Source organism: Lytechinus variegatus, chromosome 17, assembly GCF_018143015.1.
Source record: "Lytechinus variegatus isolate NC3 chromosome 17, Lvar_3.0, whole genome shotgun sequence".
NCBI classification, from domain to species: Eukaryota; Metazoa; Echinodermata; class Echinoidea; order Temnopleuroida; family Toxopneustidae; genus Lytechinus; species Lytechinus variegatus.
This window is the reverse complement of record NC_054756.1, coordinates 30,867,868-30,937,157: the sequence shown is the minus strand read 5'-3', so window position 1 is coordinate 30,937,157 and position 69,290 is coordinate 30,867,868. Positions and strand designations below refer to the sequence as shown.

At 37.6% G+C, this 69,290-nt stretch overlaps 1 protein-coding gene and 1 long non-coding RNA gene across 3 annotated transcripts; one reads left to right on the top strand and one right to left on the bottom strand.

Annotated features, from left to right (window-relative positions):
• Window positions 1-10,256: 10,256 nt before the first annotated feature.
• LOC121430910 (choline dehydrogenase, mitochondrial-like) lies at window positions 10,257-47,021 on the bottom strand. Of its 2 annotated transcripts, none has more exons than XM_041628341.1 (3): window positions 46,860-47,021; window positions 38,932-39,046; window positions 10,257-12,417 (listed from the first exon to the last, which is right to left on the bottom strand). In XM_041628341.1, exons 2-3 carry the CDS (start codon window positions 38,954-38,956, stop codon window positions 10,643-10,645), a joined length of 1,800 nt encoding a protein of 599 aa, XP_041484275.1. In that variant the 5' UTR covers window positions 38,957-39,046; window positions 46,860-47,021; the 3' UTR covers window positions 10,257-10,642. The 2 variants fall into 2 exon arrangements, with proteins under 2 accessions (XP_041484275.1, XP_041484276.1); XM_041628342.1 differs by lacking the exon at window positions 46,860-47,021 and adding an exon at window positions 46,588-46,661.
• Window positions 28,872-33,023, top strand: LOC121430911. The gene is made up of 4 exons (XR_005972078.1): window positions 28,872-29,011; window positions 29,856-29,939; window positions 30,199-30,408; window positions 31,417-33,023. It is a non-coding gene; the product is annotated as an uncharacterized LOC121430911 (long non-coding RNA).
• Window positions 47,022-69,290: the final 22,269 nt, after the last annotated feature.

Sequence of the window (69,290 nt, the reverse complement as noted above, 5' to 3'; positions counted from 1 at the left end):
TATCTATATAATTTTATAAAATTTTGCTGATTATTTTACTCTATTTGTATCATATTACCCTTGTATAAAGTTTTGATAGGGGGTCTACATTTTACAAGCTCTGCTTTTTAGTAGGCCCCTCCACTTTTTTAATTTCATTGCTACGTTTCAATCCTGCATATGTTATGCATTTTTTTTCATTGTAAACATGATTACGAAATGTACTTTGATGATTGTGGAATATGAATATATCAATAAATAAATAAATAAAATAAATAAAAGACTGTATTGAATTAACCATTTCAACAAATTTTGGGACTCACTATCGAGGACCAAAAAGACCATTTTATTTATTCTTTAAAATCTTGGTCCGAATCTTAAGACGATGTACTGTCCCGGTTCACCCAATTTTTCGACAATTTTCGACCTTTCATTTGTTCATTGTGATTTGGTGTTTTCAATAGACTTTGAACATTGCAGAAAGCGTCTCAGAAATGGATGCTAAGATACGCTAAGGTATAGTGGAGGAACATTGTTTAAATTGATTTGCATTCTGCTTCCCAACAAAACATAATCTTCATTCAACTTATATCTTAATCGATAGAACAATATACAATTTCCAGTTCTCCTCTTCATCTTTTATTACTTTGAATTTTCCAGTCGAAAATCGTATTTAACAGTTTTCATTGCTATAACCATTTCTTTTGTAATGAATTCATGAAACAGATAATTTCATAATGCGAGCGAAAAGCACGAGAAAAAGTTTGTAGAAATATTAATACATTACGAAATATATCTCAAACATCAAACTTTTTAGAATACAGTTATTTGAAAAAATGAATATCTCATTAAACAAATACAGTTGATGTGATTACCTGAGAACGAACACGTCAAGCTCTCTTTTTAAACCGTGAATGCGATGTGTTTGCCACTATAAATAAACCTGCCTATAATTATTCTGAATATTTGTACAAAATGAATAAACGTAATTATGACATTTACTACACGTTCGTCATTAGCCGTCTCCTCACAGGGGTACCAAGGCCCGTAGTCTATTAAGCTTTTTGCTTAAGTTTGAGCGATTTGTCTTAGTATTTTGCTTGTCTAAGAAATCTTCCCTAACGATATTCTATACATTTTAAGACATTTGTCTCAAGTCAGACTAAATGGCTAAGCCAAAGTCTCAAATGTATGATGTCATGAAAAAAATGCAACGTCATACAACCTTTGTTGCGAACGTAACAGCTGCTCCGCGGTAAAAAGTCTATGCGTTTCAGGGGCGGATCCAGGATTTTCCAAAAGAGGGAAGGGTACATTTTCCCTACAAAAAAGGGTATTAACCATAATGTCAGGACATTTCGTCCACGAAAAAAATTGACAAGAAAAAAAGCAGGATATTTACTAATAATTGATCACTCTTATGGCCAGGTTTCATGACCCAGCTCTGTATACTTACTAAGTGATGATGCTTCCAAAAGAACGACACGATACTAAATTGAAGACAAAAATAAAGAATAGAACACAACATTTTAATAAACGGCTGCTCCGTGGTAAAAAAAGGATTGTTCTTTTCGATCAAACATCCAAAGTCTTGGATCAACAAAGCAGATGTCTTCACAACTTTCGAGCTAATTCAACGAGCTTTTCATGACAAGTTGATTGACCGCAAAGATGACCCCAGAGTGAAAGCAGAATTATCATATCTAGCTAATGAATATGTAAGCAGCTATTAACCTTCACACAGTGACTTACATAATTTCAGAATACTTAAGAAACTAAGGAGCAATAAACAGATCGTTATTCTCAAACCTGACAAAGGGAACGGTGTTGTTATCTTAGATAGAAGTGTGTACAATAATGCTTTATCTTTGTTACTTGGTGACAAAAGTAAATTCAACAAACTTAATAAAGATCCCACCTTGACAAGGGAACGTTCTCTTCAAGAAAAAGTGGGCAATTGATGGTTTTAATTACAATAATATATACACAGGAGGTTCAAAACCAGCAAGAATATACGGGCTACCTAAAACACATAAAATCAACAATAACAATGATGTACCACCTTTTCGGCCTAAAGTACTAGTATCATCTATTGGGACATACAATTATGATTTGGCTAAGTATTTGGGATCACTCATCATACCGCATATACCTGATGAATTCTGTACGCAACATTCATTTATTTTATAGAAGAGCTTAAAACTAAGAACCTACAGGGAAAGTTTTTAGTGTCAATTGATGTTACTAATTTATTCACAAATATTCCTTCAGACGAGACTATTGAACTTGCTGCTGATACCATTCTGAAGAATAACAATGATAATTCTGAAGAATTCTGAAGAATAACAATAACAATTCTGAAGAATAACAATAACATAGCCTGTTATAACTATGTATCCAAGGAAAGAAGAAACGTTGTTATCTGGTCTGTGTCGGGGTATATGTGCAATCATTTGAATTTATGTAATGCCCTGGAAGTCACATGTTCTTTCGTCTCTCTTTCTCTCTCACTCCCCCTCTCTCCCACCAGCCCCCACCCCTCTCCTTCTCTCTCTCTCCTCTCTCTTTTACTCTCCCCTTTTCATTCCTCCTCTTACTTCAATTTTCATTATTTCACGTTTGTATGTAGTGTCTCTCCCTTCTTTTATAATTTCCACCTCTCTTTTCCCAACTGCTTTTACTGTTTTTTTTTCCTTTTATACACTCTACTTCTCTATAATAATTTCTATGCTTGTTTTAATATTTTGATTCGGGGTAATTATAGTAATGTATTGTGTATGCTATTATGTTAATATAATCTATGTTATTTATGTATGCCCTGCTTGTTCTGTTACTCAGATATGTCCTGGGCGCTCCCTTTGTTTGTATATTTTTATTCCTTTGAACGATTTGAATGTTAATAAAGTGATGAATTACTACTACAAGTAAAGATGAACTGATTGAGTTGTTCAAATATGCTACAGACCCATTTCCTATTCAGTGGTAAAATGTATGACCAGGTTGATGGAGTTGCTACGGGCTCTCCTCAGTCTTGCCCCTACACTGGCAAACCTATTATGAGCCATCATGAAAAGAAATGGTTGGAAAAGTTTGAAGGACCCAATTTTCCATTCTATCGCAGATATGTAGACGATGTGTTTTGTATTTTTAACTATGAAGATGAGGTTCAAAACTTTCATGACTATTTGAACTCCAGGCATCCCAATATAAATTTCACCGTTGAAAAGGAAGAACATGGACAGTTGCCCTTTTTAGATATTTTAATCAACAATAGTACAGATGTTTATACTACTTCAGTATTTCACAAGATGAATTACACTGGATTGTATACAAATTTTCTCAGCTTCACTTGTTACAAATGCAAAACCGGATTGATTAGAACTTTGATAGATAGGGCATACAAACTTCGCAGTTCACTCTCATCTCTTTGATACTAGTATCGAGAATTTGAAAAAGGTGTTGAACAGAAATATATGTACCCAGGTTGTCTGATCGAAAGGTCGTTGAACCAATACCTTCAAAACATCCAAAACCCACACAATGGTCAAGAAGAAAACAAGACTACAATATTTTTCAAGTTACCTTATATAAGTAAAGCATCAAAGGAACTTGAAAAGAGAATCAACATTATGGTTAAACAATATTGCCAAAATCTTAATATTACTCTTTCTTTCTCATCTTTCAAGCTCAGTTCTTTGCTTTCTGTAAAAGATTCCATTCCCTAGGAGCTTCGTGCTCGTATCATATACTAATTTACATGTGCGAGATGTAAACAAAGCTCGCTATATTGGTCAAACCAAGCGTCATTATAAGACACGAGTACAGGAGCACCTGGGAAAGGACAAAAACTTCCATGTCTTGAAACACTTGCAATCATCACCCCAACGCTTGTTAGCAAGAATGCAATACCCACTGTTTCAAAATTCTCGATACTGCTCGAACAGATTTTCAACTAAAAATAAAAGAAGGGCTTTTTATCAAATGGAAACAACCTCAACTTAACCAACATGTGTACAATTACCAAATAATGTTATCCGTTTAATTTAACCCACCCCTATATGACAAATCCATAGACACTGTACTTCTTTTACTTCACTCCATACAACAATTGAATTCACACCTTGTAATATTATGTAACTACATTCTTAAAAATTTACTTGACATCCTAACTGAATAAATACCAATGACTCTGTTGTAATTTTCAGGCTGAGGATGAGGTGCGACACCTCGAAACATGTTCCATTTATTAAAATGTTATGTTCTATTCTTTATTTTTGTCTTAAGTTATGACAACATTTCAAAAACTTAATCTTAACGTAAGGATTTCAATGTTGACGACGCCGCCGTCGCCGGAAAAGCGGCGCCTACAGTCTCGCTCTGCTATATGCATGAGAGACAAGAGAGACGGACGAGATCTTGCGACCAAAGCTTAATTCACGTATTACGTTTCAGGACAAAGAAAAGGCGTGTGTCGAAATCGCCTTGAAACTAAAACAATTAAGACAAATCACAACTGTTACAAAGTTAAGGCAAATTTCATCGCCAGATTATATTTTACGGACTCTGCAGTTATAAGAAAAGTTACTTAGCCATATATCTGTCTTCGTCCCACAATAATTCTTAGCCAAATTCTAAGACAAATTCTTTGCTAATTCTTTTTGGAAAACGCGTTTTGGCCAAGAATTTTGTCTTGGACAGAAAAAATACAAAGTGCTTATTTTTGCTTAAATCTCGGTCATGGAATACGGCCCAAATGCACCTCTGTGTCTTTTCTCCTCTCGTCTAATCTCGTAGTTGTTTTACAGACTTTACATTATATAAAAGTACATACCCGACGCACTTTCACTACTTAATAATATAATATATATACTATTTTTCAATCGTTTTTTATGTTCAAGTTCTTTGCAATTGTAATACTTCAAATCATTTTTATGTGTTCAGTTTTCAGCATAAATCACATATTTGTTTTATTTCTTTGGAAACGTCAATATCTCTGACATTCTTATGTTCACAATATTTTACCCTTCATGCACCAATAAATAATACAAATAGTAGTATTAAAATAAGTCACTGTTCCCTTTTAATAAATTAAAATATTTGTTTGATTCATATAATTTAAGTAACAATATTTGTTCATTTATGTTACTAAGTATTGTTATCTTTGATTTAGATTTTGACTTTATTTTCATGTCTCATGTGATGATTTATGTTGTTCTTTATGTTTTCATCAGGTCATTGATGAAAAACAGTTTTATACTGATCTTTAAATATGTGTCAGTTAATTGTCGTGGTCAAAATTTTAACAGCAACAATTAAAAGTCATGTCCTATTATTTTAATCTCTTTAGTGTGATACAAATAATTTCACCTTGCCCTCTGTTCGCTAATTTGTTTTCAGGATTTTGTCTTGAATTATTGTGATAGATACACAGCCATATTTCATTTTGTAGATTCTTGATGTCTTTGTAAACGGTATATAGTTAAACGTGTATTCTTATTATTAGATTTCTTGTTCATTTCTTTTTCTCCTCCTCATCTATTATCACTCTGTAATATTTCTGTTCATATGATTGTCGATTTTATGTTGTCAAACACAGTTTATAATTTTCCCTTTATCAATTTAACATTTTGTTCTACACGGCAACAATTGAAACAGTTTTCTAATGTCCATGAAATAAAATCAAACTTATCTATCTTAATCCTGTATGTCAGTCTACGTAGGCTCAAGTAAAGATCATTATATTTTACGGTCCTTTCCTCTTATCTCTTCTCTTTCCTTCCTATCTCTTTGCAATTCCTTTCATTCTTTCTTTTCCCCTTTTTGTCTTTTGGTTTCTCTCTCTTCTCTTCCCCCTTTATTTCCTTCCCCTGTCGATCACTTTCCCTTTTCTCTTCCATTCTTCTTTTCCCATTCTTGCTCCCTCTCCTTTTAAATCCATTCCCTTCTCCATTTTAAATAGTAATGTATTATTGCATGCATATTATATCTAATTTTAACAATGTTCAATTTCATTTTTTTTTCTTTAACAATGAGTGCCACCCTTACATGTCTGGGCCCCTCGCAACGCCCACCCCCCTGGATCCACTTACGAGTCCCCTCATTTGCATACGACCAAGATGTGCATGTAACTGATTTGTGAAGTTTAATATCATAACTTTTTTTATTTTACATCTGAATTTTATGAAATCAATATACGCTGTTAGATTTTTCTCATTTTATTCAAATCTACTTTTTTTTGGGGGGGTGTGGACTTATCCTTTAAAAGACAAGTCCACCCCAATAAAAAGTTGAATCGAATAAGGAGAAAAATCCAACACTGAAGCATAACACTGAAAATTTAATCTTAATCGGATGTATAATAAGAAAGTATGACAATTTAAAGTTTCGCTTAATTTCACATAACAGTTATATTCGCATCCTGGTCGGTATGCAAATGAGGAGACTGATGACACTCACTATTTCTTTTGTATTTTATTAGGTGAAATGTGAAATATTCAAATTTTCTTCCCGCTGTCGTGTGAAACAACGATTAATTCCTCCCTGAACATGTGCAATTAGCATTGTTTACTATATGGTTCAATTAAGTTGGTCCTTATTGTCAAAGCTGTAAAAAATGAAATATTGTATAATACAAATAAAAAACCAAAAAATAGTGAGTGAGGGACATCATCGACTGTCACTGAGTTGTGCATATCACTGTTTTGTGAAAAAATAAGCGAAACTTTAAAATGTCATAATTTTCTTATTTCACATCTGATTTTGATGAAGTTTTCAGCACGATTCTTGTTTGATTTTTTTTCTATTTATTCAATCAACATATTTCTGGGGTAGACTTTACCCTTAAAAGAGCCAAATGCCATGAGGTTGGTGAAGATGAATACCGTAGAGGTAATGATCCCCTTCAAACAATCCTTTGTTTGAGGCATTCATAAAAAGTTGATGAACAGTGTGCACACCTCAGACATGAATGGATACCAACAAGAGGGATACATGAATATGACAGTCCAGAGTATATGAGTACCTGTAGAATTTCCACATATGGGTCTATATTTTTAACAAAAATCCTTAAACATGGGTCTGCATTTTGAGAAAAATCCTTTGAAATGGGTACCGTTCACAGTCAAATGACCCGTAAAAATGGGTATGGGTTTCAAGCCCGAGCCCACCCCACCATCCAATCATAGTCCAAGTACCCCCCCCCCCCCCCCCGGAATTATGATAATCAACAAAGACATACCTAATTGGCACTTGAAAAGCAAATTTTAATGGTCCTCATTACAATATATTGCTTGTAATTAGAACTGTTTAAAACATAATAACGAATGTCAAGAAAACACATAGGCAAAAATGAAAATATCAATAATAATAATGGCAAATGGTCTTCGTGATAATCAACACATAAATGACATCTGATAATATGCGTTACAACCTTGAATGTAAAAATATTCATTCACACATTTAGACAGGATTCAATTCATAACTAAGGTAAATATTAAACATACTTTATCTAATAAACTACTTTTTATAAAGCAATACTGAAAGTTATTTTCTTTGGTCTCTGTCTTTGGCATTAGCGAATATTAGTTTATATTCATAGAAATGAATTTTGTTTTCCAACTTTCTTTGGCTTAGTAAAATAATAAAGATATACACATTAATTATTAATGCAATTGCAGACATTTTCTCTGGACAAAACTACTTTCTTTGGTAGTAAATAATATAAGGTAGCCTACTGACCATAAGTGTTGGAGCAAAGATTATCTTTTGTGTGTGTGGGGGGGGGCATGGAATAAGAGATGCCCCCCCCCCTGAATGAAGGATAATCCACTGCACTGATGCCCATGCATGTTACTGACACTACTTTATAGCTCTATGATATAACAAACAAGTTTAATGATCTTAGGATGATGTACATGTAGAGCTTTGACAGCCAGACTGCAGAGCCCTGTGATAATAAAAGCAAATTTTTTTTAACCCTCTCATTGCTGAATTTACCTTCCTGCAGAAACAAGAGGCTTTCTTTCTCACAGAATTTAATCAAGAGAAATCATATTTGGATGCATCATTAACAGTTTGTTCATTAGAGTCAATTAATACTAAAATTTTGACATTTCTAAAGGAGAAAAATTGCCCCCCCCCCCCCTTAACGCAATCAGAAATTCATTCAATATGATTTAAATTCATATTGTGCAGAAACCAATATGCATGCATATAATGAACAAATTTAGACCAATTTTGAACCAACTCGCATATATGCAAGTAAACTGTGGCCTTTGACCCGAGTGTGGACTCCGCATTGGAACTTAGCCTGTATTTTGGTTTTATCTACCTACACACACAAATTTTTGTTAAAGGGGAAGTTCACCCTGACAAAAAGTTTATTGTAAAAATAGCAGAAAAAATAATGAAAAATATTGCCGAAGGTTTGAGAAAAATTCATCAAATAATTAAAAAGTTATTAGAATTTCAATTATTTGATTTGTGACGTCATATGCGAGCAGCATTCCTACATAGCGAATGGTAAAAAATCAATGAAACGTCATTTTCTCAGAAAATTGAAAATGGTTTTTACTGTACCTTTTGTATATCAATAGACAAATCATTTCACACCTGATCATGAATAGAAAACAAAATCAATTCATCAGGAACCATATAAAATTTGAAATTCATGCGTTTTATATTACATAACACATGGGGCAGCTGCTCGTTTATGATGTCACAAATCCAAAACTTTGAACTCTAATAACTTCTTTACTCTTTAACGGATTTTCCTCAAACCTTCACCAATATTTTTTGCTATTTTTTCTGCTATTTTTACAACAAAGTCTTCTTCAGGGTGAACTTCCCCTTTAATCTGTTGAATATTTCATAGGTTATCATGCGGAAACCAACTTGCATATTTAATGAGCTTTGACCTTTGACATGCGGGCTCCCAATTCCGACTTAGCCTGTATTTTGGTGTCATCTACCTACACACACAAAAATTTAAAATCCATCAAATGTTTTTCGAGTTATTGCGCGTAAACCAAGTGGGGGGGATGGAAGTAAGGATGGACATTTGCAACGCTTAATGCCCCCTCCGGACTTCGTCTGTGGTGGCATAGAAATAGGAATTTAGCAATCTTACTAAGAAGGGGGATTTTGTCAAATCTGTCACGGTCAAAGTTCACTGCTCCTACATGACCTTTGACCTTAATCATGTGACATGAAACTCGGGTAAGATGATCAGTGATACTGAATTACTCTGTCCAGTTTCATGAACTTCTGTAGATCCATAGGCCCATATTCTGAAGTCAGGTTTAACTTAGACTACGGTCGAACTCTGTGCTAAAATTATGGGAAGCCAAAAGTGTCAAAATTTTTATTTCGTTGCATGTTTCTTATGTTTACCATGCTCTTTCCTGATTCATTGATGGTGAAGACAATCATCTATTTATACTTTCTAGACAATTATGAGTGATTTGAGAGCCAAATGAGTTGACATGAGATCTCTACCGTTAGTGATTTATGTAATAATTGGCTATCCATACTTAAACCACAACTTTAAACCAAGGTTTTAAGTTAAACCCGACTTCAGAATGCGGGCCAAAGACTTTCAAAGTTACGACATTTCAAAAAGCTGAAATCTTGGTTAACCCTTACCTACCTTGGCCCCAGGGGCCAACAGGGACTATTATGCCCCCCCCCCTCAAGGCAGCAAATATGCCCAACATGGTCAAATTTTATTGAACCTACATGTAAATGGCCTTTGACCTAGGTCATGTGACCTGAAAACTCAGGTAGGATTATAAAAGATGCTTGATTACTCCAAGTTTAATGAAATAGGTCGATATAGTTTCTAAGTTAGGATGACAATAAAATGCCTAAACTTGGTTATGGCACAGTCACATTTTCCCTACAGTGGCCATACGGTGAGTCAAAAACAAGTTTTATTTATATTTTTTTATTCAAACCACCTACCTACAGCTAGCACAAAAATGTTAAAATGACTGTTTGTGACTCGCCGTACAGCCAACGTAGGGGAAATGTGACTATGCCATTAAGATTTCAAAGTTCAACGGTGTCGGAAAAGTTGCACCTATAGTCTTGCTCTATGCAGGAGAGACAAAAATCAATACTTTAAAACTTCATTTACAAGTTTGTGATACCCAATATCAATAATTAACAATAAAATGTAAAAACTTTATAAACACTATTAAAAGTTGAATTAAAAAAAATATATTTAGCAAAATTGCTATATGTATGGCATTTTATAAAATGGGGGAGTTTTTTGGGGGGAGTGTCTAGATGAATTCTCAACCGCAGCCAAACTTTATGCTTCTGCCACTGATAGGAAGAAGCTAACCGAGGCATAAAAAAATAACATATCTATTTTCCAAACTTTTTTTCAAAACCGACACAATTTTAAGGCACAATTTAAATTAAAAAAAATTCACAATTAAAATCTAACAAAATCCTTTGATTTTGCAATTTGATTTTAGCAATCACCTTCTGTTTCATATAATATCATGTACAATCTCAGTAAATGCTTTCATATTCACATTGTACAGACTATCACAAACAAGAAGACTTCCGCATGTCTGCATCTAATAAGAAGGAAAAATAAGGCAAATTTTAACATTAGCAGAAATGAGCAAACATTTTTTTTTTCTTTGAATGTTCTTTAACCAGTTGCTGCAAGCTTCACATCTCCTGACCATCTTTGGGTTTCTAATGTAGCAGGTTTCCAGACTGGTACATCACATCGTTCAAGAGGTGTGTTGCCAAGGATGATATCAGCTGCCTTTTCAGCTATCATAATGGTTGGAGCATTAAGATTGCCACTGACAATACTAGGCATGATGGATGCATCAACAACTCTAAGATTCTCCAAACCAAGGACACGGGTATTGCGGTCTACAACAGCCATTGGATCATCTTCAGAACCCATCTTGCATGTACAGGAAGGGTGGTAGGCAGTATCTCCCTTGGCGCGAATAAATGCATCTATCTCTGCATCAGTGTTGACATTAGGTCCTGGTTGAAGCTCCTCAGCACGGAAGGGATCAAAGGCAGTCTGAGCAAAGATCTCTCTGGTGAGCTTAATACCTTCTCTCATATCCCAACGGTCATCCTCGGTGGCAAGATAATTGGGATCAAGAATAGGATGTTCTCTGGGATTAGGAGATCGGAGCTGCAGGAAGCCTCGACTAGTTTCTCTCAAAGAACCAATGTGAACTTGAAAGGCATGGCAGTGACCAGGTTTCTGCCCATGATCATTGACAACCGATGGAAGGAAGTGGTATTGGAGATCTGGGTGATCTATTCCAGGACGACTCCTGATGAAAGCCCCTGCTTCTAGGTGGTTAGTAGCAGCTAGGCCGGTCTGAAACAAAAACCATTCAAGCCCGATAGCAACCATATTGTGAGGAAACTTCCATTGAGCCTTGTACAATGTAATGGGTTTCGTACATCGGTGTTGAACATAGACCTCTAGATGATCTTGAAGATTTTGTCCTACACCTGGAAGATGGGCAACTACTGGGATGCCCAGATCTGTTAGGTCATCTGCATTCCCTACACCGGAAAGCATCAACAACTGCGGTGAGTTAATTGCACCTCCTGACAAAACTACTTCCTGTGTTGCTCTTACAACCTTCTTAGCTTTGTTCCGTGTGTACTCTATTCCAACGGCCTTAGTTCCTTCAAATACAATCCTATCAACAAAAGACCTTGAAAGGACAGTCAAGTTATCCCTCTTTTGTACATTCCCTGATCGAAGGTATGCATTTGCTGTATTCCACCTTATGCCATTGTGGACTGTCATATCCATGTATCCAAATCCCTCTTGTTGGTATCCATTCATGTCTGAGGTGTATGGATATCCACACTGCTCACCAGCTTTTATGAATGCCTCAAACAAAGGATTGTTTGATTTACCTCGAGATACATGAAGGGGACCATCACCTCCACGGTATTCATCTTCACCAAGTTCATGGCACTGGGCTCGTTTAAAATACGGTAGACAATCTGCGTAAGACCAACCTAAAGCGCCCTCTTGTTCCCATCTATCGTAATCATAAGCATGTCCTCTAACATAACACATTGCATTGATAGAGGATGATCCACCTAGGACCTTACCTCTTGGCCAGTACATCTCTCTGTTATCCATGTGCCTTTGAGGAACTGTGTGGTAATACCAGTTGTAGGTTTTGCTCCCCAGAGGATACATAAGAGCAGCAGGCATGTGGATCTTCCATGTGTAGTCTTTGCGCCCAGCTTCAAGAAGAAGAATGTTGTTGCTAGGTAAGGCAGAAAGACGGTTTGCCAGGACACATCCAGCAGATCCCCCTCCAACAATGATGTGTGTGTATTCATCCTCACCTCTATGAACACTAAATAGTCTTTGGGATCTGCATGAGTTAGGAAGTATGGCCAGTTGTTTAACAGCCTGCAAACCTGTAAGAAAATTTGAAATATTATCTGTATTATATAAAAAAATAATCATATTCATGTTGTTCTTGGATACTTTATATTTGAACAAGGTTGATATTATCAGAAAAGGGCATTCACAAATCTACACAAATAAGGAAATACTGAAAATTCCATAAAAATGAGAATGAACAAGGGTGTCACTAAGGCAAGCAAAAAATATGCCCACCTGTAAAGCGAAAAATAGAGTAATAGGTCAAGCAAGAAAAGTGGAAGGTGGCGACTTCACCTTTGACTGTCTGACCTAAAAATCGATAGAATTCCTGGGATCTATACTAGTACATATACACACCAAATTACATGAGCCTATAGGTTAAGATAAACTAGAGTTATCACAAGTCCACCCCAACAAAAACTTGATTTGAATAAAAAGAGAAAAATTCAACAAGCATAATACTGAAAATTTCATCAAAATCGGATGTAAAATAAGTTATGGCATTTTAAAGTTTCGCTTATTTTCAACAAAATAGTTATATGAACAAGCCAGTTACATCCCAATGAGGGAACTGATGACATCACTCACTCACTATTTCTTTTCTATTTTATTATATGAAATATTTTAATTTTCTCCTCATTGTCATGTGAAATGAAGTTTCTTTCCTCCCTCAACATGTGGAATTAAATTATTTTAACATTTTGTGTTTCAGGCAAGGAGGTCCTAATCGTCAAATTCGTAAAAATTGAAATATTGTATAATTCAAACGATAAAAAACAAAAGAAATAGTGAGTGAGTGACATCATTGACTCTCTCATTTGGATGTAACTGGCTTGTTCATATAACTATTTTGTTAAAATTAGGAAAACTTAGAAATGTCAAAACTTTATTTTACACTCGATTTTGATGAAATTTTCAGCATTGTGCTTGTCTGATTTTTCTCTATTGATTCAAATCAACATTTTTCTGAGGTGGACTTGACCTTTAACAAGGATTTCTGAAGGGTAAGAAGAAAACATGTCACTGTGACCTTGACCTTTGACCTCAAAATCAATAGGCTTCCTTGGATCCATGCTAGTATCATACTGTATGATACTAGCATGGATCCAAGGAAGCCTATTGATGTATGATACATCCCAAATTATATGAGCCTAGGTTAAATTTAACTTAAGTTACCACGTTAACAAGGAATTCAGAAGGGTAAGATGAAAACATGTCACTGTGATCTTGACCTCTGACCATTTGACCTTGAAATCAATAGGCTGTCTGGGATTCATGCTTGTATCATACACATCAAATTATATGAGCCTAGATTAAGTTAAACTGAAGTCATTGGCCCCTATTCTGATAGCACGTTTAACTTAAACTCAGGTTTAAAGTTGTGGTTTAAGTATGGATAGCCGATTGTTATATAAATCAGTAACAGTAGAGATATTATACTTTAAATACCTCGTTTGGCTCTCAAATCATTCATAATTGTCTAGGAAGTATAAATAGATGATGTCTTGACCATCAATGTATCAGGAAAGAGTCACAGTAAACATAAGAAACATACAACTTAATAAAAATTTTGATACTTTTGGTTTCCAATACTTAAACCACAACTTTAAACCCGAGTTTAAGTTAAACCTGCTATCAGAATCGAGCCATTGCGTTTACAAAGACTTCAGAAGGGTGAGATGAAAACATGTCATTGTGACCTTGTCCTTTGACCTTTTGACCTCAAAATCAATAGGCTTTCTGGGATCCATGCTAGTATCATATACACTAAACTATATGAGCCTAGATTTAATTAATTTGACGTTATCACATTTACAAAGATTCAGAAGGGTAAGATGAAAACATGTCTGTGATCTTGACCTTTGACCATTTGACCTTAAAATTTATAGGCTTTCTTGAATCCATGCAAGTAACATACACACCAAATTATATGAGCCGGGGCTACGTATAAACTACAGTTATCACGTTTACTCGGCCTGCAGAAGGATAAAATGAAAACATGTCACTGTGACCTTGACCTTTGACCTTTTGACCTCAAAATTGATAGGCCTTCCTGGGTTCCATGCTCCTATCATACACACCACATTATATGAGCCTAGGTAAAGTCACACTGAAGTTATCACGTTTACAAGGAAAAGTTAACAGATGGACGGACACCGAGCCTGATGCCATAATATGTCCCGTCTAAGATGTTCGTATAAAAACAGTAAAAATATTGAGGAAAAACAAAACACTATATTAAGGGAAATGCAAGCATTCAAAAATCTGGAGGAGGTCTGTTGTGTATCCTGTGACGTCAACATTCAGACCGCATCTGATCTGATCAGGTTTTCTGTAATAAGGGGGACGAGAAGGTTCTCTTGCAATTGCATTTCTCGCTTTTCCATGACATCTAGAAGACTTTTTAGTGACACATTTGTGAATAACAAGACAAGACCTTTCCATTCATACACAACTTCTCTATTATCATTACTTATTGTAACAGGTCAGAAAATATATGTACAAGAGAGAGATTTTCTATGTGTATTTTGATTTTTTCTATGTGTATGTAAAACTGATCTGTTGAGAAGGTCCCTGAATGCATTGAAGCATATGTATTGTCCCTGGAAGCATTGTATTGAATTCATCCCTTTCAATCTAAATACTTCTGAGGAGATCCCTTCAAGGAAGTCCTCCTTGACCTTGGGTCAGTGAGGGTGATCTTGGGACAGCTTTCTTGATAGCTTGCTTGACACATGACCAAAGGAGAGGGAAAGAGACTGACCACCCTCTTGCTTTGGGAAGGTCAAGATTTCAGTTACTTTTTGATGATCTATTTGAAGGTGGTTTGATTTGTCTTCACTGTCAAAAAGCTGTATATGGGTGATCGAACCCTCGATTCGTTGATGATGCTATTGCTATGTAGGTGTCTTTCAATCTGCATGTAGATTTGTCCTCCTTGAGAACTCAAGAGGGGGTTGATCTACCCTCAAAAATAAATACCACATAAATTTTAAATGACTGTGTCATGCGTCATTTTTACCTGCCGTTACAAAATGGCGTTGCGAGTAGGATTGTGGTTTTGAGAGTAGATGACCCGTTTTTGCATTAGGAACCCCCTCTTGAGGATGTAACTGATGTCTGAGGACGTGACTGCTGTCTTGGAACTTGGTTGATGCAGGAGATTATACGGGACGTGGAATGTTAGACTTACCCACACGCTGGATTTCAGATGCGCAAACTGGATCGATGCACATCTTCCTAGGAGTGATACAGTTATTGAAATATGAACTTTAAATCATAGTAACAGATCCAAGTTTCCAAAGAACTTTAATTGAACTTCAATTTTAGTAGTATTTTGAAGTATATTGTGATCTATTTTTACATGTATGTTTATATACACAGTTTGTATTAGTGCATTTATCTCATTTCACAGTTTGCATTAGTGCATTTGTATCGTTTCATTTGTATCCTTTCAGCCAGTTGCAAAATCATGGCAGAGAAGAAAAGAAGTCCAAGTCCTGGTAGAGAAGTAGTGGAGGAGGAACTTCGAAAACTTCAGGTAGAACTGCATCAGTTGAAATTACAGGGAGCAAGTCAAGCAAGCCATAATGAAAAGGTACCACCCGTTGTGTACGTATCTGCAGAGCGTCAGATAAGGAAATTTGGAGGTGACGAGGGGATTGATGAATGGATTTCAGATATTCAGAGTTTATTGGCAGACAAGGTCGCCTACCAAACCCCCAAGGAAAGGTTGCAGACTGTGATCAGACATACCCATGGTGCAGCTCGCATGGAACTTGTCAGTCGGGAAGATATCGGTAGCGCAGAGGATGCATTCCAAGTTCTGAGGTCAGTTTTTGGAGAAGTAGGAAGTCAAGCGTCCCAGAAGCGAAAGTTTTTCAGTCGCCTGCAGAAGAGAGGAGAAACATTAATAGAATATTCCCATGAACTGATCCGGTTGTTGCAGACGTGGAGAGGAGTGGGAAAGCAGGATCGAGAAGAGACCCTCATCTCACAATTCATTGAAGGAGTTTCTGATGCTGATCTTCGTCGGGAACTTCTTCGTCGATCTCAAGAAAACCCAGCACCCTTTGTGGCCCTCCGAGACTGGGCTGTACAGTGGGAACGGCAAGGCTCCCATAGCAGAAGGTCAGATAGAGGTCAACTAGGGGTAGAGTCTCAAGAGCAGGGAGTCAGCTCGACTAATAACCAGAGCATCTCTCTTGTATTAGAAGCACTTCAACAACAAAATAAGCTGGTATCTGCCCTCCTTACCCAGCAGGAAGAGCAAAGCAGAGTACTGAATAGCCTCTTAGCTCAGAGTCGTCCACGTTGGCCTCAAGGTTGTTTTCAGTGCGGAGCCAAGGACCACATCAGACGTAATTGCCCTCGCACACGCAATTTAAACGAATAAAGCCCGCTGCTGGACAGGAAGTGGCGGGCGTGATACCATGGTTCAGCCCCGAACGAATCCTGAAGAAGGCCATCGGAAACTGTCCTTATAGTGAGGTTCAGGTGCAGGGGGTTGCAGTTTCCTGTCTAATGGATTCAGGTTCACAAGTTTCAACCATTACAGAGACATTCTTTCGGAAGAACTATGGTACCCTCAAGTGGCAAAATATTCCTTTCCTGAAATTGACAGCAGCTAATGGACTCTCTATTCCATATTGTGGGTATGTTGAGTTGGATGTTGTTATAGGAGAACACTACTTACCAGAGATGGGCTGGCTTGTGGTAAAGGAGTCAGGTGATGAAGATACCCGTAGTAGGAAAGAGAAACATCCTGGAGTTATCGGAAGTAATATTATTGAGGTGCTGCGAGAGGCTGTCCAGTCAAGTTCAATAGAGTCAGGACAGGTGGGACAGACTCCTTTATCAAACCTGTCATTCTACACAGAGGCAAATATGTCAGATATCACAATTACTACATCCACTGTAACAGCAGAGAGCAATTTTCAAGGATGTACTAGGGTAATGGGGAAGCAGCCCATTCTCATTCCTGCAGAGAGCACCAGAACTATTACTTCCTCCGCTCGTGGGCATGATGAAGTCATGTTAATTGAAGAACTCGAAGAGAGTTCCCTTCCTCATGGGCTATCGGTGCTGCCTTCATTAGTCTGTTCCAGGCATGGACAAATCCCATTCATCGTTACAAATTTCTCCCGAGAGGATCAGTACCTGTATCCACACACCCCGATAGCAAAGATTGACTTGCCTCAAGAGATTCAGAACTTTCCAAGGAATTCTGTAGAAACAATTTCAGTCGAAGAAGTGATGGTGCTCCAAGGCCATACCCCAGGTATTGTCAAGTCTGAGGATTCTAAAATCCATGATGTATTTTCCAAACTTGACATTGGTGACATAAGTGTAGAGGAGAGAAGTAGGCTACAATCACTTATCACACAGCATGATGAAGTGTTCAGCAGGGGAGATCATGACATGGGGTACTGTGATAAGATCAGACATTCAATAAAGACAGTGGATGATACTCCAATCAAGTTGCCTTACAGACGGGTTCCACCAAGCCAGTGGGAGGCAGTTAGAGATTTCTTGGAAACGCAGTGTTCCATTGGTGTCATCCGTCCAAGTACTTCACCGTACGCTGCTGCCATGGTTTTGGTAAGGAAGCCTAATGGAAAGATCAGAGTTTGTGGTGATTTTCGACTGTTGAATGCAAAGACTATCAAAGACGCACACCCACTCCCACGAGTTGATGAGGCATTAGAGGCATTAAACGGAGCCAAGTACTTTGCATCCTTAGATCTGGCACATGGATTTTGGCAGTGTGCTATCGAGGAGACTGATATACCCAAAACTGCATTTCGAGCTGGTCCTTGGGGTCTCTTTGAATACACGCGGATGCCCATGGGTTTGTGCAATGCCCCTGCCACATTTTCCAGGTTAATGCAAGCTTGTCTGGGAGATGTGAACCTACAGAGTGTAATAGTCTACCTAGATGACATTCTGGTCTTCGGCAGCACTTTCGAAGAAACCTTGGAGAGACTAGATATGGTCTTGCATCGCCTTCATGCATTTGGACTCAAGATTAAGCCAGAAAAATGCCACTTAATGAAGAAGGAGGTTAAGTACCTGGGCCATGTTGTTTCTGAAGCAGGAATTAGTACTGATCCAGAGAAGGTATCTGCTGTCAAGTCGTGGAAGCTTCCTAGGACGGAGAGCGAGCTGAGGTCATTTCTTGGGCTAGCCAGCTATTATCGCCGTTTTATAAGGGGCTTTGCCTCGATAGCGAGACCTCTTCATGCCCTCTTGGGACCCACCAACAGGCAATTGGCTAAGAAGAAAAAGAACAGACCGAACAATCATGACAGTCGGCCATTTCAAGACAAATGGACGGATGAGTGCACCCAAGCCTTTGAGGAAATGAAACGATGTCTTACATCTAGCCCACTGTTGGGATATCCAGACTTCAAATCTCCCTTCATCGTTGAAACTGATGCCAGTTTTAGTGGACTAGGTGCTGTTCTGTCACAGAAACAGAAAAGCAGGACGGTAGTCATAGCCTATGCCAGCCGCTCCCTACGTCCAGCAGAACGCAATGATTCCAATTACAGTGCTATGAAGTTAGAACTGTTGGGACTCAAATGGGCGGTGACAGAGAAATTCCGGGATTATCTACTTGGAAACACTTTCACAGTACTTACAGACAATAATCCTCTTGCCTACTTAGACACTGCCAAATTAGGAGCCACTGAAATGCGATGGGTTGCGCAGCTTGCTCAGTTCAACTTCAAGGTGCGATACCGTTCTGGACGAACCAATCGTCATGCCGATGCCCTGAGTCGCAACCCGGCCCCATCTATTGGCAATACCCTGGAACAAGATGAGACAGATGTCTTGTCTCACTTGGTGACAAGCAGCAAACTGCCTCAGGAGTTGAAGGTTAGGGTGGAGGAATTGATGACGGAAGCTACATCCACACAGATTCACTCAACTGTAACGATTGATGAAGTGAGAACCCGATCTAGCAATATCAATCCTGTTGGATGCCAATCCACTCTTCCAGGTTTTACTCATACAGATATCTGTCGGCTCCAGGAAACGGACCCAGACATTGGTCACCTTCTTCGACTAAAGAAGTCGCTACAGAAACCTAGTGGAAACATTCTTCATTCACTGCCAAAGAATGTAAGACTCTATGTTCGAGAGTGGGACCGAATTATCTGCATTGGCAAAGTGTGGGTCCGGGAAGTTCAGTTTCGAGATCAATTTGTTCAGCAACTTTTGCTCCCTACGTCTTTGAAAGGAAGAGTCCTAGAAGAGTTACATGATAATCTTGGCCATCAGGGAGTAGACCGTACACTGTCTCTATGCAGGAGCCGCTTCTTTTGGCCAGGCATGTCAACAGATGTAGAGAGATATTGCCAAAACTGCCATCGTTGCCTGTTCGCCAAGGCCAAGCCCAAAGTCCGCCCAGCTATGGGTAGTATCATTGCCCAGAAGCCGCAAGAAGTAGTAGCAATTGACTTTACGGTATTGGAGCGCTCAGCAAATGGCTTTGAGAATGTTCTAGTGATTACAGATGTCTTCACTAAATTTACCCAAGCCATACCCACCAGAGATCAGAAGGCTAGGACAGTGGCTGAAGTCTTAGTGAAAGAATGGTTTGTGCGTTATGGTGTACCAAGAAGGCTCCATAGTGATCAAGGACGTTGTTTTGAGGCTGATATCATACAGGAACTTGGTCGTATGTATGGAATCAGAAAGAGTCGTACCACCCCATACCATCCAACTGGTAATGGGCAAGCGGAGCGATTCAATAGGACCATGCATAATCTTCTCAGAACCCTGGAAATTGATGAGAAACGGAGGTGGAACCAACATATCGCGGAACTTGTCTTCGCTTATAATGCAGCACCACATGCAAGCACAGGATATACTCCCTACTTCTTATTCTTTGGTAGAGAACCTCAACTTCCCATTGATCAGCTTTTCAAACCTCCAAGCCAAGGTGACAAATCAGCTAACATAGACGAGTGGGTGTCTAAGCATCAGAGTCAGCTAAAGGATGCTTGGGAGAGAGCTGCTGGGAACTTAGAGAAGGAAGCACGACGACGTCAAGAGATCCAAAAGACTAGTGCAAAGGATGTCGAACTTGAGGTTGGCCAGAGAGTGTTACTTCGACAGCAAGCTTGGACAGGAAGGCACAAAATCCAAGACATTTGGCAAGGAACCCCATACCGCATCCGAAAGAGACTAAACCCCACTGGACATGTATATGAAATTGAACCAGTCAATGGTTCTGAGAAAACCAAAGTGGTGAACAGATCTGACTTATTGATTATTCCAGAATCAATCCCAGAATCAACTGAATTGGTCCGTCATTCCAAGCCTAGGACTCTTCCTACTTCCATATCCAAGCCAGATAAATCAGATGATATCCCTAATGTGCAGTGGAATGTAAGCGACATTGCCCAGGCTCTCAACCACTCTCAAGCCCCACCCTCATTTCCAGAAAATGATCAGCCGGTAGACGAGCCTGTGTTGGAAGATGGAAATGAGCAGTCACAGACCAAACCGTATGAGGCATCTCTGACTCCCATTCATGACTCTTTAGATGAAGAAACCGTCAATGAGGAGGAATCCCCCCTTGTCAGTGAGAATGAAGTGCCACCATCGGAACAAGAGAAGCCGATGTCTCCCTGTCTTCGAAGGTCAACTCGCTCCACAGCGGGTAGAAATAATAACCCATATAATCTTCCGAGATCTGTTTTGAGCGAAGGGATTGACCTTTCAGCAAACAGTTCAAATCTATTCAATGTATTCTGGTAACTATAGTTATGGATATTGGAATTTATAGAAATAATTCATACTTTGTAATTATGAGGTGTTTATTTATGTTGCTGGGACAGCAACCTTTTAGCAGGGGAGAATGTAACAGGTCAGAAAATATATGTACAAGAGAGAGATTTTCTATGTGTATTTTGATTTTTTCTATGTGTATGTAAAACGGATCTGTTGAGAAGGTCCCTGAATGCATTGAAGCATATGTATTGTCCCTGGAAGCATTGTATTGAATTCATCCCTTTCAATCTAAATACTTCTGAGGAGATCCCTTCAAGGAAGTCCTCCTTGACCTTGGGTCAGTGAGGGTGATCTTGGGACAGCTTTCTTGATAGCTTGCTTGACACATGACCAAAGGAGAGGGAAAGAGACTGACCACCCTCTTGCTTTGGGAAGGTCAAGATTTCAGTTACTTTTTGATGATCTATTTGAAGGTGGTTTGATTTGTCTTCACTGTCAAAAAGCTGTATATGGGTGATCGAACCCTCGATTCGTTGATGATGCTATTGCTATGTAGGTGTCTTTCAATCTGCATGTAGATTTGTCCTCCTTGAGAACTCAAGAGGGGGTTGATCTACCCTCAAAAATAAATACCACATAAATTTTAGATGACTGTGTCATGCGTCATTTTTACCTGCCGTTACATTATCAATATCATGAATTTTCTTTGGGTGGCGACTTTACAGCACCTGGCTACATGTATATGCATACAGGTATTAAAGACAATAATGAAATTTGAATATAACAAACAACTTTAAAACAAAGTTGAAAGTTAGGGAAGTATGATTTAAACTATGTCGGCTGTAACAAGGTTATTTGGACCTTGCGTAATATGTCAGGAAGCTGACTCTTTCCTGTTTAAAGCCTCTAGAATGAGGCACTGGGAGTCTTATGATAGTATTATGATCTAGATCTATTATATCATCAGGAATACAGGTTATAGGGATATCAGGGCTTACAAAGTGATTGATTGGCAACCAAACGTGTACACTCATGCATTCATGGTTGTCTTTAGCATCTTCCCCTTTGGTTGTAAAAAAAATTGTGCAAATTTTCTGAATTATGATGGTGAATGTGCATATAGTTCAGACCTGTTGATCTGGGTGGTGTTTCATCAAAGTTGTCAGCACTGACTAAATGGTCATTTCTGACTATTTCAGTGAAATCCTTGGTTTTGATTAGCTGATCGAGAGGCACTGGCCTCTGACTGTTACTATGGTAACTATCAGAGAAAGACAACTTGTCAGTACTGACAATTTTCATGAAACGGACACCAGATCTCAATTCTTTGTAAGACAAGGTCTACTGACAGTGATTAAGTAGTGCAAAGCTGTGACGACCAGGGAGTGTGAAACCTTGCTACTAGGGTTTTTTTTTTTTATTGTTGTTGCTCGAAATATCTACCTAGTCGTTCATCTCCAAATTTCTATCTTTATGACATGTCAAATAAAAGACTATAACTTTAGAGGGATGGTCCAGGCTGAAAATATTTATATCTAAAATACAGTAAAATTCACAGATCAAAATGCTGAAAATTTCATCAAAATTAAATAAAAAATAAAGAAGTTTAAAGCTAATCAATATTTTGTGAAAAACGGTTATAAGCACATCGTCATGAATATTTTTAGGTGATCTGATGATGATAATCGTTTCATTTTTATCATGATGTGTCTCCGTTAAGATGAAATAAGTTGTGGCAATAAATAACTATTAATGCACTTAACCAGTTGTCAATCAAATTGTTTTATATCTTGGTAAAAATTTTTTGAATAAACCTACTTTCATATAATAAAATACAAAAGTACAAATGGAGATATGAAATCATCAGCCCACGTACTGTAATGCATATATCATGAAGACATGCCTAGAACTGTTTTACTAGAATAATGCAAATCTTTATAATTCAATGACTTTGTTATCAGATTTTGATCAAATTTTGAGCATTTTGCTCTATTTTACTCTAAAAATCTATAAAAAAACCCCCTCTACCCTGGATTACTAGCGTATCTACGGGGTGGGGGGGGGGGGGGTCAGTCTGTTTCTGTTTGTGGTAACTCCCGTAGGAACTCGGCAGGACAGCATTTTGCTGGTAAACGCCAAGCTGGTATAATCAGTCATAGTGCTTGACGTTATATACACAACAAAAAAAGTAAGTTCCCCCTAAATCAAATTGCTGTAACTTTTGAACGGAATTATTTTAAGATATGATATTTCGTAGGTATTTTTCTACACTCATTAGGCAACTCCTGGGAAAATATGAGATTGATCGGTTGAGTCATGCATGAGTAATCAAAGATTGAATTAAAAATGACAATTTTTTAAAGTCACAAGAGTCGTGTTTCAGATTGTGCAAATACAATGTTGGACAAAAGTTTTTTTAGGTGAATTTTATGGTGTTATACTGGTTTACTATCCATCATTTAGCCACTCCACATACAATTTTGATATCGTATGTTCATGGGTGAGTGAGCACATTGTATTGCAGGGGCCACGGAAGCGGGGGGAGGGGGTTCAGCGCCCCCCCCCCCACTTTTTTCAAAAAGCATGTACAAAAATGTAAAAATGACCATACGATTGTGATTTTTTGCATGGTCAGCTCCTAACCTCCCACTTTTGGCTCAGCTCCCCCCACTTTGAAAACCGTTCCGCGGCGCCTGCATTGTGACGTATCATCATAGGGGGTTATGGTAGTATCCTTTCCAACTTGCTAGATCATGTTAAAATTTGAAAATGTTGATGGCTCCCCGATTATAGACCCCTCCCCCATTTTAGAATTCTTGGTCCACCACTAATTTGCCCATAAATTAAACTGATCATGAGAAATTGTTACGAAAAGAATACATTTCTGCCGTATAAAGAGTATTCATTCCTAAGTTTTCAAATGTGCTCGCTCAACCATGAAAATGTTTTAAGTTCGGAAAGTGTGTGGTGATAGAAATGATGGATGATAGAACTAAAATATCTGAAACCGAATTTGCCCTCAATATTCACTTTATTACCCTTTAAAATGAGTCTGTGACATTGAAAATACCAATTTTCCCACTTTGATGCGTGCTCACTCATGCATGAATAAACATATCAATTTCATTTTTTTCACAGAATTCTGCCCATAGGTTGATAAACATTACTGCCAAATGACATTACTAAAGACTGCCTTGAAAAAAAGTTCCACCATATTGAATGAGGGGTTACTTATTCTTAAACATATGCACCCATAATGTACACAAGTCTATGAGAGAAGAAGTCAAAATTTTCACAAATATGAAAAGAGGGTTTGTTTCATGGACGGTTTTTGCTACTTCTGCCAACAGTTATTTCATGAAACTTCGCACATGGCTTCAGAGTGACACTAACCAAAGGCGTGCACAACAAAATAGCCTTTCAACACGGCACAGAGTGGGGCCAAGGCTTTGAACTTTCTTCTCATTTGCATAATTTTCGAATATTGTGTGCTCACTGGTGCATTTAACATTTGATTTTCATAAAAATCAAATCAAATGACCTATGCAAGGAGGTTTTTAACAGATATCCATAGTAACGAATTGCATTTTTTCCAATAACGTAAAAAAGAGAGCATCACAGTCCATATGTTCATTCAAGCGTGAATGTTTAATTAAACGCCTTTGAATCATTGAACATGTTAAATATGGAAGCAGGAGACCGTCAAAAACACGGATATACGTCGTGTCGTAATTCAATTTACTACACGACGTAAATAATTACGTAGTGTAGCAATTCGAATTACTACACGACGTAAATAATTACGTAGTGTAGTAATTTCGAATTACTACACGACGCAATTCCGAATTACTGCCCAACGATTTAATGTCATGACGTTAAATGAATTAGTGTCGCTACATCAAATAATTAAGGTCGTGTAGTAATTCGAATTACTACACTACGTAAATAATTACGTTGTGTAGTAATTCCAATTACTACACTACCTTAATAATTACGTCGTGTAGTAAATAATTACTACACGACGTAATTCTGAATTACTGCTCAACGATTTAACGTCATGACGTTAAATGAATAAGTGTAGTGACGTTAAATCAACCAATGAGACCATTCGTTATATGAGCGCAATGCGAAGAGCTGAGACTACAGAGTATTGTACAGGAACGTACCGGCAGGAAGTTAGTTGGATGTTCGACATTTGATATTCAAACTGTGAAGTTGGTTTGATATTCAGGTTCGATATTCAAACGCCTGTGAAGCTTGATCAATATTCGAGTCCGTCATTGCCACGGACCCGATCCGCATTGTACTGCCCCCCCAAAAAAAAAGTTCTACAACCGAGAACAATAGGAAATGATAAAAGGAAAGAAAGGAAAGAAAGATGAAAGATACGTTATTTTATGCATACCATGTCAAAATCAATCTCAAAGTTAAAGGTGTGTTTTTTCTCGCTGGCTCGAGACTTATTACGAAGCAAATTTTTGCTGCATGCGCCATTGTGTGCCCCCTCTTTTTGTTCTTATCACGCATTGAGCTTCGCCCTAATGCTCGGGCACAATCATAAAACATCCTGTTCATACAATGATATGACCCCTCCGTTCTCCCTTCTCTTTCTCTCCCGTTCCCCCTCCTTTTCTTTCCAATCTCCCCCTTTCGCTTCTCTCTCCTATTATGTATTCTCTCTTTCCTTGTTTTTTTTACTCTATCCACTGGCGGCACCAAGAGATTAGTCAGGAACGTGGTTCCCCATGCTTGAAATATTCCGTTTTGTTAATTTTAGCCCCCCGTTAATGTGCATGCGCCGGGTAACCGAGTCAAGTTCTACAAGTAAGGGTAGGTGGTTACCCCGGATAGGCCGTCGGGATATTCCTGGGGGCCCCTTGGAAAAAAAATAAACAAAATGCGATAAATAGACCTTTATTCCTTTAATTTTGTTAATTTGAGCCCCCTAAATGTGCATGCACCGCAGGTCAAACTAGTGTTTATATGGTTGCCCGAGTCAAGTTCTACAAGTAAGGATACGTGTTACCCCGGCTAGGCCGTCGGGGTATCCCTGAGGGCCCCTCGAAAAAAAAAAATTGCCCTTTTATTCACTGACGTTTGTCCCCTATGTCCTCGTACTTGGGCACGCCAGTGTTGTTATGGTTGCCCGAGACGTGTTGCACCTGTAAAACCCCTTAGCTTTCAAAACCCCTGAATATATTTGAATATCGAATGTTGGTCCAGCTTCACAGGCGTTTGAATATCGAACCTGAATATCAAACCAACTTCACAGTTTGAATATCAAATGTCGAACATTCAACTAACTTCATGCCGGTACGAACGTTCGTGTACAATACTCTGTAGTCTCAGCTCTTCGCATTGCGCTCATATAACGAACGGTCTCATTGGTTGATTTAATGTCACTACACTAATTCATTTAACGTCAAGACGTTAAATCGTTGAGCAGTAATTCGGAATTACGTCGTGTAGTAATTATTTACTACACGACGTAATTATTTAGGTAGTGTAGTAATTGGAATTACTACACGACCTTAATTATTTGATGTAGCGACACTAATTCATTTAACGTCATGACATTAAATCGTTGGGCAGTAATTCGGAATTGCGTCGTGTAGTAATTCGAATTACTACACTACGTAATTATTTACGTCGTGTGGTAATTCGAATTGCTACACTACGTAATTATTTACGTCGTGTAGTAAATTGAATTATGACACGACGTATATCCGTGTTTTTGACGGTCTCCTGCTTCCATAGTTAAATGGTCGTGAACATAACGAAAAAATTGAGAAAATATCATTTTCAGTTACCAAAATGAAACAATACTTGCCTATGATATTTGAAAATCGTATTTTTTGTTTATAATAAATGTTCATTGAACCGTGAAACGATGAATATTGTTGAAGATACTCTTCCTAAAAATAAGTGTCATCATATTGTTTCATTCTTACTTATATAAATGTGTAAAAAATCCAATTATTGCAAATGTGGACTTGTGTTTATTCAACCGTGAAATTTAGCCAAAAAGTTGTATCGTACTTTAGAAAGTACCTTTTACAAGCCTTCTGACTATTTTTCATGATAAGAATGTGGAATTAGTTCCAGTAAAATGGAATCAAAGTCATGATATTTGGCTAGTGACTTTTGAAAAGTGACATTTTTGCCTTCTTACGGTGCTCACTGAAGCATGACGCAAAATAAGTCCATAACATTTACTCAGAGGGTAGCTTATAAAATTACCTACACGCTCATGTAAAAAAAAAACTAAAAACTCGCATTGGTTCGGAAATTATTGATGTTTGTTTAAGGGGGGACTTACTTTTTTTGCTGTGTATAGATGACAGATATCACTCTCGGGCCTTTTTATCAAAGTGGAGACAATGGCAGAGTTGGGATTCGAACTCACAACCTTACGATTATGAGTCCAATGCTCTAACCACTGGACCACACGACCCGTCTGCCCCCCTGACAAGTCATAACCCATTCAAGAAACGTATCCCTATCCCCCCTGACGAGCTTGAAGACCTTTTTTTTTTCTTTTTTTTTGCTTGTCAATTTTTTTTTCTGGTACGAAATCCTCTATTTGTGGGTTGCAGACCTCCTGACGAGCTTGAAGACCTTTTTTTTTCTTTTTTTTTGCTTGTCAATTTTTTTTTCTGGTACGAAATCCTCTATTTGTGGGTTGCAGACCTCCTTTTTTTTCCTTGTCAATTTTTTTTTCTGGTACGAAATACTATATTTGTGGTTGAAGACCTTTTTTTTGCTTGTCAAATTTTTGGGCGGACAAATTTGCCCCCCCCCCCGTGAAAACTCCTATGTTAGTTCCACCTCCTGAATATTGTCAATGAATCGCTGTGAACAATCAAATTCATTTCTTCAGAATCATACAACCCACACTTTGTCTACAATGAGCAGTTGATCTACTTCTCAGATAATAGCAGTCTAATTGTGTAAAATGGTAATTGTAATCCTATTTATTCTAATATCAATTTGGTCTACACTTGGACTTATACCCACTTGGTCTAATACCCACTTGGTTTAATACCAACTTGATCTAATACCCACTTGGTCTCATACACACTTGGTTTGATACCCACTTGGTCTAATACCCACTTGGTCTCATACCAACTTGGTCTAATACACACTTGATCTCATACACACTTGGTTGTATACCCACTTGGTCTAATACCCACTTGGTCTAATACCCACTTGGTTTAATACCCACTTGATCTCATACACACTTGGTTGTATACCCACTTGGTCTAATACCAACTTGGTCTCATACCAACTTGATCTAATACCCACTTGATCTCATACACACTTGGTTTGATACCCACTTGGTCTAATACCAACTTGGTCTCATACCAACTTGGTCTAATACACACTTGATCTAATACCAACTTGGTGTAATACACACTTGGTCTAATACCCACTTGGTCTAATACACACTTGGTCTAATACCCACTTGGTCTAATACACACTTTGTCTAATACACACTTGGTTTATACCCACTAGGTCTAATACCAACTTGGTCTCATACCAACTTGGTCTAATACACACTTGGTCTAATACACACTTTGGCCCGAATTCACAAAAAACCTAGCTCCTGGTTTTTGGTGGTTTAAACCCCCTCCTGGTTTAAACCCCGAGCTGGGTTTTTCATTTGCGTTTCACAAAAGAGGTTTAAACCCCGAGGGGGTTTAAATGCGTCATAAAACGTCATGAAACATCATATTTTTTAGTCTGCTCTTAGATGTGGTTTAAACCATGGTTTAATTTTACGAGCATGCGCACTTGAGGAGTTTGTGAAAAATCCGTGAAGCGAAGAAAATTTTTCTTGCGGTCCTGGACCTGACAAGTGGTCTTCTTGATTAGAAGTTCGTAAGTATTCTTCTTTGAATTCGTAAAAAAAATTCCCGCTTTCCTTCTCTGGAATATATTGATACGTTTTAAGCAGTTATATGAAATTGGTAGTGTTGTTTTTCATGATTGCGAACGAGGTTTTGGTATTGACAAGTCCAGACGATGCATTTTATCGTCGCGTTTGTATTGCCACAGTCCCATCCGTGCATTTAAGTGTTGGGATATTTTGTCGCTGTGTTGTTGAACGAATTGAAGGTGCTCAGCCGCGGGCCGGGCTTAATTGTTTTATGAGCTTCACGAGGATATTTATATTATTATGCCATCTATATCTTAATTTGTCAATGTCAAGATGAAAATGAAATATCTAAATCTATATAATTTTTTACTATTTGGTGCATTTTAAGAGGAGAAACTCAGAGTCAGAAAGAATTATTTTTTTTCAATTTGATTTTGAATTTGCCTTGACTAAACTTCGTAGGCCTACTAAAAAGCCTAAATTGCATTTCAAATTCAAAATATACATTTGTAGATCGAGACCTACCTTTTTGCTTTTAGCACAGGCCAATTTTTGAGGCTGTAGGAATATTAAAGAGTTGATTACTCAAAATTTGGTCTAAAGTCTTTTCACTTGCAAATAGAGAAAATAGAGCCCCCCCCCAAAAAAAACAGATTTAAGTTAAGTCGTTAGGCCTAGGCCTAATTTTGAAAGGCGTATTCCAGTTTCAAACAAAGTATTACAATATTTTTTTATTTATCATTCACAGTGTTTACTTTGAGATTTGCATTTAAAAAGTGATAAACCAATGAATATTTTCTTTTTAATGAAAATTTTTTTTTTTTTAATTTGACCACTGTTTCACAGAATAACATCGGCATCAGAGGTACCATACAGTGTAGGTCTCTATGGATTATCTCCATCTTCTTCACAGCTTTAAATTACTAAAAGGTATGATTATTAATTTTATTTACATTGTTTTGATTTGTTTAAAACTATTATTGAAATGATTTAAGATATCGAACATGAAATATTTAGACTGAAGAAATGAAATGGCTTGAATGTAGTTTTTGTTAATCTCAGGAAGTAAATTAAGATTGCAGTAATTATGTTGGCAGATCAAATCTACATGCACATGTACAGTTTGGAATGATTATAAAGATCACAAAATAAAAGAATTAAAAATAATATTCAACTCTTCTGCATACAGCTACCTTTCCCAAGACATTGTGGGCTCCATGATGCTAAAAATCCATCGAAATCGTACAAGGATGGGCCATCTCGAGATCAGTATCGACTGTCAAAAGAAACCGTCACCAATATGCTGGAAGCCGAAATGAAGAGGGACACACAGCTCAGAGGATAGATCAACTTCCTGTTTATTTGCAGGTGTTGACAACTCTCCATTTTTATGCAGTGGGTAAGTAATTTAATTTTTCATAAACGATTATTGAATGTTTCTTGGCACTGTTAAATCTAAATGACTGAGATTGTTTCTATAATTTTAGGACTCTAGATAAAGCTGATGACATGACAATATCTAGAAATCAGAGAAGGAGTACATAAATAAGAGTATCATTTCAGCAACAGTCAAGTACCTATGAATTGCATAATTTAAAAATTCCAAAACTACAGCAGCAGTAGTGAGGCTAGTGTCAGGTTAGAGTTATAAATTTTGCCATGAACCCGCTTCATGAGGTTCACCAAACTTGTACACAAAATTTTGAAATTTTGAATATAAAATTATGCTAATTTATGCAAAATGTATTCATGCTAATTTATGCAAAATGTATTCATGCTAATTTATGCAAAATTCATAATCACAAAAATGCTTCTGTATTTGTAGACCAATTTTGATTTTTTTTTTCATCCGTCTGGTAGAGCTACATGTACATGAGGGTCCCCAAATTTCCACACAGACTTTTGAAATTTTGACTAGAAAATTATTTATGTTAATTTATGCAAAATTTATTCATATATCACAAAAAATGCTTCTGTGTCACTTCTCTATTAATTTCAATTCTGTTTCCTCAATTTATGTCACCAATATAATTCACTAGTGACGACTTGGCTGAAATTAAAAATTGATGGTACATTGTTCGGGTACTGTACAACCTAATTATTTTTTTTTTACCTTTAATCAAAAGATGTGCAAAACTTCAAGGTAAAGAGTCATTAAAGCATTGGGCAAAAAATTATTCAATAGTTGTTTTTGAAAGTCAGCACTGCTGCTATATTGAATCGCATAATGATGGCGAGACTGCCAAAGGCGTTCCACTTGTTAAAATATATTGGAGAAAATTGTATGATATTTGTACAAGATGAATATTCATTGTTTAACATCTGTATGTGCTTCAATGAAATGTTTTAAATTACCTCAAAACAATCACCTCACCCATCAACCACATGGTTTGTTTTTATTTTACAGGATCATTTTAAAAGATGCATGGTGATGAGGCAGCAATATCACAGTCATCAATGTGTCAGAAGCTAAAGCATGAAGGAAGAGGCAATACATGAAGATTCCTACAAGAGAAGAAGTTGAAGCAACTCGGAGACAGTTCTAACTGTTAGATTTCCAGGAGTGAAAGGTGCAATTGATGGGACACATGTCTACATCAAGAGCCGGGGGGGGGGGGGGGGGGGGATTGGGCCATATGCTTCTTATATACCCCTTCCAACTTCATGTGGAGAGGAATGCCTATAACAATGGCAAAAGCATTAAGAACATAGAAACACAGAGTTCATTCAAATTTATGAAGAATACTTTACTTCTTTATTTGTTAATAAATTGATTATTATAACCCTGTGATTCCTGCATCTTAGCTTCAGCAACCTCTCTTTCTTTATTCAAAACGTCCATTCGTAGTTTGTGCTCCTTCAAGCTCATATCGTGTCTTTCAATCTCATTTCATGCTCTTTCAATCTCATATCATGTTCTTTCACTCTCATCTTGTACTCTTTATAAAGTCGAGACCATGTTTCTTCCATTGAACTTCAATTCTAATGACATGCACTTCTACCAGCTCAAGCTCTTCTGACAGATGATTCTTTTTTCCTTGAGATGGGTAATTCAAATTCCATTTTGCAGAACAAAGGTTTGTGGTATTGCTGCAGGGTTAAAATTCAATATTGAAATGCATTTAAGTACATAACATATAGTAACAGTACAGTTGTAAAACACATACTATAAATCATGTTGTCAAAGATGTATGTTGTTTAGCGTACTGGTAACTCTCTACTTGATAGGTTCAGCTTCTGACACCAATGTACATTGTGTTTTCTTATTGTTCTCGGAACCATAAATTTAATTTTTGAAAACATTAAAGACTTAATTATAAAAATTTCTTTAAAAACAGACAACAATGCAATGCATTCTTTTCAGAAGTATACAATATTCAGTGCACAGTTCATTGAATTGCTTGAATCTGGTAACATACATATATTGAAGCCCTTTTCATACTTCAAATGATTCACCCTCCCAGTTCAGTTTTATAAATCCCTCTTCACCTCTAAATACCTTACTACATATCTGTAGTATATTCAGATTATTTTGTGTGTACCAGTATATTGTGCATCCAATTGATCTTGTTATTACATGTACATGTACTTGTACTTGATTTGGGGATCATGTTTAATTTGCTACAGTATTTAACATCTATTTCAACTACTTCTGATATACGAGTCTGGCCAAAAAATATTCTGGCAGAAAGGGTCAATGGAAAAGGGAAAAAAAGGCATGGTAATTTTAATGATACTAAATTACCTTGAAGAGGAATGCGATTTTGAAGAAATTCCACCAGTCTGGGAATGTTTCCTTGATACCTCAGACAAATGAATTTGTAGAATTTGTCCTTGTGAAAGAAATAGATGAACTTCTGTTCTTTTTCAGATTTATAAATATCAACAATGTGTCACATTCATCTCAGTTGGGAGGGTTTTATTATTTTGTTTCAAGGAAAGTGATGAATACTCTTGATAATGTAATTATATTATGATTTGGGAAGTATTTTGAGAGGTCCACTATGTGAGATAGTTTTTATTCAAAAAAGCTTCAACTGGACATGGAGTTTTCACATTTGCAATCATTATTTGTGTATTAATTGCAACAAGCATAAAAAAAAAGAATGACCTTTCATTTTGTGAGGATGCATTTCCTAATTTAAGAACTGTTTATTTCAATAGATTATTAAACATATTTTTGTTTCATAAAATATTTAAAAGATAAATGTTCTTTACACGGTTGATTTATTGAGATATGTCTTTCAGTCAATGATGGATTTGAAGTGGAGGGGGGGGGACAGGATGTTTGATTAGGTTTTATTTAAAGTTCTTATATGCAAGAGTATTTTCTAATCATGTATTACAATAAGGATTAAGAATGCAATTTTATAGTGCTTGCTTCAAAGGATTTTCACTAGTAGGAAAATTGTATTCTGCACTTTTGTTATAAGTACCCCCTTATATATATTATGGGGGGATGTCAGATATATTGTCAGAAATATTCACCTAGAATGGGAAAACGAAATCAGAGTAGATGCACTTATTGATGCATTTTTGAAAGAGCAAGGGGAGGGGGTGACAGAGAGAAAAAGGTAGTAGGATAGTGAATGTGTGTGCAGTAGCGTACCTAGGATTTTCCACAGGGGGGGGGGGGCAAAATCGTCCGCAAAAAAATGACAAAAAGGGGTCTTCAATCACAAAAGGATTTCGTACCAGAAAAAAATGGACAAGCAAAAAAAAAAACTTCTCGTCGGGGGGGGGGGGGCAGGGATAGGTCCCTTGCATGGGTTGTGACTCGTCAGGGGGGCAGTCTGCCCCCCGTAGGTACGCTAGTGTGTGTGAGAGATATAGAAAGAAAATGAGCGGTAACAAGAGAAAGATGAGAACGAGAGAGAACACTTCATCACTTTCACTTCAATATTGTTTAACTATTGAGAAAAGTTTCAAATTGAAATAGAAATTGATATAATTTATTTTGATAAAAAAATATTCAGGAAATATATATGATAAACCTCTATTTTTTGGGGGGAATGAAATAAACTTCTAATTCTAGCTACAACTACCCCACCCCCAAAAAGGTTATCTTTCCAAAAGTCGGGTCATCTCGTCCCAAATATATGTTTTATTTCGATTTTGAATGATCTTGTATTTTTTACCATCACTGAAAGAACTAAACTATTTTGAGTAGGGATTTCAGCCAATGTTTCAGTGATCCACAAATATTTATTTTTTATGCGTGCTAGAGTTATAGGATGCACTTTTGATTACCATTAACAAAATAAAGTCAAGATTTAGGGAATAAATCAGGGCGGTCTCAATTTTAAGAAAGGAAAATAAACAAATTGGAGGAAAAAGTTTACTTCAGAAAATTTTGGGACATGTTCTTTCTAGAATTTACATTTGAATTTATTTTTTTTAAATATTTTTGGCGATGGAACTGGATTCAAAGGTCGTTTCGCAATCATGATTATGACGTAAGAACAGCTGATCGACAATCTTTGTTATGATTGTTGTTTTATACTGAAAAAGCATTAGAAGACCCATATACTTTTCGAATATTGGTTGCCGGACGACTGTACGGGCATATTTGCGCGTTGTTAACTCTCAGCTAGCTCAGCCTCAACTAAACTTAGCGATCGAGATCGTAGACATGCAAAATCAACAGCTTATTTTCATATTAAATGCCGCTTAACACCAAAAAGGTAAGTATTAAGAGAAAGCGATCTGATAAGATACTACTTAATCTTGAAACTGATGAAGTAATTATATTCATACTTCAAGTTTCATCGGGTAATCTTTATATTACATCTGTTTGTTGTCATTTTCTTTTCAGCCGAATTAAATTTATTCAATGATTAAAAACATGACATCGATGTTTACAGATGGGACCGAAATGAGATTATCGTCGACGCGCAGACGACCGCAATGGTTGAGACAAATTTTCATTTTTATTGCATTTTGTGATGTATATAAAAATAGCGGATGTACAATACAATTCGACTCATCAAACAATGAATAAGTTTTTAATGTACTTTCATTTCATGTAATCGATTGAGATTGCAAATTTCGGTATTTTATACCCCAGACTTTGGATTTTCGAACCCTGTTTGCCGTGGTCAGCAAAGACGTAGCAGACAACATACGCTCTACTGAGCATGCTCAGAACCGTGGACTAAAATAAAACCATGGTTTAAACCATGGTTTAATTTTAAACCATGGACTAAAGAAACCATCGTTGGTGAAACAGAGAGGGGGTTTAAACCCCCTCGGGGTTTAAACCGTGGACTAAAAAACCTAGGAGGGGGTTTAAACCCCCTCGGGGTTTAAACCTCCTTTGTGAAATACAGCCTTTGTCTAATACACACTTGGTTTATACCCACTAGGTCTAATACCAACTTGGTCTAATACCCATTTGGTCTAATACACACTTGGTCTAATACCCACTTGGTCTTATACCAACTTGGTCTAATACCCACAGTTTGATCTAATACTCACTGGGTCTAATACCCACTTGTTTTGATACCCACTTGGTCTAATACACACGTGGTCTAATACCCACTCAGCGTTCTCGCCAGTGTATAATACGCATGGTTCAAACACCATGTGTACGGAAATGGAGACCAAGTGGAACCAAGTGTAAAATTTCAGCGACATGCGTGGAAAAATTAAATAGAAATATTCAGAAAAAAATAATACACTCCATGAACTCCTCTTAGTGATATCAACTTCATTTATCGGGTTGCGCCGAAGTCCCACCAACTTAAGACCACTTGCAAATGAAAATCAGTGCAGGGCCCTAGCTAGCGCCGACGCTCGTTGGATGCGCATTTTGTATACTGTACCGTACATGTATGCACAGATCGCTAACTAGGTGCATGCACGATACGCGTGCTATATAGACGATCGACGGAGCGGCGGACATGTTTTGCAGATCCAGCCTACATGGTGTAAATCTAGAAACACGACAAAGCCCTTTGACTTCTCATGTCTGGTCCGACCAGGGCCCGACTCTTTTTTTTTCTCGAAAATATTTACAATTCATAAGCTGGAAAGCTGCACTTCTCTTTCTTTGGACTGAACGGCAAGTATCTGTGCGTTTATGTACATTTGTGTGGGCTTAAAAATACACAATCGGGCTTCCTTAGCGTCTCTATTTGATGAAAAGGCCGTCGCTTCCGCGTCGGAGGGGTGAACCACCCCTCCCGCACCGACCCACCAGGAGTGGCAGCACAAGTCCCCGACATGGGTGAATTTTTTTCTGGCGAGAACGCTGTACCCACTATGTCTAATACCCATTTGGCCTAATACACACTTGGTCTTATACCAACTTGGTCTAATACCCACTTGGTCTAATACGCACTTGGTCTAATACACACTTGGTCTAATACCCACTTGGTCTTTTACCAACTTGGTCTAATACCCACTTGGTCTAATGCTAACTTGGTCTAATACACACTTGGTCTAATACCCACTTGGTCTAATACCCACTTGGTCTAATACCCACTTGGTCAAATACCCGCTTGGTCTAATACCCACTTGGTCTAATACCCACATGGTTTATTACCCACTTGGTTTAATACCCACTTGGTCTAATACCCACTTGGTCTAATACCCACTTGGTTTATTACCCACTTGGTTTAATACCCACTTGGTTTAATACCCACTTGGTCTAATACCCACTTGGTTTAATACCCACTTGGTCTAATATCCGCTTGGTCTAATACCCACTTGGTCTAATACCCACATGGTTTATTACCCACTTGGTCTAATACCCACTTGGTTTAATACCCACTTGGTCTAATACCCACTTGGTCTAATACCCACTTGGTCTAATACCCACTTGGTCTAATACCCACTTGGTTTATTACCCACTTGGTTTAATACCCACTTGGTTTAATACCCACTTGGTCTAATATCCGCTTGGTCTAATACCCACTTGGTCTAATACCCACTTGGTCTAATACCCACTTGGTCTAATACCCACTTGGTCTAATGCTAACTTGGTCTAATACACACTTGGTCTAATATCCGCTTGGTCTAATACCCACTTGGTCTAATACCAACTTGGTCTAATACACACTTGGTCTTATACCCACTTGTTCTAATACCAACTTGGTCTAATACCCACATGGTTTATTACCCACTTGGTTTAATACCCACTTGGTCTAATACCCACTTGGTCTAATACCCACTTGGTCTAATACCCACATGGTTCATTACCCACTTGGTTTATTACCCACTTGGTCTAATACCAACTTGGTCTAATACCAACTTGGTCTAATACCCACTTGGTTTAATACCCACTTGGTCTAATACCCACTTGGTCTAATACCCACTTGGTCTAATACCCACTTGGTTTAATACCCACTTGGTTTATTACCCACTTGGTCTAATACCCACTTGGTTTAATACCCACTTGGTCTAATACCCACTTGGTCTAATACCCACTTGGTTTAATACCCACTTGGTCTAATACCCACTTGGTCTAATACCCACTTGGTTTAATACCCACTTGGTCTAATGCACACTTGGTTTATTACCCACTTGGTCTAATACCCACTTGGTCTAATACCCACTTGGTCTAATACCCACTTGGTTAATTACCCTCTTGGTCTAATACCCACTTGGTTTAATACCCACTTGGTTGTATACCCACTTGATTCAAATTTGAAAACAAGTGCATGTTATCGAAAGACATGCTATGGTGATGGATTGGGCAGATGCAGAACATAGACTTTACACATAATTTCAGGGTTCCCACAGAAAACAGAATTCCATGAATAAATTGCTGCTTCCCATGACTTCCTGTTATGTCCCTGGGTGATGTCCCAGGAGTTATGTAGATTTGGGATGTCAAAAAAACTGAAAAAATGGAAATTATAATAGCAGAAAATGATCACACTCACAGAGTAAGAGAGATGCAAGAAACAAGAAACTGGAAAACTGCCATAGCTAACAGGTAGCTTAGGACCAGAGTTGGAAAAAAAAATATGTGCGTTGGGGTCAGAAATACAATATGTAGTCAGTTAGTGTGTGTGGAGGGGGAAGGGTGTACAGTGGCATAACTAAGCCAGTCTGAAGCTCCCCCCCCCCCCCCCGGCAGAGCTTACCAGGAAAAAAAATGGAAAAGCCAGCTAGGAGAAAGAAAGGCAAAGGGAGAAAAAAAAAGAACAGGGAATAGGAAAAGAAACAAAGATAAGAAAGGTAAAATGTAAGGAAAGAGGAAAAAATGAAGAAGAGCATGTGAGTCAGAACAGATTATCCCAATAAAATACTGAAAAATGAGAGAGAAAGGGAAAATAAATTGAAGATAAATTCTAGTTGTGGTAACGATCTCAAAATGAGTTCAACCAGAATCCAATAAAATTACCACCTAAGAGTTTGAACTTTGAATACTGTGAATATAAAAAATATACACCTTGTACATTTATGTGCCAAATGGCTCTGGAAGAAAATGCTTTAATGCTGGGAAATGAGCAAAAGCATGGATTGAATTTCATCAATGTCGGGCATTTTTCCGAGTGATATCAATACACTCTCATATACATACATTCAAGCTTTTCTGTGATTAGTGATCATCAGAATTATCGGTTTGAAGCCAAGAGTTCATGATTTCACAAAGAAAAATTTACAGTAATGTACCTGATGATGATATACATTGACAAATAACCTTGATTTAAAAGACTTTCTCAAGAAACAATTGTTTGGTGCCACTACTTTCTTTTAACCCTCATGACCCCCTTTTTCAGACCTAATGTTCAGTTCTCTAGATACACTGAATGACAAAATTTCCGTTCAGGAGCCGCCCTGCCCCGCTCACACGACGACCCCCCCCCCTCCTTCCTTCTTCAGTTTCATTCTCCTTTAATTTGATTTTAAGATACATTGCACAATCATGTTTATTAATATCCAGCTAGAAGCAAAATATACATGTTCTTACCTTGTCTGGCTTTCATTGAAAACATGTTGATTGTGAGGTCAATGAGTCATCTGGGATCAGGTACTAACACAGAGGTGAAGTAAGTTGTACTTTGGTTGCATTCCAGTTTAGCTCCCTGTATATGCCAGTATGCACAAATATAAAAGAGAAAAGCAAACATGAAGAGATAAGATTTTCAAGACTCAGACTCTTATAACATCCATAGCCTGCAACAGCCAAAGTTCTTGTTGTGTAAACATGAAACACTAGATTTGGTTGGTAATGCAGGATGTTTATTTTGTTTTTCATTCTCTTTTATCTCATATATTTCCTTGACTTCTTCTGAAGCTGATTTACATTTCTGTTCAGTCTAGAGTATAACAATAGCTTCAGTGTCTGTTGCATTAGGTGTTCCACTAAATCCGTTCACTAATACCAATTACAGAGAACAAAGTTTCTTTTAGTTTAATCGGTGCAGGGGGTTAATGGCTGCCGTTAAAATTTTTCATCGTCAATGTCCCCCCCCCCAAAAAAAAAGAAACTCAATGGTCTCTACATACATGTATAGTCTATCCATAGTTTCTTGCCCTATATTCCTACTTTGAAAATGAAACGTTTAGTGATTGACTCAACAAGTTGTCTCATTTATTGTGTATGAAATGAAATGATAATTGAATTCTGCATATACATGTACTAGGATGGGGGATATAATAGCAGTATACGGACCTTTTATCATTATTCACATGCATTATGAATTTAAAAGGTATGAAAGTAATTGCACACAGTTTAATACATTTTGATTGTTATTGCATTTCAATATTGTTATGATATTGTACTTTTCATCTTTGCATATACTTGTTGTGAAAGCCAATGGAAATCAAATTTCATTGTATCTGTGCATTGATCAATAAAATAATCTTGAATCTAATGTGCATGGTGGGCAGCCATAAATACATATTCATGAAAAAGGGACTCCAACCTGTGACCCTTATGATGTTTTAAATTGCCTGGATATTTATTGAGGTTGAACGTTTGTGGCAGGCTGACAATCAACAGGCGGGTGTCCGCCATCCAACCTGATCTGATTGGGCAATGGTATCGATATGCCATTGACACAGAAGTGCCTCTAATTGCCATAGGGTTGTGCCCTACAAAGGATGCAAAATGCCATCAATGTGGAAAGACTGGCCACTTCAGGGTGTGTGTAGAAACAAAAAGTCAGAGAAAGGGAAACAAAAGGAAGCAAAAGGAAAACTTAAAGTGAGCGAACGGGATGCTTCTGATGACATTAACATCCCCTTTCTTGGTAAAATCAGAGAGAATGAAAAGACATACCGGAGTGCAGCTATCCTTGTAGATGGGATTGAAACACATTTTAAGCTAATATAGACACTGGACCATCAGTTAACATGCTGTCTGATTCTACTCCACGGCTGAACAAAAGTAACCTACAACCAACAAACAATAAGTTACATGGTCCGGGTGAAAAAGTTCTGACAGTAGTCGGACATATGACAGCAACCCTCCATCATGGAGATAAACTGATCAAGGAAATTCTCTATGTGCTTGAAAATCAGAGATGTTCATTTCTGAGCAGGAACACATGTTCAGACTTGAAACTAATCTGCAAGGTGGAGAAGGTAAATTACCAAAATGCTGAAAATGCAAACTTCAAGGTTGAACTCCCTCAACTCTTCACTGGATTGGGAAAAAGGAAGAGAGCATACCAGATCACATTGGCTCCAGATGCTGAACCAATGCGCCTGTATACAGCTAAAAAAGTTCCGCATCCACTTCTACCTATTAAAGAACGAGAGTCCATGTTGAAGCAAAGGGTAATTTCAACAGTGACTGAACCAAAATAGTGGTGTTCAAGAATGTTACCAGTACCAGTACTAAAGAAGCCCAATGGTTTGGTTAGAATTTGTGTAGACCTCACATCACTGAACAAAGCAATTGAACAAAAATTCATCCAAAGTCTTCAGTTGATGAAAGCTTTGCAAAACTGGGAGAGAGTACAAACTTCACAAAGCTAGATGCCAACAGTAGTTTTTGGCAGATACCACTAAGTAATGAGTCCAAGCTGCTGCCCACTTTCATTACTCCATATGGGAGATTCTGCTTCAACCAACTGCCATTCAGCGTAACAGCACCCGAAGTCTTCCAAAGAACAATGTCCAATATCCTGGAAGGACTTGATGGAGTAATTTGCACATTGACTATTTGTGGCGGTGCAACGCAAGCAGACCAGAGTTCAAGCCGTCCTTCAACATTAGCATGAAGCAGGATTCACACTTAATCATGACAGAGAGTGAAGTTTCTTAGGCACTCCATAGACTATTCTGGTGTAAAAGTTGATCCAAGCAGAACAAAATCCATTCCTCATTTTTCCAGCTCACCAGACCGTGGAAAAGTTGCAAAAATTCCTAGGAATGGTGAACCAGGTGGGGAAATTCCTCCCAGGACTATCTACAATAGGTGGTTTCAGACCGCCTCGAAGTTCGCCAGTTCCAGGTATTCTCTGATCGTGAAATTTACCCCGATCAGAAAATACCAGGTATTTTGGTAATGTGAAAGCAAACTACGCGCAATTTCCCCGAAAGAAAATACCCGCTAAATAGTAGGTACTTGGCGAAATCACGAGAACTTTCGCGGGGATTTTTCCAAGTTGGCAGGTATTTTGGCGATGTGAAAGCAAATTACGGGAACTTTTAGCCCAGCGTGTCGTTGGGCGCGGCGGCGTGGGTGGCTGCTGGGCTAGTGAATTTGAATCTCGCGCCTTGCCTGCTTATCAGACCATACTGTGCATGCTTGTAACTTCGGGGAACTTATCCCGAAGGGTACGTCGCGGGGCGGTGTGAATGCAGGAATAATTAATGGGTATTTTTTAGCCAAAAAAAGTTCTCATAATTTAACGGGGATTCTTGTGATCGAGGCGGTTTGAAACCGCCTAATCAGTGACCCATTACATTAACTTCTGAAAAGGATGTGTGGTGCTGGACAGAAGTGCAACAGAGATCTTTCAAACAGATCAAAGAGATGCTGATCTTGTCTTGGCTCACTACCAACAGTCATTACAGCAGATGCATCTTTTGCCGGAATTGGTGCAATCCTGTATCAAGTGCAGAGAGATGGAATAAATACATGTAGACCAGTGTGCTATGCATCACGATCACTTCCAGAGACCAAGCGGAGGTATGCCATGATTGAAAAGGAAGCATGGCAGCTACTTGGGCATGCAAGAGATTCTCTGAGTATGTCTTTGGTCACTTCTAAGTAGAAAATGACCACAAGCCATTGGTCACACTTCTAAACTTGAAGGAACTTACCAAAATGGCTCCACATCTCCAATGTTTTAGAATGAGAATGATGAGATTTGACGCAAGACTCTGTATGTTCCTGTAAAACAGCAGACTTCCGCTGACACCTTGTCACGACCACCAGTAGAGAGGTCAGGAAGGAGTGATGTCAGTTTCATAGAAGTTGAATCCTATAAATATCAACCATCAATCTACCAGTAGCATTGCAAAGAACAAATGAGATTAGCACAAAAAGCAGATGAAGTATGTGCAAAAGTTAGAGGCTACTGTTTCAAGGGATGGCCAGACTACATACCACACAACCCTATCCTGAAAAACTACTATGTGCAGATAGGACGCTTGAGTGTGGTAGATGACTTGCTAGTCTATGATGAAAGATAGGTCATTCCACGAGCTCTGAGAATTGATATTCTGGAGAGACAACATCAAGGACATCTAGGAATAACCAAATGCAGAGCCAGATCTAGAGAAGCAATGTGGTGGCCAGGTCTATCATTAGCAGAATTGATTTCAAACTGTACATCCATCGACAAGCCCCCTACCCCTAACTCAACTTATAATTCATATAAAAAAATACAAAATAATTAACCACTGGCAGTAGTTATCTCTATAGATCCTAAGGTACTAGAGCTGGATCTAGTAAACTATAAACAGACATGCTTTTAAAAAATCAAAAAGGAAAAAAATCACACAAATTTTTGTTAGAATTTCATAAAAAGTAAACACAAACTGATATCCAATTGTTTTTGTGAGGACTTTCTTCTCTGCCTCCTCATCCATCTTGTTCTTTGTTTCCTCTCCTCCTTCTTCCCTGCAGTTGCGGTTTACATAATTGGTTAATTAATTTGGATCCATGTCTTTATTATATGGCAAGTTCTTGGATTGGTTCATTGCTCATTTCATTTCTGAGCTGTAACAAAGTTTGAGTGTTGTGCAGATCCACCCCCGGCCCCTTGTTGCAGTCGTATTCGGTATAAGTGAAAACTTTGTTTGAAGGTGAAGCAGTCATCCACACAATAGATCGACCCTGGGAACAATATTTATTTTTTCTTTTACACTGATGAGATCTAGATTCTAGATCTATTACTAGACTATATGACCGGAGACCTGACACTCAGATCCAGGTCTGAAAAGCCCCCCCCCCAAAAAAAAAAATGTTGATCCAGATCTAACGTTGGGTCATTTGGTAATTTTTCTCCAGGAGGTGCTGCTTATGGCTATGCCTAACAACAAGTGCCTATACTTTACAGTGCGTCAAAAAAAACTATACACTTTAGAAATGGCTGCCAAATAACAAGTGGAATGCCTCTGGCCGTCTCACCTGCATCACGCAGTTCAATATAGCAGCAGTGCTGACTTTGAAAACTACCCTAACTCGCACAAGATGTTCAGTGATACATAGTTACTCTTATGTCCACTTTTTATGAACTAGACCAATAAACTTACAGAGATATGATGGTTATTCAACAAAAAACCCCAACATGGCCAAAGTTCATTGACCTTACATGACCTTTGTCATGTGACCTGAAACTCGCACAAGATGTTCAGTGATACTTGGTTACTCTTATGTCTGAGTTTCATGAATCAGATCCATAAACTTTCAGAGTTATGATGGTAATTCAACAGATACACCTAATTCTGCCAAAGTCCATTGACCTTTGACCTTGGCCATGTGACCTGAAATGCACGCAGGATGTTCAGTGATACTTGATTACTCTAATGTCCAAGTTTAACGAACTAGACCAATAAACTTTCAAAGTTATGATGGTAATTTAACAGATACCCCCAATTCGGCCAAAGTTCATTGACCCTAAATAACCTTTGACCTTAATCATGAGACCTGAATCTTGCACAAAATGTTCAGTGATGCTTGATTAATATTATGTCCAAGTTTCATGAATCAGATCTATAAATTTTCAAAGTTATGATGGAATTCAACAGATACCCCCAATTCGGCCAAAGTTCATTGACCCTAAATGACCTTTGACCTTAGTCATGTGACATAAAACTCATGCAGGATGTTCAGTGATACTTGATTAACCTTATGTCTAAGTTTCATGAACGAGGTTCATATATTTTCTCAGTTATGACATTTCAAAAACTTAACCTCAGGTTAAGATTTTGATGTTGATTCCTCCAACATGGTCTAAGTTCATTGACCCTAAATGACCTTTGACCTCGGTCATGTGACATGAAACTCTATTAAGGATGTTCAGTAATACTTGATTAACCTTATGGCTATGTTTAATGAACTAGGTCCATATATTTTCTAAGTTATGTCATTTCAAAAACTTAACCTCAGGTTAAGATTTGATGTTGATGCCGCCACCGTCGGAAAAGCGGCGCCTATTATTAGTCTCACTTTGCTATGCAGGTGAGACAAAAATGTAGCACCTTGGGGGAAAAGGCTTATAAAGTTAACTTTCAAATGCTACCAAAAAGTTGGAAAACTATTCATGCTTGAGCGAGCACTGCCCACTGAAACAAAGGGTATTAAACTTAGGGTGGGCTGGAATTAGCCTTCCAATTTCTTTCAGGTTTGCTACCTGGAAGGTTGAGTTTATTTGGTGATCAGTTTGTTGTTTGTGAAAATGTAATGCGTTATCAAATTGAAATTTAATGCATGAGCGATCATGAATTGCAATTTTTAGTGCATTTTTTCTTTATTATGTGGATCTCAATAATGTGTTCATGACAGTCAGGAGAAGAGGGGGAAATATTACTTAGGTAGGTGAAGTACGTTGATGGGATAAAGGTCAACAGAACATTTAGCAGCCCCCCCCCCCCCCCCCCCCCGCCACGCTTCTCTCCTACTGAGAGGCTAAGCTCGGCGAGGCTGGGCGGGAATTTGCTTTACAGTTTTTTTGAGTGGTTAGTCCTTTGGAACTTGCTAAGCTAAATTAATGAATGAGAGAAGTTTTGGTTTCTTAGGAAAATTTCATGAGTTACTAAATTTAAATTTAATGCATGAGTGAACAGGAATTGTAATTTTAGTGTAGCATATATATTCATCTTGTGGACCTCAGAAGTGTGTTTGTGAGAGTCAGAGTAATGTGATGGTACCTGTTACAAGCAAGAGGGCGAGATATGATAACATTTGGTTAAAAGGGCATTCCCTTTCTTTTTGTCCTTTTACAAGTTAAAAGTCATATGTACCCTCCCCTCTCCACCTCCATTTCCCAGCCCCCCCCCCACCTCTCTGTCTCTGTCTCACCTCCTGGATTGTAGCCTATTCATAAGTTAACTGCCTTGTGACCAGTGGCTGATGGTCAGGGTTTTTTTTAATGAATGATTACCAAGAAATTTAATGATTAAAATGACAAGCGAAATAATTCATTGAAAAAAATGAATGTTTGATTGATCACATTGCACACTGAATGAATTAATTTACTCATAAATTGTTGATTAAAAATAATTGATAAGGAAAAAATTTGATGCCCCAATTCAGAATTAATCATTAATCAACATTCTGCTCTGGACTTCACGCGTACATGATAATAGCCATCAGTCTCTCAACAGGAGGGGAGGGCGCGCGGGAAAGAGGGAGGGGGCAGGGACTGAATGTTCTGTTGACCCTTATTCCATCAACCTAGTTCTCCCACTTAAGTCCTATCTCACCCCCTATTCTCCTCCGACTCCCATGAACACATTGCTGAGATCCACATGATAAAGTTGAAATGCTGCCCCAAAAGTGTAATTTGTGTTCACTCAATACTCATGCATTAAAGTTCAATAAAATAATTCATAAAATTTGCTTAAACCAACAAAACTGGTCACAGTTGATCATTAATTTATCACAACACCCTTAACTTTGGAAGTTCAAAAGGATTTGTCTTCAAAAACTTACATAAATTGGAAGGCTAGATGATAGATCCAGCCCATCCTAATTTTCATACCCTTTAAGTTTGTTTCAGTGGGCAGTGCTTGCTCAAGCATGAATATAGTTTTCCAACTTTTTGGTATGCCATTTGAAAGTTGACTTTAAATTGGCTTTTTATTGTTAGTCTTTTTCTTTATTTTATATTTGGCAGCCATTTCAAAAGTGTCTAGTTTTTTGGGGACGCACTGTGTAGGAGAATAGCACAGGCAGCACCCTCCCCCCAAAAAAATCCCCCAGCCCAGGCCCAGCACATTTATCCAAGCATTGCCACAGAAAAGCTACTTTAAGTCCCAGTTTAATACTAAATAATGTTCTGCTAAACGAGGGAATTAACTCCCTGGCTGATATGTTGGCTCCACTCACCAATACAGAGTTGGGAATAGGGATTAAAGTAAAATGTCAGAAATTGTTAATCCCAGATACGGCGGTTAAATGTTCATTAAATGAGTGGTTATTCCCCCTTCCCCGGGTTATTACCTTAATTACCGTATTTCGTGTACCTACGCTTCCCAGGCGCTCCCAGGGCAGCAAGGCCATGCCGTTCGCTCACACAGGACAGCAGCGACGGTCATATCGAGTGAAATTGAGAACTCGGAGAATTAAAAACATCAACAACCATCATAACAACACCAAAACATCAAATATTACCAGGCCAAGATTAAGTCAATCAACAATTAGTAAATTGGTTGAGAAAAAAAACACATTTTGATTACTAAGTAGATCCTAACCACGTTGGAGAATTTTTTTACCTTTCACTAGCTGACGATATCACGAAACGTATACCGTACCATAGATGCCCAGAGAAATCATCAAGATCTGATCAGGAATGGCCATCAACATACGATGATCCTCGAAACGCCGCGTTCGAATTCGAGGTCGAGGATCATCATCTGTATGTTGTGTGCACATTGGCGGATCCAGGGGGGAGGCCCGAGGGGCCCGCCCCCCCCCCCCCCATTCTATTGGCAGAACAAAAGACAGAAAAAGGGGGAGAGTAAGAAAAAAAAAGAAAAAGAAGGGAAGAGAAGAGAAAAATCCCGGGGGGGGGTGCACTCGACCAAAAACGTGGTGGGGGTGCCGCGGGCGAGACAAAAAACGGGCCCGGGGCCTTGGAGCGGGCTTATTGTAAAAAGGAGGGTTCTCGGAACGGGCTTCGGAACGACAATGTTTGTGAAAACAGGGGTCCTTGGAACGGATCGCCAGCGTGTGAGTGCATGCGTATGCATCCCTATATAATTCCACATGCAGGCAGAAATAAAACTCGATTTCAAATGACATGAGTAAATCCGAATATTTCATATTTCATAATAGAATACAAAAGAAATAGTGAGTGCGTGATGTCATCAGTCCCCTCATTTGCATGCTGACCATGTGCATCTAACTGTTGCAATTAAATGAAACTTTAAAATGTCATAACTTTCTTATTTTATATCCGATTTTGATGAAATTTGCAGTGTTGCTTGTTGGATTTTTCTCTTTTTATTCATATCAAGTTTTTGGTCGGGGTGGACTTCTCTTTAAACTGGACAATAAAGACATTGAAGTTGTTACTACAACATCTTGGAAACACACATTGACGTTATAACGTCCACACGCAATATTGGTTTTATCAACAAAATTTGTTTTCTTCCAACTTCCTCCCTAAAAATGCTTTATTCAACATTAATTTTCCATATCTAAATTATGGAGCAATTGTTTGGGGAAATACACACCCAACTATACCTAAATACAATATTGCGCACAAAAGAAGGCGTTGCGTGTTATTTTCGACTTGTCCTACAGATCCGACTTGTTCTTCAACAATAACATTCTAAAATAAAAACACTGTACCAAATTTAACTTAGGTCAATTCATGTATCAGTTAAAGAATAATATATTATCACCCATATTTGATTCTTCATTTAACACAAACAAAACTCTTCAAAAATATCCCACGCATCAAATTAGATGAATTCCTTTTACCACTACCCCGGACCATCCATGCAAAATCAATTTTTACTCTTTTGAAGGCCCTATAGACTCTTGGGAACTTTTATGTATGAACTTATGTTTACAAGAAAAACATATGATGAAATGGAAGAAAAACGTTATATTTGAATTGAATTGAATTGAAGAATAACCAAGCCTGAATTCTTTCAAATATAAGTTCCAAAAATTTCTCCAAGATAACCATTGAATTGACTCTTTACCACTCCACTCTTGTATTTAATCAAACATGATTACATCTTTCCATCTCTTTCGCTTTCCTGTTGATCAGCGAGGGTCGTTTGTGAGTACTGGGGCTGGATTCTGGAGACTTTTAATCTCTCTTTTTCTTTTCTATTTTAATATCCTGCTATTTCTTTTTAATTTAACTAGTTAATGCTCAAGTTTTTATTTTGATTTGAGTATGCTATTTAACTACAAGAATATTTATTAGAAAGCTGCACTCTACAAGCTCCGCTTTTTAGCAGCCTCCTCCAGTGGCGTAGCTACGGGGGGGCCTGGGGGGCACGTGCCCCCCTGAGATTTGGTGTGCCCCCCCAGGTGCCCCCCCAGAAAAAATTGGCAGAGCAAAAAAAAGAAAAGAAAAAAGGGAGAAAGAAGAAAGAATAAGGAAAAAGAAGAAGAAAGACAGAAGAAAAAAGAAGAGGAGGAAGACGAGTGAATGAAATAATGTGAGGGGAAGATTTGCAATGAAAAAGAAATATTTTCATGTTACTATATAGAATTTATGCCGACGCTTCGCGCCATAATTGCCTGTTCGATGGGATTCATATCTTGTTCAATAGGCTGATGTGGAGCAAGTTTTGAAGTCAATACGCAAAACATATTTTAGCTCGGACATCGAGCTTTCATTATTTTTTTTTTCATTTACAAATTAAGGTGCTCTGTAAATTGTCCGTTTTATGGTACATATCAGCATTTTAAGCTCACGCTGCGTGGTCACATTGTTTGATTTGCCAAGTTTATATTTTCTACGTGTATTCCATAATGTTCCATTAAACAAATGTGTTCAGAATGCCCAGATTTTAGGTCTAAATATAAAACATGCGCGATAGCCTGCATGTTCTTTATATATCCAGTTTTACATCAGAATATCAATAATTGTCTGCTCATGCTTCACGATCGCATTATTAATGATACCCAATTGACTATATCCTACTTATGACTTACAAAATATGAATAGAGTGTCCCTCTTTTAGGTCTAGAATCTCAATTTTCTTCCTCTTGCGCTTCGCGCTCGCATCAATTGTTTAGTTACATACCTATATATCCCATTAATTAATACAAAAAGTGCTTAGAATTACCATTTTTTTAGGTCGGAATGTCAAAAAAATTTGCTCGCGCTCCGCGCTCGCATTATTGAAATATATACCGTCTTCGTGGGTAACTGTAAGCAGTCCTCAACAGGTCCCTTTTCGATAATGCTAGAACAGTTGATAATAATTTCTGTTCGCGCTTGGGGGTACATACGAATCTTGTTCAGGATCACACATAACAATGCCCAGAAAATTAAATTTTCAGGAAAAAATACATTAAAGTAAAAAAAAAAATCGCTCGCGCTTCGCGCTCGCACTTTTTATAAGGCTTATGAGATTATTTTATATTTATGTTGTTTTATAAGAATAAAACTAAGAAGTGACTGATATAGGTGAAGATAATTTCTGGCCTGGTCCCCTATTGGCGAAAGTCGGATCCGCCCTTGTGGACACATAGACACACACCGGAAAATGGCCGGTGCCTCCCCTGAAAAAGCAAGGACCCCCCAGTGCCCCCCCGGGAAAAAAATCCTAGCTACGCCACTGGCCTCCTCCATTTCCAAACTGATATGTAATAATCTTGAATATAATTTTTGCACTGGCGTAACTACGGGGGGGGGGGGCATGGAGGGGCAAGTGCCCCCCCCCCCTCCCCATCGGCTGGCAAAAAAAAACGGGGAAAAGGAGAAAAGAGGGAAAAGGAAGAGAAACGTAGTTGGGAAAGAAGAAATTATTGAAAGAAATAATGTTACATTATAGTATGTTATATTACATAAGAAGCGTTTTTTCATAACTTTATGAAATTTTGCTTCATTGTGTCTTCATTGTTCCTGCTGCTCGCATAGACTGTTTAACGAGCTATATAATCACGTACTAAAAATTCCCGTTTTCAATATACAACAAATATATTTCCTCGCAATTCGAGTTATTATTGTTTTATGTAGTGACATATTCTTCTTTTTCATAACTACTTAAAGTGATTGCCCTATTTTAAGCCCTTAATATAAAAAATTTCCTCTCCGTGCTAACGTTCGCATTAGTGGATTGGTGGGATTTCTGCTATTCATGAACTCCTGAATTCGGTCCCGAAAATGTCAATTTTTCTGATCTGAATATCAAAAATTTTCAGCTCGCACTTCGCGCTCGCATCCTTTGGTTAGTGAAATACGTAGGGTCTTAGTGGATTCCTACAAACAAGCCTTAGAATGCCCCTCTTCAGGTCTGAATTTCCTTAATTTTCAGCTCGCGCTTCGCGCTCGCATTGAGATGCGTATGATAATCAATAATCATGATTACAATGACTTCAAAAATTGATTCATGTGTTTAGATGTAATTCTAACAAAATCAGCAAGCGATTGGCATTAGATGACTATAGGGTCAACATATACAAAAATTTTACCTCGCGCTTCGCGCTCGCATTGTTTTTTTAGCGAGACAGTTACGTATCATGATTACAAAAAAATTGCTTATAATGTCCCTTTTTAGCTCTGAATATCGAAAATTTTCAGCTCGCGCTTCGCGCTCGAAAAAGTGTAATCAGTGTAATCGTTTAATGGCACTGCATGTCCTTAAAATATCTCTACTAGGTCAGTATATACCTGACAACTGAGCGTGCTTCGCGTGCTCCCTAAGTGACTCACAATTTTTGCTGGTGCCCCCCCCCCCATGCCGTGACCCACGGTACGCCACTGAATTTTTGTACAGGGATACTTGAAATATGTTTTGTTATTTGTATGTCAAAAAATGTACAAAACAAACTGTAATTGTTGAAAATAGAAATAAACGAAATGAAGCGAAATTAAATAATGTTCTTCGAATGTCCCGGTCCCATTTCAAAACTCAAAATAATAATAATGAAACATATCAGCTCTTTTTTTTTACTGTGATCCATAATTTATATCCACCTCACATTTTCCCTTTAAAGTGCTTAAAATACACAGCTTAAATCGACCCCCTCTTCAGATCGGATTATCAAATAGTTTAAGCTCGCGCTTCGCGCTCGCTTTATTGATTTCCATTATTGAAAATGAGTATTTAGAATGTCCAGATTATATAGGTCGAAATCTGAAACACGCGCATGCATGTTTATTCAGATACGCAGCGTGTTCTTTGTTTAAAATATTATCCATTTTCAGGCTTTGCGCTCGCATTATTGGAAGATTTTCAATTACTCATCTTTTTCAAGATTTACAAAACATGAATAGAGTATCCTATTTCTAGGTATAAATCTCGAATTTTCCGCTCGCGCTTCGCACTCGCATCAATTGTTTAGTTATATACTTTATCCTTTTTACGATTACAAGAAGTGCTTAGAATTTCCATTCTTGCAGGTAGAAATGTCAAAAATTTCGCGCCTCTCACTCGCATCATTTGACTCTTGTATTATGTAAAGTCTTCACGGCAGATGTTTTTGTTGATCAGATCAAAACATATATTAAAATTTTTGTTTTAATTCAAAAACATGTAAAAATGTTTAGTTTTCAAGTTAAAATACCCCCAAAGTTTTCCACTTGCACTTCGCACTGTTATTATGTCATGCAGGCCATACTCGTTACTCTTTCTGTCTTTCATATTACTATTTTACTGCTACTGTCTTCTTTATTGTTCACCTTAATTGCAATTGTGGGCTCTTGATCATGCCTTGATCTAGTCATGTCTTTCCTTTGTGCCTAACTTCTATTGGCTGACTTTATTGAATGGTAATATTCCCTTGTAACGTTGATATTATTGTATTATGCATGCATAAACGACTTCACGATACGTATTTGAAATGATATCTTGATGTTTGAATTTAATATTTAGGTGTATCTCACTATATATTATTTTATTTTGGAGATTCTCACTTTATGTCCTCCGCCAATGTCTGTTTCGATTATATTCGTTCCGTTCTCATTGAGGTCTTTGCCCTACGACACGTTCTCGGTTGTGTGTAAGAATCCTTTGTGCTGCGCCTCCTCGTCCCCCCCCCCGGGGGGGGGGGGGGCACTCAGTATATAATGCATATTGGGTATGTGCCGAGGAGGGGACCCCCATTTTTACACTCAAATTTCCGTTCCAAGGCATAGCATTTTTGTCTTATTGAGAAAAAGAACAAAAAAAGCCGCTCCAAGGCATAGCATTTTCTTCTTATCGAGAAAAAAGAAGAAAGAAATCCGCTCCAAAGCTTCGCATATTTTTCGTTACGCGGCGCGCCGTTCCGATCGCATTGATCTGCTACAATGAGCCGCAATTCTGGTGAAAAGCGGCCGCAGAGCTCACCCGGCGGAGGCCGCGCTATAGCTGCATGATCGTTCCATAGCGATGCATATGTACGCGCTCACACGCTGTCGATCCGTTCTAAAGGACCCCCGTTTTCACAAACATTTTTCGTTCCGAAGCCCGTTCCGATCGAGGACCCTCCTTTTTACAATAAGCCCGCTCCGAGGCCCTTGTTTTTTGTCTCTCCTGCGGCACACCCCCACCATTTTTTTGGTCGAGTGCCCCCCCCCCCCCGGCCGCGCGTTTCCGTTTTACACCCTGGCGAAGGCATTTTCCGGAAAAGTAGCCAAAAAGCGACTAGTGAAGAGTCTACACACGTCGCTGGTTGCATGCAGCGTGCGACACAGGCGAGTCCACCACCGCATGCATCTGTTAATAGCTCTATGCATGCACAGTTACTCATCAGAGCACACAGTTCCTCGACACTTCATGTACAGAGAGAGCGGCAGTATTGAGTGAAATCCGAACATGCTTTTGCAGTCGCGTTGTTTGTTTTTTTTTTCTAAAAATAAATTATTAACTAAATGAATAGAATGACAGACAAAATAAAAATAAACAGATACTTATAATGGAAAGACAAAGTGAAGTTTGATGGATTGATACACTTAGAAGCTGCCGAAAGATAGATATAGAAGACTGATAAATAGATAGAGACAAGATAGATAGATAGAAAGATCGATAGATATAGAAATAGAGAGAGAGAGAGGTGGATAGATAGATAGAAAGAGAGAGGAAGAGGGAGAGATGATGGATAGATAGATAAATAGAGAGAGGGGGAGAGACAGAGAGGTCGATATATAGAGGGAGAGGGGGAGAGAGAGAGAGAGAGAGAAGGATAGATAGATAGATAGAGAGCCGAGAGAGAAAAAAAGACAGACAGATGCTCGAGGAGAGAGAAGTTCGAATTTGAGAGACAGATAGATAGATGTTAGATAGATAGAAAGATATAAAGAATGAGAAAGACGGAGAAGATAGACAAATTAACAGATATAGATACATACATAGATAGATAAATAGATAGAGAGAATAAGAGAAAGACAGGCGGATGGATAGATAGAGAGATATATTAAATAGATGATTAAAGAATGAGAGAGACGGAGAAGATTATTAACAAATTAACAGATAGATAGATACTCTAGTTAAAAAATAGATAAATATAGAGAGAAATAGAGAAAGACAGACAGATGGATAGATAGATGGATAGAGAGATAGATAGAGAATTTGAGAGATAGATAGATGTCAGATACATGTAGATCAAGAATGAGAGAGAAGAGCGACAAATTAACAGATAGATACTGTAGTTACATAGGTAGGTAGAGAGAAAGACAGACAGATGGATTGATAGAGAGAGATAGAGAATTTGAGATAGATAGATGTTAGATAAAGAATGAGACAGAGAAGATTATTAGATAGATAGATAGATACTGCAGTTACATAGATAGATAGAGATAGAATTTGAGAGATAGATATATAGACAGATAGAGAGAAAGACAGACATAAGCAAATCGGCAAGGCAAATGATCAAGGCAAACATTCGTATTGAACCTGGAAAGTATAAGCTCAGCTGCATTTGCAAGTACCGCATGTTCTGCGGATAACTTCGGTGCGGACTTTGGATCGCGCGCCCAGCTGATAATGTAAACAAACGTAGACGTAGACTCTTCACTAGTCGCTTTTTGGCTACTTTTCCGGAAAATGCCTTCGCCAGGGTGTAAAACGGAAACGCGCCCCCCGGCCTCGTCCTTCTTTACGTGTTTTGTGTTCTTTGCCTTCTCCCCTCTCTCGGTTTTTCTTCACTGCCTTTTATATGACTTTGACCAACACTTTATTGGACATAACACAACACTTTCGGATAGGTACTGACTTCTTAGCATAGACGACACACCCCAGTTTCCATTTACATCATTAGATAATGATGACCTCACTTCTCTTTAGCGAATTGACACCTCAGGATACTGTACTTAGCAACCCATTGAATCCTTCCTTTTATGATAATTTTGTTACTAATAATATAAATTTAGCTTCGGAAGAATTAGATCTCGATTTTGAACAGGATATGTAAAATCCCTTTTCTGAGTATATTACGCAACATCAGGTAAGTAATCTTACAAAAAAATAATGACGATACATCCTGCATAATGCATGCCAATATAAGAAGTTTAAATAACATTTCGATGAACTTCAGTTACTTTTGAATAACACTTCAAATTCGTAAAAATACCTCTTTTCTTTAATTGACCTCACCGAGACATGGATATCGTGTGATTCTAACCATCCATTTTCACTAAACGGATATTATTTCGTAATGAATAACCGAGAAGACAGACCTGGGGGTGGGGAATTTCACATGACTATGAGTATACGGTTTGTGATTATCTCAACTCCATGAACCCCATTGTAGTATCTCTATTTATTAAAATTAATATTCCTGGTAGCAAAAATATGATTATTAGTGTAGTTTATCGACCCCCAAAACTCAAATACGAATGACCTTCTAACTTACCTTTCCGAAACAACAAATAATCCAGCTCTCGTTAATAAGGATGTAGTATTTATAGGTGATTTTAACATTGATTTATTGAAACACAACAATATATCTCATGATTTTCTTAAAACTTTTTTCGGCCTCCTTCTTGCCGCTGATTTCTAAACCTACTCGTGTAGTTTATCAAACTGCTATACTTATTTGCAATATTTTCTGTATCATTCTCCCTCCTCCTGATTCTTTTATAATACTTTCTGACATAACGGACCATTTCCCGATTCTTGTTCAAAATCACAACTCCAATTTGAAATATGTTAACTGTGGAGTCCCTAAGGGTAGCTTATAAGGCCCGCTTCTTTTCACAATTTACATACATGATTTCTGTAGATCATCCAAAATATTGTCCCTTACCAGGACCAAAATCCAATTGAAACCAGTTGGATTTCCAACTGGTTTCAATTGGTTTCAATTGGTTTCAACTGGTTTCAACTGGTTTCAATTGGTTTTAACTGGAATTGAACAATTTCCAGTTGAAAACCAATTGAAACCAGTTGGGCAACTGGAAATCCTAACTGGAACCAGTTGGGTAACTGGATATGACTTCCAACTGGAAATGATTTCTAACTGGATCCAGTTGGGTAACTGGAAATCCTAACTGGAACCAGTTGGGCAACTGGAAATCCTAACTGGAACCAGTTGGGTAACTGGAACCAGTTGGGTAACTGGAAATGACTTCCAACTGGAAATGATTTCTAACTGGATCCAGTTGGGTAAATGGAAATCCTAACTGGAACCAGTTGGGCAACTGGAAATCCTAACTGGAAGCAGAGGATAACTGGAAATGATTTCTAACTGGAAATTATTTCTAACTGGAACCAGTTGGGTAACTGGAAATGATTTCCAATTGGTTTCCAATTGGAAATTTCCAGTTACCCAACTGGATCCAATTGAAACCAGTTAATTTGCATATTTTCTGCCAGTGTGCACGGATTAATGTTTTATGAGATTCATCATAATTTACAATGTATCTATTTATTTTTTTTCAATTTGAAGTACCACACTTTTTTCAGATAAGTGTTTAGAATACTTAGCAGTGAAGGCCATGTTCATAAATTTTATAGATTATAATTAAAACAGATTCAAAGATAATTAGTACACCATTAACTGTTACCAAATTACATCAAATAAAAATACATATATTTGAAGATCTCCCTTTTATAAATATATACATATGAAAGTCTCTATGTTATCAATGCCCTTTACATTGGTATTAATAGACAAATAACACTGCTTCTGTGTTGGCATGAGCAATAGTTAGTGCAAATGCTAATTAATTTGTAACTAATTAAGTTCATTCCAACTGGAAGTTCCAATTGGATCCAGTTGGAAACCAATTGGTTTCAACTGGTTCCAGTTGAAACCAGTTGCCTCCAATTGGTTTCAACTGGAACCAATTGAAACCAGTTGCCTCCAACTGGTTTCAATAGGGAAATTGGAACAACTGGAACCAATTGAAAACCAATTGAAACCAATTGCCAACTGGTTCCAGTTGCCCAATTGGTTTTAACTGGAACCAATTGGCAACTGGTTTTCAATTGGAACCAGTTGTTCCAATTTCCCTATTGAAACCAGTTGGCCAACTGGTTTCAATTGGTTTTGCTCTAATTGGTTTTAACTGGATTTTGGTCCTGGGTTATCTTGTTTGCAGATGATTCGACCTTTTTTTCTCATCAGAATCCACAAACTTTAGTTGATGTTATCAATTCTGAATTTATTGATGTTACTGAATGGATAAGAGCCAATCGATTATCTTTGAACCTTAACAAAACAAAATACATGTTATTTAGTAATTCCATAGACAAATTACCGATGAACATTATATGTTTGATAATACCCCATTAGAAATGGTACTCTACACCAAATTTCTTGGAATAACAGTTGGCAGTATATATTCTTGGAAAAATCATATTGAAAATGTATCCAAATTAATTTCACGAAATATAGGTATTATTAATAGGCTAAAATTTTGAATTCCCTCCACATCATAATCATGCTCTTCTCATCCTTATTCTTCCCTTATTTAAATTATGGGATTCTTATTTGGGGTCATACCCATCAATGTTTATTAGATAAATTGTTACTTTTGCAGAAGAAAGCACTTCGTATTATTTATAGTACATGTTTCCGTTTTCATATACGGACCCACTTTTTCTCGAAAGTAAACTGTTGAAAGTCAGACATGTATTTACTACAGTTAGGGTACTTCATGTATAGTTATAATAATAATTGCACTGCCCCATATTTTTGATGCCATGTTCCCTAAAAATAAATTTTATCATAATTACCCCTCGAGACACTCTGACGAACTTCATATTCCACTTTACAGAACTTTACTGGCCAAGAAAATCCTATATATTCAACGGTCCTAAGTTCTGGAACTCACTAGCTAATAATGTTAAAGACGGTGTCTCCTTAAATTCATTCAAACGTAAACCCAAACTTATCCTGCTTAATTCCTATAATTCTTCGCAACAGAACTAACACTTCATTATCTTGATTATAATCCTTACATTTTTTCACTTTTATTGTTTTATATTTTTTCATATGATATTGTCCAGTTATATCATCTTTTGTTATTTCACCAGATCAAGCTGGTTCGTGGTCAGCCCATGCATTCCCATTTTTAGTTTTCCTCCTTTTTTAAAAAATAGTTATTATCTTGTCTTGTACTGTCCTGTCACTTGTTTTATCTTGTCTTCTATGTCTTGTCATCCCCTCTCTCTTTCTGTTTTTCTTTTATTTTATCTTGTGCAACATATCCTTTACAACGAAGACCTCTCAGTGTGAAAAGCTTTGCATTTGTTCAATAATTATGTTTGCATCAATATGATTTCTTTTGTTCCTTCTCTTTTCTTTCCTGCAATATATACATGCATGGCATGTACGCATAAAGAATAACTTGACTATATTTTCTTCATATCCAAGCGGGATCCACACTTTACAAGCTTTGCTTTTTAGTGGACTTCCCTCCTTCCATTTATGCTCTACAGTGCGTATCAAAAAAAAATTACACTTAGAAAAAATCCTGTAAAATTACATATTTGTAATATTCTAAAGATTTTTCCACATTTTAACATTGGTACAGATCCATTTAAGCAAATGACGATATAACTGTCGAAAAATATTTCCGCTTGAGTGAGCATCACTCACTTTTGAAATGTTAGTGAAAAATGATTTACGCAGAACTTTGAAATAGTTATACGAATAAAGGTAGACCTTAATCATGAAGAAAAAGTGGAATTTAGCTCGTAACATTGATTTGAAGATATATTTTACCTTTTTTAACTTGTTTCCTTGCCCAAAACACTTCGAAGAGTGGATTGCGCCCCACCCGGCCCACTTCCTACACACTGAAGCCATCGTGACGATTTTTGCTTAACACTGAACTGTGATTTACATGAAATGGCTTAGGCTCAATTTCCATTTTCCTAATCATTGCCAAGCTTCGGAAAAGTGTGGAGATACAATTACCAATTAAAAAATGAAACGTAAGCATACTTTAAATGATAAAACTTTGGTGAAAAATGCTGGAGATGTCTGATATAAACTTTTGATTCAGTTATGTCCTCAGATCCAGCTGGGACAAAAAGGGTAAAGTTTGTGCTTACTAAGTGTTGAAATTTCAATTTGGGTGGCAAAATTATTACTAAATGATTGAATGTATCCGTTTTATTTAAAAAAGAGCAAAGGAATAGTATGAGAAATGTTGTGCAGGATAAGTTTGATTTCACCCTTTCCCCTTGACACAGCGTGAAAACAAGCATTTCTGCGCAAACAGATTTCTGCGAGCTTTACAAAAATGGACAGTGCTTACTCAAGTGTAACATTCTGTCAAAACTTTTAATTTCATTGGATAGATGAGAACCAAACCCAAGATTATATGTGAAAAAATTACCCACATGCTGTATATTTTTTAATTCCCAGGGCTTTTTCAAAGTGTAAACTTTTTTTTGATACGCACTGTATATTAAACTGATTTTTGTTGTTGTTTTTTACGAAGTAAGAATGCCCATATTCTGTAAAATTGTATTTGATTTGCATTACTTTATATTACTTTGTATTATTTATTGAATGGAAATGAAATAAAGAATTGAATAGTGAATGTTTATTGAGATACACAGCTTGTTCAATTACAGATGCCGAAACCGGGTTTGTTTCAATGTAGAAACATGTAAAAATTATTAGTTTTCAACAGGGACGGAAATCTCTCCCAAAATGTAAAGGGGACACAGGGGCGGATCCAGCCTTCGTCAATGAATATTTAGGTCATTTGTAATTTCTGAATGTTATATTTTATTTATTGTAATTATTGCTACTAAATTTTGTTTTAAAAATTGAATAAATAAATGAATGAATAGGGGGGGGGGGCGGGGCGGAAATTTGTTTCATCCATATTTTCCCCGATCGGCCCCTCGAAGATGATTTTTGTATGTTTCCTTGAAGGGGTAGTCCTCATTAGTCACTTCTTAGCTTTATTCTAATGAATTCATATATAATATCATAACCCTTATTTATATGATACGAGCGCGAAGCGCAAGCATTTTTTTTTTATTTCATGTATTTTTTCCTAAAATTTGAACTGATTCTGGGCAATGTTTGTTATCCTGAAAAAGATGTGTATCCAACTTAATAATTACCACGAACACAAAGCGCGAGCAGAAATGAAATTATACCTGTTAAAGTAGCATTTAGCAATCAAATAATGCGAGCTGATTTTTGTTGTTGACATTTTCACCTAAAGAATTGAAATTCTACGCACTTTTTGTAACTCAAGCAGAATAGGTATATAAGTAAACAATTAATGCGAGCGCGATGCGCGAGCGGAAAATTTCAAGATTTAGTGCTATAATATTTACTGAACGAGACACTCTATTCATGTTTGGTAAATCCTGAAAAGGATGAGTATTAATAATGCTAGCGCAAAGCGCGAGCAGAAAATTTTCATGTACTTTTTGAACTGGTACCTGTTGAAAAGGTACGTGTTAAGTACTGCTTGCTCTTAGCCATGAAGGCGTTACATATTTCAACAATCAAAAAATGCGAGCGCGAAGCGCGAGCTGAAAAATTTTGAACTTTCTTAAGCAAGAACGGAAAAATTTTGATGAGTTTTTGTAATCGTGAACAGGATAGCTATATAATTTAACGATTGATGCGAGCGCGAGCAGAAAAAAAAATCGAGATTTAGACCTAAAAATGGGCCACTCTCTTCATGTTTTGTAAATCATCCAAAGGATGAGTAATATGGGGTCTTCCTACATTAATAATGCGTGCACAAAGCGCGAGCAGAAAATTTTTGATATTGTGATCTGATACTGTATAATGATTTAAATTAGAGAACAAGTTGAGTATCTGAATAAACATGTGCGAGCGTGTTTCATATTTAGACCTCGAATCTAGGCATTTTAAATACAACTTTAATCATGAAACTTTGATATTCCGATCTGAGTCAATTTCAGCTTTATATTTCACGCACTTTGTAGAGAAATTGTAAGGTGGATATGGATCGCATTTAAAAACTATTATTACTTTGAGTTTTGACACAGGACCGGCCGGGACATCCTTACGACATGTCATCATATGAAAATGATGACTATCTTCCTATCCTCTTGCGAAGCGCGAGATGAAACAAAAGGGAAAATTTAATTATTAAAATAATATATTTATTAATGCCTAATGAGGGCGCAAAATCTGATGATATCATGGCATAAAAACTAGACATTTCACTTTTTTGATTATTAATAGGATGCATCAGTTAATATATTTCAACCATTAATGCGAGCGCAAATCGCGAGCTAAAATTTTTGATAAACTGTCATGAAAAGAGGATTTTAAGTAGTTTGTTGTATAATCGACATTGAAACATTTATATAACTCGCCAATAAAAATGAGGGAGTGCAGCGCTCTAGCTGATACGTCTTGCCAATCTCAGACCTGAAAAGGGATATTTTGAAAACTTTATGGAATACACGAAAATAATAGGTACCTGATAAATCAAAATTTGCGAGCGCGCAGCGCAAGCAGCAAATGTTAAAATTCATACCATGAAACTGACATTTTTACAGAGCACTTTTTAAAAACCAATTTTTAAGTTGCACAAAATAATGAAAGTTCGATTTTCGAGGAAAAATATGTTTTGTATATTGACTTCCAAACTTGATATTTGAACTCATATGAACAAGATATGTAAATCACCTAACAGGCAATGCGAGCGCGAAGCGCGAGCGAAAATTTTATATAGTAGCACAAAAGAATCTTTTTATTTCCAAGTCTTCCTTTCATCTTATTTCATGCACTCGTCGTCCTTCTATTTTTTTCTCCTCTCTTTTCCCTCCTTTTTTCTTTCTTTCTTTCCCTTGTTTCCTTTTTTGCTCCGCCAAGAGGGGGGGGGGGGGGGGCGGCCCCTCGGTCCCCTGAATCCGCCTATGGGGACAAGGGGCGGGAAAATTTGACAAGCAAAAAAATGGTTATAATTGCCAAAGTAAGGTCATCTCGTCACAAAATACATGTTTTATTTCAAATTTGGAATGATGTATTTCTTACCATCATAAAAGACCAAAAAATAGTAGGGGGCATTTGATATTGTGTCCCCCTACTATTTTGAGTAGGGGGGCGTGTAGGTATTGACCTGTACAGCCCTCTCCATACTCTTGATCTCAACTATAATTATGAAGGAGACCCGTACATGTACTATCGCAAAGATTGATCACACTTGCGGCGCAGTGAAACATAAAACCGCGATTTTATCAAAATAAAAGTTTGTGAAAACTATCACTAGTTTGAAGTTTTTTTGTTTTTTTTCGATTTAAATGCGTTTACCCATTGAATGTATAGTAGATGCCCTAATGTTACAAATATTACAAGAGTTTTCAATTAAGATGGAAGATATCTCATTTCATGTTATCCGAAAAGGGTTGATGCATATTTTACCAGGTGCGCATTTTGAATAAAAAAATTTAACATCCCATACATTATATACATAATCACATGTATAAAGTACATACTAAGAGTTTTTATACTTTGGAAGTTTGGATAGCACAAAAATGTCATTTCTTGGCATCCCGTCTTAAAGTCTTTTGGAAATACTGAGGAATAGCTTAGGGGCAGATGGTAAGTTCAATCTTGTGTGAAAGTATCATTTTTCGCGTAATATCTGAAAATTTGTCAATTTTAACGCGTTAATCGAATAAACACATAATATTGTCATGTCACTTATAGCGAAAAAATTGAAATAAGATATAAGATGTATCATTTTACGTGATCCGAAAGAAAACAATGTACATTTACCAGAAGCGCATGTTTTATAAAAACAAACGGCGCATAATACATCTATATTGAACATGCCATTTATATATATTTCAGTGCGATACCCGTCATGATTTGAGGATTATGTTTACGTTTGTAGAGTTATGCTGCTATGTTTATAGAAGAAATAACAGCTTTATATTATGTGAAAATATGAATAAGTATAATCATAAATTTTTCTTGGTCTCTTGCATTGCACGTTAATATTTTTACTCCGTTGATTTTACTTGATCACAACAAATCTATGTTAACCTTCAATTTTCGCATTCGCTTTTATCATAGGTCCATGCTTTTATATATCGTAGTCTAAGACAGCTAATACCACTGGCGTAAATCCAGGGGAATGGGGGAATATATCCCCCCCCACTTTTACGAAAGAAATGGAAAAAATCACAAGAAATAATTGTTCTATTGGTGAAAATTCTTCCTGAACAAATAAAATAATATTACTGAATCATAAAATGCAAATCAAAAGAGCCAGTTCACCATTTCCAAACAAAATACTTATGTCCTTATTATAACAATGAAGAGAAACCCTCGTTTCTTCCCATTCATCAATGTTGGGGTCTTTGGGAAGGGATTAAGACGGAATGTCAAATTTTTTAAATGTAATCTCTAATAAAACCATTAAACCATCATGGGGTTAAAAGATAATAATATTGGAGGAGTATTTGTCATATGGACATTCAGAGGCGTAACTACGGGAGCATGGCCCCCCCCCATCGGGGAAAAGGGGAAAAGAGAAAAGAGGGAGACAGGAAGAAACGTAGAGGGAAAGAATAAAATATCATTCAGTATAATGTTATATTATGCTATAATTATGTTATTCTACATTACATAAGAAACATTTTATCACAACTTCATGAAACATCATTTGCCCAGGGCCTATACGTCTTCATTGTTCCTGGTGCTCGCATTGCCTGTTTAACGAGATATATAATCTTGTGTATTAAAACATCCCGTTTTCCAGTCAATATAAACCAAATATATTTCGTAGCACTTGAGTTATCATCGTTTTATGTAGTGACATATGCTTCTTTTTCATGACTCAAAAAGTGATTGCCCCATGTTAAGGTCTTCGTATACATGTATATGGAACATTTCCTGTCCGTTATTACGTTCGCATTAGTGGATTGGTGAGATATGTCTGCTCTTCTCGAATTCCTGTCCGTTATTACGTTCGCATTAGTGGATTGGTGAGATATGTCTGCTCTTCACGAATTTCTAAAACCAGTCCTTAAAATGTCCCTTCTTCTGATCTGAATATCAAAAATTTTCAGCTCGCGCTTTGCGCTCGCATCGTTTGGTTAATGAAATACGTACGGTCCTAGTTAATTCCTACAAAGAAACCTTAGAATGCCCCACTTCTGGTCTGAATTATCTAGATTTTCAGCTCGCACTTCGCGCTCGCAGTATCTTATTAGTGAGATGCGTATGATAATAATGATTTCAATGACTACAAAAAGTGTTTCATGTGTTCAGATGTAATTCAAATAAAATCAGCAAGCGCTAGGCACTCGCATGAGATGACTAAGATGAGATATGCATACTCTTAATGGATTCCTAAAATATTTACCTTAAAATCTTGCTGTTTGAGGTCAAAATATACGAAAACTTCAGCTCGCACTTCGAGCTCGCATTGTTTAACGAGACAGGTACCTATCATGATTACACAAATTTGATTATAATGTCCCTTTTTAGGTGTGAATATAAACAATTTTCAGCTCGCGCTTCGCGCTCGCCTTATTTGATTAGTGAGATTTAATGGCATTGTCCTTAAAATATCTCTTAGGTCAGTATAACTTGGCAACTGAGCGCGCTCACTCAGTGATTCAAAAATTTTGCTGATGCCCCCCCCCCCAACAATGCCGTGACCCACGGTACGCCACTGTGGATATATCAAAGACAATTCCTTGCATATCTAAAAACATGATTGCAAAAAATGCCAAAATATTTCAGTCATCCCCCCCACCCATCAACACGGATTTACGCCAGTGGCTTATACTGTACGTGCACAGGTAAAATTATACATTCAATCTACATGTATATTACAATATCTGCGCAGGACACTGGCGTAAATCCGTGTTGGTGGGTGGAGGATGACTGAAATATTTTGGCATTTTTTGCAATCATGTTTTTAGATGTACAAGGAATTGTCATTGATATGTCCACAGTGGCATTGTTGGGGGGGGGCACCAGCAAAAGTTTTGAATCACTGAGTGAGCGCGCTCAGTGATTCAAAACATATTAAAAACATTTAGAAATTTGTAATATTCTCCCCTAGGAAGCGGGGGAGGTTGCGTGTATTATTCTTCATTTGCAACACCCCTTGGATTCTGACAAACGTGCCCCCTTTATCAGGACCAAAGTGACATTCATTTTTTAGTGATTTTTGGGGGGGCTTGTCAAATTTACATCAGCACCCCCAGTTTAAATATCGTTTCCAATGCCCTGCCCTGTTACAACCGATAATGGCGCACACTTTAAACATAATGTCGCAATCTGCGACATTATGCCAAGAGCGCCGTCCGACGCATAATGTCGTAGTTTTTCTAACGCATAATGTCACATGTCGCAACGCATAATGTCGCAGCAAATCGTCAACGCATAATGTCACATGTCGCAACGCATAATGTCACAGCGGTATTTTCTTCAGGACTCGAGCTACAGATAAGATATAAAACATGCTTTTACTTAGTATTTTGAGACACGAAAAAGAGAATGAAATTATTTTGAAATCAGGATTACTCTTTGTTTGGATATTTGTCGCTTTATTGCCATTTCGTCTACTGCCTTTTCCCCACTATCGCATGGTCTGATATCATTTCGTCTACCATTAGTTAGTCAACTATCAACATAGTCCAATAGCCATTTCGTCTAATTACAATCTCGTCTAATAGGCAGTTGGTCTAATAGCCGTTGTGTTTATTATCATTCAGTCTAATTGTATTTTTTTCAGTTGGTCCAATATCCATTTTGTCCAATATCATTACGTCTATTACCTTTAGGTCTAATAGCCAATTGGTCCTATAACCACTTGGTGTACTCTCATTTTCGTCCATGTTCCATTTGGTCTAACTTCAGTTGGATCGCTATCACTTTGTCTAAATCCATTTCGGCTAACACTCATTTGGTATCGTTCCCACGGGTCCAATCACCAATAGGTCCAATCATTGGTTCTAGGACAATTACCCCACGGACAATCACCCTTCCGGACAAGAGCGCCAAGAGCGTCCGACGCATAATTTCGCAGATTGCGACATTATGCGTTGCTGCGACATAATGCGTTGGTGCGACATTATCGGTTGTAACATGCCCAACCCCCGTGTATTTTTTTTAAATCTTGTTCTCTATCCCTCTATAGGGACTCTGAGGGCACAATCAGCACAATGTAAGATTCTGAGCTCAAGAACCAGTGACTTAATAGATATTTCTTTATTCGGATCAAATATTTTTACAGAATGTTCTCGATTGCATATGTCAGGAAAGAAATTTATACAATTGTAATGTTTCAATTGAGTTCAAACATGTGCTTAGCATTTATTGTTTATGTTTCAATTGATGTTTAAATGTACATATGTTTTGGATGTTTAAAAGGCAAGCGTTGGAAACGTTTGACCCCCTATAGTACAAAATCAGGTGGATGCCATATTTTGTTCAAGTGTTAAAAATATTTCGCACTGCAAAGCATCTTCATACAGGTGTCGTAAATAGTTAATACTGTGCTTTAGCATGGATGAATATAGGTATACAAATGCACAGGAAGTCCCTTGTTATTAAAAATGTGTTGCTTTATGTACTCATCTGTCATTGGAATTCTTTGAATTACTTAATAGAAATTTCACAGTTAGTCCTAGTAACGGTAGGGTATATTAGGAGGTTAATTTTAGTAATTCGAGGAGAACCACCTAAGCCAGAATAGACTACAGATGTTCGTGTAGGCAGTTTTAAGTTATAACTGAGGGACTACGTCGGTGACGAGAGGCACCTTTCGCAAATCTCTACAACGCGAGATTAGAGTCGGGTAACTCAAAAGTTAACGATTAATCATAGACTCGAATTTCTAGATTGATTATACATTACAGTCAATACAATCAAACGCAGAAAACTGTTTTACAATCATTGCCAAGCTTTGTGTTACAGGCCCTATAGATCTTGCTTTTCGTGTGCAAAGCTCTTTCATACGGTACCAGCATGCCATGCCATGCCATTTGCCTGCCTAAGCTCGCGGCAGGACTGTGTACCTGTATCATGGCTATGACTCCAGCTGGCTGGAGACATGCGAAATGTAGATTATGACATGGATAAGAAAGTGGTTTTTCAAACAAATCGAGTACATATTGAGTAAGGAAAAACTTACCGAATTAAGGCTTAGATATAGATCATTACAGTCCATCGAATCGATATTGCATTTAATGTGCATTATTTGTGGATCACTGGCAATTGATTCCATGGGTTAGATCACGTCTCAAGCCGAATCATTTCCCATGCGTTGACATGTACACAGCATGCAACAGGCAATAAACCGTCTTTGCGGAGTTTTTTTTTCTTTTGCCAGCACCTTCTACATAAACGATATGCCCCTAGCACACAATGTAATGGGCAGTATGTTTTACTTTTCCGCAGAAATGGGGGTTTGCCGGGGGGTACACTTCCATTGATGAGTGGATACCAGGCGCGACCATGGGGTTTCGAAAAGCACCCTAAACAAGGGAAGGTCTTTTCCAGATTATGAAAATGCATCGCTCAACAAGTATTTGGGTTGTGACACACTACAAGTAGTGGAAATATATCCCTTTTCAGTATTTTAATCATTGTTTCTCACACCCTCATAACGCTACATACGCCTATAGTATACCCACTCTTTCCCTTTTTACGTGTGGTCGCACCTGGTATCCACCATTCAATGGAAGTGGGTCCCCCGGGCGGCCTCTCGAGCTCTGGGAGGAACCAAATTTGGATTTGGAAAGTCGTCCTAAATCACATATATCAATGTTACCATAGTAGCAACCAGAATTTTGCACACGAAACGCAAATTGAATGTTTCCGTTCCAGATGCGAAACGAAAAAAAAATCTCATGTCACACAATTTGCATTACAGGACGGAGTTTTACGACCATGACGACGGGCCCAAAAGTCTCTCCCAAAATGAACTACCGTTCTAAATAAGCGTACGCGTCCTCAAACGAAAGGTCGGGAACGACCCCAGCTGCCGCCGGTTCTCCACCGACATGATTGGTCAAAATTCATGTCATCATTGGGGGCTCGATCTCGTCCACTAATTCGTTGAAGCCACATCTCTCTTATCTGGGGGCTACTCATCGAGGGGTAACACAGTCTGCGGAGGCCGAGGCCGAGTGGAAGAGACATTGCAACCTGCGGAGGCCAGGAACTGGACCGACCACCAGGGCCGAGTGGGGCATGTCAGACCAGATAGGATGATGGGGGCTCACATTAACGATTACCGTTTAAGTTAAATTTTGTTATCCATAATCCATATCCATGTATATTTTCATGTAAATCATTGTAAAAGAAATCAAAGGAAACCACAGAATGATTTATGAGCTTTGATTAAATCTTTCATAACTGCAATCCTCGTTTTTTCGTATTCCTTATTTGGTGTCAAGCAGCAGTAGTTAAATAATTAAAAAAAAGTCACTTCCCACGTGACAGCATAATGCCAGTCCAGGCCGGGGGCCTGAGGCAGAAAGAGTTGCCTTTAAAAACAGCTAAAAATCAATCGCAAGTCACTAACAGTGCATCCCATTGGTTTAACGCAAATTTCATGTTTGAATAACCACGTTTGATCAAAGATGTCATGCCAATCTTCTTAAACCTTCATTTTCTTTTTAAATTTAAGTATTGTCCCGCAAGTTGTGGGCCGGAAATCTAAAAAAAAGGGGAAATATATAGATAAATAGAGAATGAAGACGTGATTGGGTGCGTACTTTATTCAACGCATGAACGAAACTTGGACTGAAAGGTTTTCTCATGAAATCTGAAAGGCCAGTCTCTCTTTGTTTAATGAATAATATCGCATGAAATTCAAGCCAGTTGTATGAAAAAATGCTAATTTATTATTACATAAATTATTTACAATATAATTTAGTAATTTCACATTATACTCATTTAAAGTGCCATTAACATGTTTGTGGGACACGCTGTAGTATACAATGCTTGGTACGATCATGGAGCTACTCCATGTTATGATCATCCTATATAAAACACACAAACAAATAATTCTTGTTGTGGCCGTATACTCATGATTGACAACAGTCAAAATCTGAGGAACCGACAGTGACTGTCTCCTAGATCATTGTGAAAACCAATTCAATTAAATCCACTTTTCATAAATATCAACAGTACAATGCACTCAAAATTCAAAAGTTCATAACGGAACATTGTTATTATCATCATTGGTGTCTGAGCTTACAATCAGAGCAAAGAGTCCTGCTATTGTTCAGTTTTCTCTGACTAGATTGAGAATTGCAATTAAGTAATTGCAGTATACACTGTAGAGCAAGGCATTGATATTCCAACAAGGAAAGTCCAAGAAGCAATTCGGTAGTGTGCCTGTGACAAGAGAAATTTCTTGTCATAGGCACAATTGTATAATTTTGGAGCAATATCGAGTAAAATAAATGTATATTGACAGTATACATGGTATTTTGTTAAAAAGTTATTTTTTCCATAAAACTATTCAAAGATGGCCGTTATAATGGGATAAGCCCGTCAGTCATAAGGACCATAAGTCATAATACTAACTGGTCATAAGGACCGCTAGTCATAACGTGTAAAATCCTATACCCAAAAGCTCGCTAGTCATAATAGGC

Coding starts and splice junctions, on each gene's coding strand:
- LOC121430910 (XM_041628341.1), bottom strand. CDS start 38,956: ATGTTTTCAATGAAAGCCAGACAAG. Junction 12,418..38,931: donor TTCAATGAAAGCCAGACAAG/GTAAGAACATGT, acceptor ATTTTCTTACAG/GTTTGCAGGCTGTTAAACAA.